The following is a 61594-nucleotide window of genomic DNA, read 5'->3' on the forward strand; positions in this document are numbered from 1 at the left end:
ATCAGAATACTACAATGAAGAAAATATCAAATTTATCATGCAATATACTATGTCAAACAATAACAAGAATTTTGATGCATGCATTGATAACTTAATATTTTCATGTGCAAACTATTAATGACATGATACAATCATTTGAAGCATGCTTTTATTATAAAATTTCACATGGAAGTCAAAATCAAATTGAAAGTAACTACATGCAAGCATGGATACAATTACATCAAACATTGCAATACATCATAATCATTCATATCAAATAAATGACAAACATGTACCTGCAGCAAACACACTTCAATATCCCACTAACTACTACCACGCATAGCATGGACTCCGTACTCCAAAAATAAGAACACTTCCATATTCATACATTAAAATCATGCTCAGCATGATCTCCGAACTCCAACAAAGCAGTCCTAGATATCAACAACTAAGTGAGTGTGTGAACAATAAAGTGTTACATTCAATAAATTAAATAACATGTGATGCGCTTGCTTCACTTACTCACCACGGGTATTTACCCGATTTGCATTGTTTTTGTCACTTACTTACCACGGGTGACGGGGCACAAGCGAGTTCCGTTGAGAAATCTGCACAAAAAACAATTTTTTAAAATGAAGTCACCACGAAAAAAAAACTGTTCTGACAAGGGGTCAACTCCCCTGTTGTTCCGACAGGGGGTCGACCCCCTGCCCGGGTCGACCCCCTACCGGAAAGGCAAAGGGCAAGGGTCCTCTGCCGAAAAATGCAGGGGGTTAACCCCCTTCCGGAAAACGCGGGGGTTAACCCTCTGCCGGAAAACGCGGGGGTTAACCCCCTCCGTTTTCCGGAAGGGGGTTAACCCCCTGCCGGAAACGGGAGGGGGTTAACCCCCTGTGAACCGAGAGGGGGTTAACCCCCTGCCAGAAATGGCAGGGGGTTAACCCCCTGCGTGAAAATGGGGGTTAACCCCCTGCGTGAACCGGAAGGGGGTTAACCCCCTGCCGAAAACAGCAGGGGGTTAACCCCTTACGTCAAAACGGGGGTTAACCCCCTGCCGGAAACGACAGGGGGTTAACCCCCTGTGTGAACCGGGAGGAGGTTAACCCCCTGCCAGAAACGGCAGGGGGTTAACCCCCTGCGTGAAAATGGGGGTTAACCCCCTATGTGAATCGGGAGGGGGTTAACCCCCTGCCAGAAACGGTAGGGGGTTAACCCCCTGTGTGAAAACGGGGGTTAACCCCCTGCCGGAAACGGCAGGGGGTTAACCCCCTGTGTGAACCGGGAGGGGGTTAACCCCCTGTGTGAACCGGGAGGGGGTTAACCCCCTGCCGGAAACGGGAGGGGGTTAACCCCCTGCGTGAACCGGGAGGGGGTTAACCCCTTGCCGGAAACGGGAGGGGGAGGGCGTTACCTTTCTCCGGGCGGCGAACGGTGGGACCAGCGGACGGTGGGACCGGCGGACGGTGGGACCGGCGAACGGCGGGACTGGCGAACGGCGGGAGCGGGACCGGCGAACGGCGGGAGCGGGACCGGCGCAGGAGCAGCGAAAGAAGAAAAGGAAAACCTGGTTGGGATTAGGGTTATTCGAAAGTTAGCGACGGCTTAGCGACGGATTAATTCCGTCGCTAAGCCAACGTAAAATCAAATTCGCGAAAATAGCGACGGATTATATTCTGTCGCCACATCCGTCGCTAGTTAGCGACGGACTAGTTTCCGTCGCTAACGTCGTCGGTAAATGGTGCGATCGTACCGACAAAACAATCTGTCGCAACATCCGTCGCTAATTAGCGACGGACTAGGCGACGGACTATCTTCCGTCGCTACTTTCATAAGATTCAGTGATAATAGCGACGAATATTTGTCGCTCGCCAATCCGTCGCTAACTAGCGACGGAATCTTTCCGTCGCTAACGTCCGTCGCTAACAACCTATTTTCTTGTAGTGTTAGAAACCTATCTAAAACAGGTAGATGATGCCTACCAGTATGAGGCATGTACAAATAAGGTAAAATTCTCTTAATAAAAGAGGACCTATTAACCCAATCACACTTAATTCCCATCAAAAGAGAGGATAGAAGGTATAAGCTTCGATGAATAATGTTATTAGTAATCATGCTTCTCGAATAGAAATTTTCGATGTCTCTAATCATTAGACTTAGTGAACAAGTCTACCAATAATTACCCTATATGGTAGATCTCAAAACTTTTGCAGCAAGTTAGGATGCATCATCGTTTGTCTCAGCCTCTGAAAATTCTATCTCGGTAGCTATACCGTCTCCTTTAGAGCAGATTTAGCTAGTCATTCAGGGTATCAACTTACATGAAATAATAAACTCCAGAATGGTCTCAGTCTGTCTCTATGATTTTATTCTGTGAGTACCCTTATGTAGAATAATATCAAAACAAAGACCTAATATTTACATTGTTAATCGAAATAGAAGTGATGCTCTGCTTATACAAATTTGCAGATCGTTCAGTTGCATGTGTTATGATATTATTGATATAACTTATACATGTTTGATTACCTGGACTATTTGTCACACATGTATTAGTTTTATATAATTATGTAACATTGTTGTACCTATCAGACCTTCATGAGTCTGACCCTTTTTATAGGACTCAGGTGATGAGTAGACAACTGCTATAGGAGATGGTAGGATGGCGCAAACCAGTCAAGAAACCACATTTCTGCTTAGTTTTGCTTCTTGAATGTATTGAACATTTTTGAGATGTTCCTTTTTAAACAATATTTAATTAAGTCAAGTTTTGAAATAAAATATCTTGGAATCTTGTTTTATCCATTTTTGAATCTCTGAGTGTAAAAATAGACCCAGATCCAATAAGTCTGGGATCCAACATTTGTTATCGTACACTTCCCTATAACCCACCCAAGGATTCACTAACTTGGATCTTTTCCAAACTAATTTTCACTGCACTTTTGTTTTAACTCTAAAAGGATGTTCGGTTTCAAAAGTTTTAAATTTTTTGTAAATTTGTTAAGTTAGGGATTTTGGTGCGTTATAGCTAAAGCAACTCAAGAATAAGCTGGAGTTAATCGGGTGTAATATAAATAGATAATAGGGAAAGGTGTATCTGCTTCCTCTCTTTTTCTTACCAACAAGTGATCAATCTAAAAGTAGGTTACTATGAGACAAAAGAACTTTTTTCTATAGATATTTGTAACTATTATATTAATATGTTCAAGGTCCAATATTGAAAATAGAAAAGAACATAAAAATTTTGAGTGGCTTAAGAAAAAAAGAATCACTTAGAATTCATATTTCTAGGTCATCTCACTGTCTGGTAGTTCGACCATAAAAAAAAACAATGGAACAAGACAATTTTTCTTTTACTTAGGGGCAGGAGTATCTCATCTAGTGGATCCTCAAACAAGAACAACTTGTAGAACCTCAATATCCATGGGCGTGCTAGCTGGATTGCAATTAGCGTATACGATGTGGTCGTAACAAGGTATACCGTATCGTAAAAACAAATATGAGGCATCCTCTCTTTTTTCATCTGTTGACAAAACAGATAGTGGATTTGTTTTTGTATTTTTTTGAATCTTTTTCACAACTACGGGATTTCTTATAATTTGGATATGCTATTTTGGGGTTAATCTATAAGAAGAGGGCTACATAGTTATGGTTCATTCACATTAAGCATAATTCTATAAAGAAATATCTCACTTGTTTTTAGAAAATAGATGAGAAACATGCTCAATATCATTTGATTGAATAGTTGCCTCAACTCCTTCGAGGAAACCATCACTTTAATTGGTCTTTTTTCATGAAAAGCAGACGTGAGATAACAAAGGAGACAGAGATTAGTGAGTGGAGGTGCCTAAGAAAAGAGGAGATGTAGAGGGCATACTTAAGATCAATTAAAAAGACAGGTTTCTCCCATGTCATAGATCTGCTTTACCATTAATTAGAAGTTAGAGGATAGAAGAGGTTCAGAATGGATCATGCAGGAATAAAAATTTCATTTATTTAATATATATATATATATATATATATATATATATATATATATATATATATATCATAACAGATATGAAAAGTGCATATTCAACATCAAATTCAGAGAAACAAACCTTCTACTCTCTAGAAGTAACTTTCTATCATTTAAATTCTCAAAAGTTTTGCACTCTTCAGTGTGGGATTATGCAATTGAATGGAGGGAAGACCACTAATTTATAAAATAATACAAATTTTGTAACTTTTCCAACATGGACAGCCATCGATCTCACACTAGCTTTATTCATAAAAACCGTAAGCCACTCATTAACGTTTAAGTCTTACAAACCTGTTGCCAATGCAACTAAAAGAAAAAAGACATTTTTGGGTGCAAAAATATTCAAAATTTGTGGAGAGATGTCAAACTCTTGGATGCTTGAAAAGTCTTCACCAACTTTTAGGCCTCAGGCAATCATAGATCACATTTCTATTCTGGTTGATAAGATTATGGAAATACCATTCAGCTTCTAGTTTTAAATTTGGTGTCAAATAAACTAAACTCTCTTTCCAATACTTTTTAAGTGTGTGCTCCTCTAGGCACTTAGTTGCTTTAACAACCAGGAGAAAAGGATATATCCTTTCTTTTTTTTATGATGAAGTTCTCTGCTGAAGCGGGTAATCTTCAGGTGGAGTTACCGGTACCCAAGCTCCTACGGGGCCCGCACTGTACAACCAGTAAGAGTCGAACCTAGGATGAAGGGGTCAGCATTTTCTCCCGAAGCCGGCTACCACTCGGGCAATCCAGGCCACACCTGCTATCACTGAAAGCAGGAGATTCGGTCTAAAACCTGCTAACCAAAACAAAAGGACCCGCTTGAACAAACTTGTTAGCAACTACTGTCACAACATAAATTCAGCCACTGACAAGGGATCTATGTCACACTGACATGCCATTTAGAGGGTGTGTGATGGGTGATACGAATCAGACACGTTATAACACACGTGACAAGACTCCCACACTTTTGAACATTATTCTAATATTTCAATAATATTTCAACAGATATATATTTTATAGATTAAAATATCAAAAATAAAAAATTTAAAATTGCCTGTTGCCATATCCTATAATTTTCTGAAAATTCTTGAACTCGCATGTTGGGACATCTCCTTTACCTTTGTGACATAGAAAAGGGATGACAACTGGTTCTACTTTTAAGTAACTATGCTATAAAAAAATAAATAGATGAAAGTTTTGTACGTGGCCACCATTGTGGCCACTATAGGATCATTTACAAAAGTTGGTGACAACAATGTAGAGGAAGTAATCCTCAGAAAGCCTCATTCCTCAGAAAGCCTCCACAAGCTCTACCATGTCATATAATGTTTATATCTAATCATTTGGTTCATCAAGTCTCAGTTGTGGCCCCCAACAGAGGTTTTGGTCTGTGAATTGAAGAAAGAGTTTGGTTTAGTGATTGGACTCTGCATTCTAGGAAGCTTTAATAGAACCTAATGCCCTACGTGTGAAGCCACATTGTGATGGACCACATAAATACTTTTTCCATTTTTAAAACTGAAGAACATGGCAATTCTTATGCCTTAATTCACCTGTTTGCCGTGAATTTATGATGTGATAGTAATAGTAGAAGAAGAAGGGTAGGTCACATTTCATCAGCATTCTTCAACTTGGAAAGAGGAAATGCTCTTCTCTTCCATGGTCATCAACTTCTATGTACAAAAACATTGAGAGAGAGTATTTGAGATTCTGTCTATTGAATATATTCTCTTGTTCTCTTCTTAAAGATATTCAAGGTTGACTACATATTGTTATTGTTAAGATATCAGCAGAGTCAGGTTCAACAACTAAAGATCCAGATCCAGCAACCCATCAATGTGAGTCCAAGATTCAAGAAACGTTTTCAGAGTCCAAGAAGCAAGAAACGTTTCCTAATGATGATTCTTGTGAGAACTTGTATGAGGACTCTTTTCAAACATGGAGACCTCTCTCAAATCTCAAAGAGAGGACTACTCCCAACGTGAATCGAAGAGAGAAGGGTGGTTTGTCTAACATGGTGATGAAGATAAGGGAAGTCGGCAACCATTGTTTGTTAAGTTTCCTAAATGTCTCTCTCTTCTGTTGGGATAAGATTGAGTTTCCTCTTTCTTCTCATAAATATCCTTTTTCGGTTAATTAGCTTTGCTATAAAAATTGGGATGTACTTCATATGATTTCATTGGAAGAAAAATAAAGAGAGTTGTAGTGGTTGCCTATCGTTGACGTAGGTCTTAAAGACTGAACTACGTAAATTGATGTGTCTGCAAATCGTGATAATTACAAATTGTTGTGCCAGTAAATCGTGATGCCTGTAACTCGTAGTCTCTATAAATCGCTGTGTCGGTAAATTGCGATACTTGCAAATCACTGTGTACCTATAAATCATCATGGTATCAAAGCGGGAGCTGTGATCCTATTGTCCGCTTCGTGCTAATCATCACGTGCGTTGCCTGCTTCATCATGGCCAACACATCAGAAAAGATTGTCATTCAGAAGCAGGTATCTCCTTCTCTCAAGATCACCTCTATCTTACTCAATGTTTCCAACTATATTTCTTGGGCCAAATCGGCGACTCTATTCTTGAGCGGTAAATCCAAGTTAGGTTTCATCAATGGGAAAACTCCCAAACTAGATAAAGATGAAATACAAATCGATGAATGTCAATCAACCAATGACTTGGTTATGTCTTGGCTTCATAATTCTATGGAGCCTAAAATCGCTGAGAGTTTTTTGTTCCTCTATACTGCTGAGGAAATTTGGACTACGGCTAAGGAGTTGTACAATGAGCAAAATAATATAGCTCGCATGTATCAACTCACACAGACCCTACATGAACACAAGAAAAATAACTCATCCGTGAGTGAGTATCTTGGAAAACTCAGGAGTATGTGGGATGAATTGGACTCTATGGCCGTCTCTTTTTCAAATGTTTGCACTATTCAAAAACTTAAAGAACAAGGAAAAAATATTCAGTTTTTAGCCGGGCTTGGATCAAACTATGAAACTATTTGAAGTCAAATTCTCTTAGGGCATGAATTGTCATCTCTTAGTAATGTTTGCTCTATCATCTTGAGGGAAGAAAGTCGTAGAAAAGTAATGATGAATAATACCAAGCCATTCACCGAAGAATCAGATAAGAGAGTTGCCTATAACATGTACTTCACACCTCAAAATACGAAGAATGAAGATCGATCGAATAAACATAAAGGAAAATGTCTCGTTTGCTCTCATTGCAAAAAGAAAGGGCATCATAGAGATAAGTGTGGTTTCTTCATGGTAAATCTAACAACTATAGGGATGAAAGGAAAGATACTACTAGAACTAAAACAACCTATCTTGCTAAGGATGATAATATGTTCTCTCTGGACTCTTTAAGAGATTTTTTGAACAACATCAAGGGAAGCAAGAAGGACATCCCTACTGTTATTGTATCAACTGTCACGTCTACCAAGACAAGTATGTGTTCTTCCTCCCCAAAACAAAAACCAAATATTTGAGTTGTAGACTCAGGGGCTTCATATCATATGGTTCAATCTGCAACAAATATTGAAAACATGAGGTCAATCTATGAGAAAGGTTAGGTAACCATAGCCAATGGATCCTCCATCTGAGTCGGGGGAAGATGAGAAACATATTTGTTTGACAAAAAGATTTTAGTCCTTCACATGCTGGAGATTTCTTCAAATTTATTATCTATCTCTAAACTGACACAGGAACTAAATTGCAATGTTGTATTTTCTCCATACAATGTTATTTTTCAGGATCGTCTGATGCACAGGAAGATTGGTGAGGGGCGTCTTGAGTAGGGCCTCTATGTGATAAATAAAGAAGAATCAGCTATGATCTCCAGTCGAAGCATGAATAATGGTCAGAGATGGCATCTCAGGTTGAGACATCCTTCCAACAAGTCTCTTTCAACCTTGGTTCCTGATGTTGCTTTTGACACTCATATGTGTGATGTTTGTCGATATGCAAAGATGACTCGACCTCCATTCCCAATATCTGACAATGTTGCTAGTAAATTGTTTGATCTTGTTCATTCAGATGTCTAGGGTCTTGCACTCATGACATCACATACTGGTTTTAAGTATTATTTAACATTCATTGATGATCACTCAAAAATGACATGGATATACTTGCTCAAATCCAAGGATAAAGTTTTTGAAAGATTTAAGAATTTTTACAATATGCTTTACATGCAGTTTGATACCTGGATTAAGGTTTTGAGAACTGACAATGGGACAGAATTCAAAAACAAGAGTTTTGAAGAATTTAAAGACCAAAATGACTTGGATCATCATTTTACCTACGTCAAAACTCCACAACAGAATGGAGTCATCGAGCTAAAGAATAGGCATCTTCTCGAGGTAACTAGATCCTTACTTTTCTAAACTCATGCCAAAAACATTTTGGAGTGACGCTATCATGACAACATGCTATATTATAAATCGCCTCCCATCGGTAAATCTTCAAGGAAGATCCCCATGGGAATTGCTGAAAGGAAAAAAATCGAGTGTTGAACATTTGCGAGTTTTTTGTTACATTGTGTATATGTTAATCCCTAAAGGTGACTGAGGCAAACTTAGTCACCGATCTCAAAAATGTTTATTCTTAGGATACTCCACGACGAAAAAAAGGGATATAGGTGTTATAATCAGGAAGAAAAACGCTTGTACATCTCGCGTGATGTCAACTTTGATGAAGATACATCTTTATTCAAATATATCCCTAACGAAGAATGTCGTGAGGGGGAGGTGGTTCTCCCCAAGTATTGACGCCTATGATGATCTGTTGATAACCAAAGTTACTAGATCTATTAGTGAGCCCCAAAGAACGGATGATCTGCCCCCAAATAAAAGTGGCCAGACTTCCAATGAACAGGTAGTGGTCCACCATCCAGACGTAAGAAGATCTCAGCGAGTCTCTAGACCGCCTGATCACTTAAAAAAAATTTATTACCTATACGGCCACTAAACATCTTATTGAAAAACAAATTAGCTATGAGCATTTGTCAAAGGCTTTCATGGCATTTCTCAGCTCTATTGATGTCAGTCATAAACCAACATCATACGAAGAAGCCAAAAATGAGCCAGTTTGGGTTAAGGTGATGAAAGAGGAACTTGATGCTCTGCATAAAAATAAAACATGAGAAATATTTTCCCTTCCAAAAAAGAAAAAAGATTATAGGGTGTCGATGGATTTTCAAAAATAAATTTAAAAGTGATGGATCTATCGAAAGACACAAGGCAAGACTTGTTGCAAAGGGATACACTCAGACCCACGGGATCGATTACGAAGAAACATTTGCCCTGGTTGTGAAAATGAATAGTGTATGCATTATTTTATCCATTGTTCTTGCAAGGCGACCTTCAAGAAGAAGTCTATATAAGCTTGCCGCCAGGTCATCCTCAAGAAAAAGATCCTTCTCTTGCCTCCAAGCTTCACAAATCCATATATGGATTGAAGAAATCTCCAAGAGCTTGGCATCTTAAATTGAGCAATGCCATTGAAAAGTATGGGCTTGTTAAAAATTTTGTGGACAACTCTATATTTTTCAAAAGGGAAAATGACTCGATGGTTATCATGTTGATCTATGTTGATGATATCATCATCACCGGGAATAATGTTAAAAAAAAAATACTGCTGCCAAAGAACTTCTTCAAAAACTATTTGAAATTAAAGATTTGGGTAGGCTGAAATATTTTTTGGGCATAAAGGTGGCTCATTCAAAAAAGAGGATATTTCTGTCTCAAATAAAATACACTCTCAATTTACTTAAGGAAATCAGAAAACTGGGAAGTAAACATGCTAATACTCCTATAGAAACCAGATGTAATTCAATGAAAGATCAAGATGAACTAGTTGCAAACGTCACTCAGTATCAGTGAATTGTTGGAAAGTTGATATATCTGACTGTTACTCGTTCGGACATCACATATGTCGTTAGTCAGGTGAGTCAACATATGCGAGCTTCTTGCCAAATTCATATGAAGGTTGTTGATCGAATCCTCAAGTATTTGAAAAAGGTGACTGGACAAGGATTATGGTATAAAAAGAATGACAACATAGACATAAAAGGCTTCTCAGATGTTGATTGGGCAGATAGTCTGGATCGTAGATCTACTACAGGCTATTGTGTATATGTCAGAGATAATTTAGTATCATGAAAGAGCAAGAAACAAAGTGTGGTTTCTAGATCCAGTGCTGAGGCATAATACAGGGCCATGGCCACTACTACCAGTGAACTCATTTGGGTCAAGAATCTTCTATCTGCGCTCAGGTTCAATACAAGCTCACCTATACCAATGTATTGTGATAACCAAGCGGCTATTCACATTGCAGCTAATCATGTCTTTCATGAAAAAACTAAGCATATCGAAATTGACTGTCACTTTGTTAGGAAGAAAGTTCAATGTGGAGAGATTTGTACACCTTACACAAAGAGTATCGATCAAGCTGCAGATGGGCTAACAAAAGGAGTCACACAAGCTCAACTCAAGGACATATTAAACAAGTAGGGATGTCATGATATTTACACCCCACTTGAGGGGGAGTGATGAAGATAAGGGAAGTCGGCAACCATTGTTTGTTAAGTTTCCTAAATCTCTCTTTCTTCCTGTTGGGATAAGATTGAGTTTCCTCTTTCTTCTCCTAAATATCCTTTTCGGTTAATTAGTTTTGCTATAAAAATTGGGATGTACCTCATATGATTTCATTGAAAGAAAAATAAAGAGAGTTATAGTGGTTACCTATTATGGACATAGGTCTTAAAGACCGAACCACGTAAATCGATGTGTCTGCAAATCGTGATAGTTACAAATCGCTGTGCCAGTAAATCGTGATGCCTGTAACTCGTAGTGCCTATAAATCGTTGTGGCGGTAAATTGTGGTACCTGCAAATCGCTGTGTACCTATAAATCGTCACATGGACTCCAAGAAAAATCAATCTTGTGCCAACAGGGGCTCTGCTTGTTTGGTAGGAGCAGCTAGTGCACGTCTCCTTGTTTTGCGACGTTGAAAGTTCAAATTCCATGGTATTTTTTTTTAAATGGTAGGGGTCTGCTTAACCCCAGCTTGCCTTTCAAAAAACACACACACACAATCTTGTATGTCTTTTAAAGCTGGTTGTATTCTTGAGAGGATCAAACTCATGGGAAACCTATCCCACTTTGGATATGTAAATACATATATAAATAAAGAGACCCTCTCCTCCTCTTTGTAGTATGAAGTAGAGAGAGAGAGAGTTGGTAGAAGTAAGTCGCGTTAAAACTGAACCACATAAAAAATGTGTGTGCCTGTGTTCATTGTGTGCTTAGGTTTGGGTTGTGTATGAGCCAATAATTTTTCAGCTATTTCCACAAGTGCCTTCAAACGAAAACTATCATTTTTTTATATACAAATTAACACGATTTAAAAAACTTTGTGGTTAAATATAAATCACAAGTTAAGTACCATCATGATAAGAACTAGATACATTTATGTATAATAAATCAGTTGTGCACAAGCCCACATGGTCTTTGAACACCTGGCGAGGTGGGTCAACTTAATTAAGGATTTCAAGTTGGAGGTTCAGAGTTTGATACCTGAGGTGTGAGTCCTTTGTCGCAAGGCTTAAGCTAAAGGAAATAACTATCCTTTGTGAGCAGAGGGATGTATCCGTGGAGTTTTAAAGTGCGGGCATACCGATTCAGGACCTTGGCCAACTCTCAGCCTGTAATGGGATTAGGGGTGGCAAAATCTGGCACGACCCGGCAACCCGCTTCTTAGCTGGGTTCGGGTTTGGCTTAAACGGGTTCATGTCGTAAACGGGTCAACCCGCCTAACCCGTTTATTAAACGGGTCGGGTTCGTGTTAGGGGTATGCCAACCCAGCTGACCCGTTTAATAAACGGGTTAGGCAAATGGGTCAACCTGTTTACCCAAACCCGACCCGCCAACCCGTTTACCCGACCCGTTTAACTATTACAAATCAGTCTATGAGGTTAACATTTGTTGTATTATCTAACGGTAGGGGTGGCAATCGGGTCGGGTTGGCGGGTCAGCATACCTCAACATGAACCCGACCCGTTTATTAAATGGGTCGGCTGTGGCAAACACGAACCCAACCCATTTATTAAACGGGTAACCCGACACGACACGGTTAACCCGTTTAATAAACGGGTCGGGTCGGGTCGGGTAAACGGGTTAGTGGACGGGTCGGGTTCAGGGCTTTACATTGAAAAGTTTAAGGGTTGACGGGTTAGCAGGCGGTTTGGCGGGTCGGGTTCAGGTAAACAGGTTGACCCGCCCACCTAACCCGTTTATTAAACGGGTTGGCGGGTTGGCATACCCCTAACATCGACCCGTTTAATAAACGGGTTAGGCGGGTTGACCCGTTTACAACTCAAACCCGTTTAAGCCAAACCCGAATGGGTAGTGTCAGAAATTGCCACCCCCATCTGACGGTAACCCTTTAAGGGAGAAAAAATCTCTGGTTCTGCCCTTACAGAAGACCATTTTGCAAAATACAAATGAGGTAGGGACTAATTAATTTGCAAATCCAAACCAAAACACAAGAACCCATCTAAAAAAATTGAACATAATGAAAAGGAAAAAAAAAGTGCACTCAAAAGCAAAAAACTGAAAAAGACAACCATGATGATCAACCTTGAAGCAGGACTTCATGAAAAGAGGGTTCACCCCAAGACTGAGATTGGGCATCGGAGATCAAATAGGAATAGTCAACACCTTTACTTTTGGGCACCACGTTTTCTTGCTTGGAAGGTTGGGAAGATCGATTTCTTTTTTTTGAAAGGCAAGCTGGGGTTAGGCAGACCTCCACCAGTTATTATTCAACTGGGTTTTGAACCTGCAACGTCTCACCACAAGAAGACGTTCACTGACAGCTCCTACCAACCACGCGAAGGCCCCATGGGTAGGGAAGATTGATTTTCTGAACAAGGATTCACCCACCACCACCCCTTCATCCTCCTCCTAATTCCAATTGGAAGGAACGGCTTAGTGGGTGTAGATATGATGTAGCGATTCAGGAAGGGCGTTCTTGAAACCTACATATTTGTTACCTGAACATAAAAGCTATGACTAATTATATAAAAATGTCTAGGAAAGCAGGAAATTTAAAAGAAATGCAAGAAATAATTGAAAATAACAGGAAATTCATAAAACTAGAATTTGTGTCATATTCCAACTCAGAATGGAATCTCCTAAATCTCCCATCAACTTATAGATAAAAGTTTCATAATTCCAAATAAAAACAAAATAACTATTCTGATAACTTTCCCAACAAACCAAGACTATGCTAAAGATATGGATCTCAAATAATGATCCAAGATTCAAATGCAAAAAAAAAATTGAAATATCCAAACACGAAAAAATCTAAATAACAAAAGAATCCAAAAAATCTGTAATGCATCCAAATGGACCCGTATAGTCTGGGTTTTTCTGCTCTGCTCCTACATTAGGATATTTCCAGTTGGGTAACGGTTTTTTGGTACTTCTTCTTGGTCGGCTTGCTGGTTACAAGCCTTCTACTGCCACGTTGTTGTTGTAATAGGTCACCTGAATTGGGTTTCGGTCGACCCAAATAACATCTGGGTCAAGCATTTTCTATACCCATACCTGAGGTTCATCTAGGATTGGATACTCATGACAAACCCGATCCATTAACGGCTGTAGTTGTTGTCCCTATATCGTATTTGATGTCTGCTCCAGTAATTAATATGGATGTGGATTGCAGCCAACCCGGTCAGATAACCAACCCATTGTCAGCCTTATGTAGCACCTAATGAATCTTTTTTCTTTTGGAGGAAAAAGCACCTAATGATATCTTGGAAACCATAGAAATACAAAGTCTCAATAATTATTTATTTCATTGAAAGCCATCAACATCGCCAAGTAGGTGCGAATATCTATCAATTACTAATTATGCACCATTCCCAACATAAATGCAGAGGTTGCTTTTGTTATTTGATGTAATAGCGCACAGAGAGTTTTTTCCACTCCTAAATAAAGACAACCAACCTAAATAATATACGTGCAAAATATCAGTGGTCTCTCTCTCTCTCTCTCTCTCTCTCTCTCTCTCTCTCTCTCTCTCTCTTTCCTGTGTGTCTTGGTCGCAGATCCTTCACAAGAACTGATGAGATATTCATTTCTCACTAACTTAAAAATTGAATCTAATGATGCATTAGAGATTTTTAAATTTACTAATAGAGCAAATAGGTAATGTTAAACGTAGCTTAATGGTTGCACCCAACATTCGGTGGCTTAGATCTATGCAAACAAGAGTTGCATCAAAATGGTTCAGAACTATAACAGATCAGACTGCAGCAAATAGTTTGATTTTTCCATATGAAATAGTTTTTTATTAATAATTGTAGCTATTTTTTTATTTTATCTCAAAAAATTTTTTTGGGGGCGCTGCCCCCGAACCCCCGACTATCACACCAATTTTTTTTTTGATACACCCCTGTTCCCCCCCCCCCACACACACACACACACACATGAATCCTAGCAGTGGCGATAGAGGGTGACATTAAAAGTGTGCTATCACATTTCACCTGATTTTTTTTCTAATAAGACCATCTAAGAGCTGACCTGCATTAACCTTAACATCTATCACATCTGTATGATTAGTTTAATGAAAAGCAATAAAAAAAGAAAAAAGAAAACAGATTTATAGGTGATGTCAACATGAGCAAATGCTAATCTATATAATTAATTGGAATATATAACCCAACAAAATATGTAAACTGGCATGTACCAAGATTTTTACAGGTTTTGTTTTAATTTTTTTTAAATTTTACCATACAGGTGCATTCTAGATGGTTTGTTTTATAGAACCGATTATGATATATAATAATGTTCTTTTTAAGTCTTGAAAATCAATGGCTCATAATTTTTGTAAATATTCAAGCATACAAAATAACATTTCTTGTTCTGATTACCACGATCCAATAATCGATTCAAAGTAAATAGACCACCCCAAATGCATCTGGGTTAGATTTGTAAAAAAACTTATGAAAATCTTAATTCATACTAGTTTACATATTTCATCTCATGTATATATATATATATAAAGGCTCGTCTCAACAAAGTGTTGTCATCTTTAAACAGAGGTACAATGTCAAATAGGAGGTGCCACTGGTCCGTGTTGCATATGAAGTGTATAGGAAGGTTCTTCTTTCTCTATCTGGGGAGGGTGGTGTGTGTTCTCCCCTGAAGATGACCATTAGCTACATCGCATGTTCGAGGGGTCTCAATGAGTGTCACGTATGTAAGCATATGGGGCTCGTATCCTCATATTTGTCAGCATCAGTTAACATCGGAGTCTTGTGCAGTTGTAAAGACTTAAGTACCCTTTCTTGCTATTCTCGTCATAAAACGACGGTTGGAGAAAATCACAAAAATGTCCATTCATAAAAAAGAAAATGATGGTTCAGAAAAAGGATAAAAATATCCTCCATCAAGAAAGTCGAGGATAATGTTAATTCTTCAAAGTCCAAACAGCGAAATAAACCTGAAACGTTCTTTCTTTCTTTTCCGTTTGAACTTTCCATCATCATCTTCTTCTTCTTCCTTCTCCGTGAAACACTGTATTAAGGAAGGCAAAGAGTCAGCGATCCGATGGTGATCGTCGTCATCTTTCTGCTAGCAGTGGCTGGAATGTTGCCCTCGTCCAGCGGGCAACCGATTGCGGTGGCCCCTCTGCCACCTTCTAGAGACACCTACAACAGAATCTTTCTCTAGTACACCTACAATAGAGTATTTCAAAGTACAATATGTTTACCCCTACGTCAGCAATACTTCCGATCAGGGCTATGCCTTTCAGGCCACCCTGACGTTGCTCAACACGGGTGTTTGCACCCTCAAGTCTTAGCGGGCATTCATCGGGTTCTGACACCGTGAGGTCCTCATCTCGACCTCCGGTGTCGTGCTCTCCGATCGGACCCACCTCCTCGCCAAATCAATGGTAAAACGCTATATCAAGTAGAGATTTACGAAAACCGTGTAGCAAAAATAAATGGCAAATCGCTATGCGATTTTTGTAAATCGCTAAATCGAGTAGCGATTTACGAAAATCGTGTAGCAAAAAAAATGAAAAATCACTAAAACGAGTAGTAATTTACGAAAATTTCGTAGCAAAAAAAAATGAAAAATCGCTAAATCGAGTAGCGATTTACGAAAATCACGTAGCGAAAAAAAATAGAAAATCACGGAAAAGGGTGTTACGAAAACCTCGAGCAAGAAACAATCGAAGGAAACATATGAGCGTCACGATCAAACAAAACACTTTATTGCTCTTTTTGGACAGTTACAAGAGGAAAAAGAAAAGAAAGAATTTATACAAGGCCTCAAAAAAATTTTGTTCTGGGACCCGCGTCGGAGGGAGCCCCTAAACCCCCCTCTTGTATGGGCAAAAACTATGAATCAAGCTCCACAACTCATCAATTTGAATCATGCTAAGTATAGGATCGTCTGCTGGATGTGCACAGACCAGTGTACAGACCAGTCGGTGCTTGATGGAGCAGTGTAGGATCGTTTGCTAAATGTGCACATAGGTAGAAAGAAAAGGAAGAGAGTGAGAGAGGGTTGATGTTCATGGCCTTCTTTAGGGAGAATTCTTTTTTCGGATAACGGTACAGGGACTGAGTCTTAAATAACTATCTTCGGTGTACTTAAGTCTTTGCAACCGCTCTTTTTCTAGAATCGTTGTTTTATGACACCAATGGAGGAAAGGGTACTTAAGTCTTTGCAACTGCATGCTAACTGACAAACATGGGGATACGAGCCACACATGCTTACATACGTGGCGCTCATTCAGACCCCTGAACACGTGATGTAGCTAATGACAGTCTTGGGGGAGGAACATATAACCTGCTTCGCTCTATCTGTGCGTGTGGTGTGGTGTGGTGGTGTGTGTGTGTGTGGGTGTGTGTGTGTGTGTGGGGGGGGGGGAAGAGTCACATGTACTGTTAGGTGCTGAGAAGTTTTCAGTTTCCTTATTTCTTTTCTGTGCTTTTTGTTTTTAATTATGGTGCTCAGAATGGTCCCCGGGCGATTCATTGCTTACAAACGTCTTTTTTGTCGTTCTTTGAGAGTTACAGGTCTCGCGCGCATCTCCATCGAGAGAGAGATGCTGTTAAAAACAAAAATGATGGGGTAATTTTAGAAACTCTCTCTCTCTCGTGGACATGAATATTATTCAATTTCTTTTCCCCTCGGCAGCCTTTCGGGACCACCATGTTTACTCTCTCTCTCTCTCTAAATATATCCCTAAACTCGTGGCTATCCTCCTACTTATTCCCCACCAAAGTAAGCCTTCTCTCCACAAGAAAGCCATTCAAGGAAGAAGGGTAGAAAAAAAAAACCTAGCGGCTTTTTCTGCACCCTTACTATCCATTTCGGGGGTGGTGGTAGCAGGCGGCGGCCTAGCCAATGGTGGTGGTGGTGTTAGGTGGGTGGGTGAAGATTTAGGGGTTGAAGCTGCCAGCATGATCTGACTCTCTCTCTCTCTCTGAAAGAACAGATCATGCTGCAGTTTCATCCGCTAACATCTGCACGACTTGGAGGTCTTTCTTCGAATCTTCAACAGCCATAGCATATATTGATGGTAATTCCCATTTCCTGCAGTTCGTTAGTTATCTGTATGCTGTTATTCTTATCTTAAAATTTGAAGATATATAGCAATTCTAGATAATAGATGTAAAGTTATGTATATGTTTTTTTAACTAATCCACCATATATCTCTGCGATACAAAGCTCATATTATCAGGATTTACAGTTTGGTAATTCAGATCATGGTTCATACATGATTCCCCTTGCATAAATTTTAGCCAAAATTCCATTTCTGCTTATTCCTGTTTATTTAGTACATAGTCCTTTATTTTTGCCTTGATAATTCAAATCATGGTTCATATATGATTCCCCTTGCATAATTTTTTGCCCAAATCCCAGTGCTGCTTATCCTTGTTTACTTATTTAGAACAAAGTCCTTTTATTTTAGTAAATGGTAATACAAATTTATAAGCAGTTGTATTAGTGAAATGACAAAGACACCCATGTGAATTATTTAGAACATGCTCAGGCTGGGCTCGGGCTCGACCCGTTTAAGCTCGGCTCGAGCTCCAGATCATTCAAAAAATATACGAGTCGAGCTTGAACAGAAGCCCAGGCTTGGTGTGGATAAACGAGCCAAGCTTGATCAAGTTGTTGAGCTCGATAAGTCTCGTATTAGAGTATATATATATATAACATATTTGTAAATCAATTCATGAAAGTCATTGTCTTCATAGTGGTTTCGGACTTTGAACTTCACTTTTTGAAAAATTTTCTCTTCAACAATCCAGCAGGTTTTTACTATATGTATATTTTCTAGGCCATATTATTCTCAAAATAAAGGCTGGCTTAATGGTGGGTCGGTTGTGCTTCATCAGAAGAGATTGGGAGATGGCAAATCTGTTTTTTAATAACGGTCAAGCTCGGCTCGGAATCGAGCCAAGCTTGAACAGTGTTGTTCAACCTTGGCTCCGAGCTTAAGCCGAGCTTGAACATATGCATTTTGAAGTGAGCCGAGTTTGAACAGCCCAGGCTTGGTTTGTGTGCATCCCTAGTTAACACCGTTCACTTGAGGTCTAGATCTATGTTTTGGTTGAATGATCTGTTAGATCCTATGGGTTTCTGTAAGGGCATTTATATCCCTAATAATAATAATAATATATTTGGTAATAGAAAACAAAATAAAGGTCAAGAAGACAATATTAGAACTAAGGATTTTGGGTTCAAATCCAAGGAAGTCAGCCCCTTGCACATTAAGTGGAAGCAAGGCGACTCCCGGGGGCGAAGGGTGCAATACAGTTTTACGCCATTGGAGAAGCGACCATTTGGCAGTCATAAGTCTAGTGCGGCCAGGTCCCTTACTCCTACACCCCTACCCCCCCCCCCCCCCCCCAAGATCCCACGACACCCCACCCAAAAATTAAGTAAATAAATAAATAAAAGAAATGAAAATCCTGACTAATAAAGCAAATGTGTAGGAGTAATGGATGTGCAGGTAGATATCACTATTAATGAGGTATTTTTCAGTTTTTCCTCGTTCGAGGGACTCCTTTTCCAATTCAGGCATTTTTTTTCTTTTTATTTATTTGATATATTTCTAAAAATTAGTAGCATCTTATTAGCCACCCAGTATTGGATTTGGGTTTCTGACGATTTTTAATTTGAAAAGTAAAGCAATATGTCCATATTTCACTAGCGTGAAATTTTCCTGTTTGACTATTAAAAACAATAAGGAACTCGCATATCCGTTTTCCTCTCTTCTTGTTTCTACGCGTGATTTTGGCTTCAGTTTCTCTTCATCTCTTGCTCTTCTTTCTTCCTATTTCAAAGAGAAATATAGCGGTCTCCTTTGAAGTCTAGATTAGAAGTCCCAAGAAGACAAGAAGGCGATATTCTTGAAATCTGCACCTTTGCACTCAAAATGCCAGCCCTTAATTTCCTGTGTTTTCAAAGACTGGTTATAAGAGAACCCTCATTCTCATCCCATAAAATAAGTTGCACTTTGTTTTCTTTTTCTTTCTTTAGAGGTTTATTTTCTGCAGCTGCTTTATATAGAACTCACAGTCCATATAATTTACCTATAAAATAGTAAGGTTTCTCAATGCATGAAAAAATCATCAGCCATCAAAAGGATAAACATCTGTAAGCTATAATTTGAAAGCTCTAACAATCATGTCTTTGTACCATAGTGGGATTCGTTCAATATTGTCTGTTTATGAGCTTATATCAGGAAGAGTATGTCTAGGATTGACTTTATACTAGCATTTGAATTTGTTGTTAATCATTAAAAAAAACCTATGTGACATGGGTGCGGGTAAGGACATGGTTATATATATATATATATAAAGATCATTTTTTTTGCCCTAAAAAATAAATAAAAATAAACTCGAACAAAGTTGATCGAGTCTAAAATGTGGATAGACTCAGCCTCAGTGCGTTGACCGAGTCCGACATTTGGTTGACCGTGTTTGTCCCGTGTCACAAACCGCACCCGTGTCTGCACCCGTGTCGGGCATGTCGACATGAGTGTGTCGACCTTATAGCCGAGTCCGTGTGACTTAGAAAAAAACCTATTTGGCTTTGTTTCTTGATTTTTTGGTCCTCTAGACTCAACTAGACACTATGATTATGGTAAGTAAGCCATGCATATGGGCATCCTCTTATGATTATTTGAACACAAATTGGATGCCTCATGTCATGGCTCTATGGCTAGAGATAGAGAACTCTGAATCTTTCCACGTGTGTGGAAAGATAATATGATGCATGAAAATTAACAAATGGCTTTTGAGAAGTTGCTCTTAGAATGGTATTTATATAGACACTCTCTTGGTAGTTTTCCATTTCTTCCACTATTTTTTTCTTCATACAGAAACTGAAAAGGAATGCCATAAGGGTTAGCCCCACTCATCTGGGACTACTGATATGGTAATGGTAGCCTTTTTCTTTTCTCCATCTGATGAAGAACATCATTCCAAAGCCTTTTTGGTTTCTACTGCTAGAAATATTGGTCAAAGCAACACCACATATCACATCACTTCCATATGTGGAAAGGCATGCAGGAGGCCATTATACTGCTATCATCCGATGATATATATGAGTTCACACACAGGGACCATTTGGCTTGACTCAGTGGTCCATATCTGATTCGTTGCTTTATAGTGAACACTGTCTTTTATGCAGTAACATGATCGCATACCATAGATACTGACGTACAATATTGTTGCCATTCCCTTGGTTAGTGCACCAAAAAAGCTCTCTCTCTCTCTCTCTCTCTCTCTCTCTCTCTCTCTCTCTCTCTCTCTCTCTCTCCACACAATGTGTGTTAGTGGTCCGGTTGAGATTTGAAAGGGTACTCCATAACATCAAAGATAAGTAAACATTGCACATCTCGGATGAAAGGACGGGGAAAAATTAAAAAGTAACACATTTGTCTCAGAAAAAATTAGTTACGACAGACCCTTGGCTATTAACTTTCAACACTAATATTGAAGGGCATAGAATTTGATTTCAATAGAGATGCGCCACTTTTAGTTTGAATCAAATTTCTCTACTGCAATATGCACAACATGAAACCTTCTCATGCTATTTTTCATTGTTTCAACTTTCATGGACCTCCAAATATAAAAACATGAGGCAACAAAATCCATTTTGAGTCATTCTGAATCCATATTTGCCCACATATTCTATATAATCATAAACATAGATATCCATGTGTACATGACATATGGGCCACTGACCAGTAATATTGAGGTAGTACAATATAACATAATCTAAAGCGTCCTAACCATCATGGGTTAATGGATCTAACTTAACTGCTTCATATGTTCATTATCAACCTCATTCCTTTTGTTTCTTCTCCTTCTTAGGTTAGTGATTGTTAATACTAGTATAGCTAAGGATTTAATACAGGTCGAAGAGTAGAGGGGAAGGGAAAACTCTCTCTCTCTCTCTCTCTCTCTCTATATATATATATATATATATATATATATATATATATATATATATATATAAGAAAATTGGTTCCTCCTACGGTCCATATTATGTGGACAGTTATGATTTTTGATGTTCCAAGTTTTTCTTGCAAATCGGACCCACAGATGTGTTAAGCATGATTTATTTGCTAGGAATCGTGAATTGGATTGCATTGTTTCAATGAAAATATATGATTCTATTAGCCCCTATGTCATATGGGTGCGGGTGCAACACAGGTGCGGCTGAATTTCAAAATTTTTGGATACGGGGACACGGATAAATATATATATATATATATATATATATATATATATATATATATATATATATATATATATATATATATATATATATATATATATACACACAGTCTGGTAAAGACTATGCAGCACAGTCTCGGTAAACACTGTGCTCTGCACAGTCTTTCCCTCTAAAGACAGAAATATATATATAAAAAAAATTTAGTTTTTATACATTTTTTTGTCCTAAAAATAAACAAAAATAGACTCGATCAACGTTGACCAAGTCCAAAACAAGGACAGACTCGATCTCGACTCGTTGACCGAGTCCGACTCAGTGGTGACCGAGTCTGGGCCGTGTTCGAAGTCGCACCCGTGTCGGGGCGTGTCGACTCGGGTGCGGCGCCTCCTTAGCCGAGTCCATGTGACATAGATTAGCCTTGAAATTTATGAAAAAATTAGGACTTTTAATTTTCAAAGCTTTATAAGCTCAAATGACATAATCGGATGACCCAAGAGCCTTTCCTACTAAACCAACCATATAGAACACATCTGGAAGATCACAATAAAAAAACAACCAAAAAATAAAAAAATTAGGAAATCAAAACCGTCTATTCCTTCCTAGATTGGGTTTTCATTATGGAATCTGAGGCTGATCTTATCGCCTTTTCTTGATAAATTCACCTTGATAAGTTACCCATTTCCTTTATGGTAACTTATCATTTTTACTTTATCTTCTTGATTATATGCTCCCATTATTTTCTTGTTCTCCTTGATCATGTTAACATTCCGCCTCAAGTTGGAGCATGGGGATTCAACATGCCTAACTTGTCAACCAAATGCTTGAATTGATCCTTCCCAATGACTTTAGTCAAGATATTTGATCTTTGACTTTTACTGGAACGAACTTGGTGCATAAAATGCCCTTTTGAAAGTTTAGTTTGCTCATGATAAACTGAGTTAGCTGCAATGTGAAGGTGGACTGATTGTTGCAGTATAAGTAAGGTGCTTGTGGATGGGGAAAACCAAGATCAGTAAGTAAATATTTCAACTGTGATATCACTAGTTGCAACTACCATTGATCGATATTTTGCTTTTTCAGAAGAACGAGATATAATAATCTCCTTTTTGTTTTCCAAGAGATTGGACTATCTCCAATTAAGCGAAGTACATAACCCAGTAGTGGATCTTCTATTAAACAAACAATTGGCCCAATCTAAATCTGAGTAGCATGAAAGTTAAAGAGTACTTTTTGAGCTTAGTAAAATTCCTTGCCCGATACTACTCTTGAGATAATGAAATAGTCTCATGGCTGATTCCCAATGAGGTTCCCACGGTTTATGCATAAATTGACTTAAAATATTTACTGGATAAGTAACATCAGGACAAGTTATAGTGAGATATATTAATAGTCCCACTAACCTTCTGTAGCGGGTTGGATCTTTTAAGACTACTCCACTATGATCTAGTTTTAATCTCTATTCCATAAGCATTTAACTAGGTCATGATCCTAGGCAACCTACATATTTCAAATTTCTAAGATGTATTTTTTTTATCTAAGAATATACCTTCTTTTGATCTGGCCACCTCAATCCCAAAAAAATATTTGAATTTTTCAAGTCCTGAAAATTTCTTCAACTTTTCAACCATCATTTTTTCAACTCCAATGATGATGATGTCATCCACATAGACACGAACAAAAGTTGGCATGAGTGTAGAGTGCAACATCGAAACATTGGTAGTCATCAAGGTATGTGGGCCTAGTTTTATTTTGGGTAGATCTTCTAATTTGGTTATGGCATTGAGTGGTAGAGAGACCTGGTTCACTATTTGGAACAAGTTCATTCTGAGATTGATTTTGCTCAGGTAACCAAGTTTGATTAGTTAAAGGTGGGCCATTTAGATTCAATCCTAGTTCATCAGGTAGGGCTTCATGGGTCTTTATAATCGGATTAGGTAGGACATGATTTTTTGAAGACTGATTTATGTATGATTGGACCGGAAAAATATCTTTACAAAAATTCACATATTGACTAAAAAAAACAGAGTTGGTTTCAAGATAAAAACTTTATATCCTTTTTATTCATAAGGATATCCAACAAAAATGCACTTGCGAAAATGAGAATCAAACTTATGTTTGTAGTGAATATTACGAGCATAACATAAGCATCTAAAAACACTTAAATGTTTATAGTTAGGCTTGAAATTATAAAGCACTTCATGAGGACTCTTGTTATTCAAGATTTCAGTTGGAATCTTATTTATCAAATGGGTGATAGTGAGAATGCATTCCCCTCAAAATTTGATAGGTAAATTTGCTTAAAATCACAAAACTCTTGCGATTTTCAATAAATGTCTATACTTTCTTTCAACTACATCATTTTATTATGGTGTAGCTACACAAGTATATTGGAGGAGAATGCCATTTTCACACAGATAATTCTAAACCTCATGAGAAAGAAATTTAGTCCTGGATCTAACAATTTTGACAATACTTTGAAAATGAGTTTTGATAATGGCAATTAAACCCTTTAAGAACCCTTTGACTTGGGACTTAAATCTCATCAAATAGACGCATGTGGATCGCATAAAATCGTCCACGATAGTTAAGAAAAAATGAGCCCCACATTATAGTATATCCATTCCAAATGTCTATATGGATCAATTCATTTGCTAGGAATCGATTGTTGGATCATTGTAATCGGATCAAGAAATGTGATTTTTTATACTTGAATATTTATAAAAATTCTAAGTCATTGATTTTCAACCCTTAAAAGATCCTTCATTAATTGGATGATCCAAGAGTCTGTTTCTATAATACCAAACGTCTAGATCACAATTTTTTTAAAAAAATTAAAAAAACCTATGAAAATCTTGGCTTATACCAGTAAACATATTTGGTTGGTAAACATATTTTACTTACCCTATATATATATATATATATATATATATATATATATATATAGAGAGAGAGAGAGAGAGAGAGAGAGAGAGAGAGAGAGAGAGTAATGGGTGCGTGCTAAATGAAATATGCTAAATGAGTTTTTCAGGTTATCTTGTTTTATTTTTAAATTCTAACTGTACAGATGTGATCTATGTACTTGATTTTATAGGGATCAGCTCTTGAAGTATTCAATTCCGACACATGGATGGGTTTTTATAATGTTCAAAAAATTGACAGTCCAAAATCTTTGTAAATTTTCGAGGCTCCAAATATAATTTTTTTCATCAAAAATACATGATCCAGGTGTAGATTCCTTGAAAATCAACCATGCCCAACACATTTATGGGGTCGGAACTGCGAAAAAAACACCTGAAGAGCAGGAAAACTCATTTAGCACGTAATGAAGGTATAGAACTATTGAGTAAAAATCACATTTGTTTTCATATTTTTCTGGATCAAACTCTATACATGTGATGTATACAGTTTGTATAGGAAATAGATATTGAACCATGTGATTGCAACATCTAAGCAGGTTTTTTATAAGGCTTAAAAAATCGACGGTTCATGATGTACTAAAACTTCATGAATCATTCTTATTTTGGGAAAATATGTCCTAAGATATGATCTTTTGCAAATAGATCATACTGAATACATCTATCATCTATGTGGTTATATCGACTTCACACAGCTTGCAACTATGATTTTCTCTTCAGTAGTTCTGCACCTTCATTAGTAACATAAGTGTATATATACATAATATCAGATATAAGTAAACATTGAACATCTTAGATCAAAGGACGTGGAAAAATTAAAAAGTAACACATTTGTCTCAGAAAAAACTTGAGTTAATAAGCAGACCCTTGGCCGTTAACTTTCAACGCTAATATTGAAGGGCATAGAATTTGATTTCAAGGGAGATGCAACACTTTTAGTTTGAATCGATTTCTCTACTGCAATATGCACAACATGAAACTTTCTCATGATATTCTTCTTTGTTTCAACTTTCATGGACCTCTAAACATAAAAACATGAGGCACCAAAATCCATTTTGAGTCATTCTGAGTCCATATTTGCCCACATATTCTATATAATCATAAACATAGTTATCCAACGAATTTGGCTATTCGGTTTGTATGGGGGTGTGATACCTCATCACACCCCACCCAGCTAGACTGATCTGTTACATTGTGCTTATTTCTAATAATATTATTATCTTTTCTCTAAAAAAAGACATATGGACCACTGACCAGTAATATTGAGGTAGTACAATACAACATAATCTAAAGTGTCCTAACCACCATGGGTTAATGGATCTAACTTAACTGCTTCATATGTTCAACATCAACTTCATTCCTTTTGTTTCTGCTCCTTCGGTTATTGACTGTTAATACTAGTATAGCTAAGGATTTAATACAGGTGGAATAGTAGAGGGGAAGGGAAATGTCCCTCTCTCTCTCTCTCTCTCTCTCTCTCTCTCTCTCTCTCTCTATATATATATATATATATATATATATATATATATGAAAATTGGTTCCTCCTACCGTCCATATTATGTGGACAGTTATGATTTTTGATGTTCAAAGTTTTTCTTGCAAATCGAACTCACAGATGTGTCAAGCATGATTTATTTGCTAGGAATCGTGTATTGGATTGCATTGTTTCAATTAAAAAAATATGATTCTATTAGCCCTGAAATTTATGAAAATTTTAGGCCTTTTAAATTTTGAAGCTTTACAAATACCTGCTCAAATGACATAATCGGATTATCCAAGAGCCTTTCCTACTAAACCAACCATGTAGAATACATTTGTAAGTTCAGAATTGAAAAAAAACTAAAAAAATAAAAAATTAGGAAATCAAAACCGTCCATTCCCTCCTACCCTGATAGAAGGAACCAATCACTCTATATGAATGAAGGCATAGAATTATTGAGTAAAAATCACATTAGTTTTCATACTTTTTTAATTTTTTCGAGATCAAACTCTATACATTTGAAGTATAAGGTTTCTATAGGAAATAGATATTGAACCATGTGATTGCTACATATAATCAGGTTTTTTTAAACGTCGTCCATAATGTACTAAAACTTCATGAAACATTCTTATTTTGGAAAAGTATGTTATAAGATATGATCCTTTGCAAATAGATCATACTAAATACATCTATCAGCTATGTGGTTATATCAAATTCACACAGCTTGCACCTATGATTTTCTCTTCAATAGTTTTGTACCTTCATTAGTCGCAAAAGTGTATATATATATATGATGTTATTGTGAATTAAAATTCCTCCGGCTTGCATTGAGACCACATACTTGATATGTTATATTGGTCACAGCAACAATGAGATAGATGGTTATAAGGATGGCTAGGATGGTGACGATAGTGATGCAAAATAGAGGTTGATGTGGTATGGAGGCAAAATTGAAGCATCCATGTGTCAATATTACTAAAGATGTATCAGAGACAAAAGCGTGAATGGAGACAAACGAGCTGATAAGGAGTATGGTTATCCAAAATGGAGTCACATTTTGTCCAAATGGACAAAAACCTACAACTATTTTCTCATTATTTTGTGGAACTGGTGTTCAATTTAGTAAGTTCACTGGCCTTTTGCTACTTTTGGTAGGCACAAATTGTCAAGCTTCTTATCACCCAAGGGCTCTGCGTGGCATCCCTTACGACAAGGTTGAAGCTGGGTGTATTTTCCGGTGGGCAGAGGGGACCTCAATTGTTTTACCAACGGACAGCCAAAGTGCGATGGTGGTGGTGGTGGTGGTGTGGGGGGGGGGGGATTTCCTTGAATTATCACAGCCCTCCCTACCCATGAAATGACAGCTAGACTTAATACAATCAATGACCTGTTCTACAAAATCCCTGCCTTGCTACATTTTTATTGGACAGTAATTGCCACTACAAAAGAAAAAAAAACTAAAAATTTTATTGTTTTTGCTCACATTTACTTCGATGATATGACATGCATAAATTTAAGGGGCAGCAATAAAATTTTAGTCTTAACTCTTAATCTATCTATTAATCTTACCATTTGAGGATGATCCTATGAAGTGAAATAGCTTTCTTGTCCCTTTTCTTCTTAAAACCAGACAACATATCATTATAATGAGCAAAAATAAAAAAACAAGACAATTGAGTGACAAGATTCAAGAAGTCACCAAAGCACAGAGCACAGAAGCAAGTGTAGATTTTTTTTCACAAAGGATATTGAAACCATCCTTGGGATCGGAGACCTAATCAGACTGGCTCAGCCTGCCATACTTACAGTCACCTTCTCGTGGTGTAAACTCGCGGTGCACCCCTTGCCCCTAGGGAGTCCACCCGGCTTCGGCTGAGCAAGGGTTTTATCCCTTGGCCTCACTAATGCAAGAAGTTTAACACTCATGGGAATGAAACCCTGACTACCCACTAGTGGTCAAGGCCCCTTCCACTGCATCAAATCCCTTGGAGAGAGGTAAATGGAAAAAACATAACATGGATAAGAGACCCAATATTGCATAGACGTTTTAAGGGCAAATAAACTCGTGAGATTATCCTGTTTCTAGAAACATGCCCGTTTTTCCAGCTCCCTAACCATGAACTACCTTTTTATCCACACATCACCTTGTGAAATGAAGAATATGCATTTAGCATTGCTGGTCTTGCTGTCAATGATCCTAACATTATTTTCCCACCAAGTGCACCAATATGTCATTTCCAAACATTAAGTCAACTTTTCCACAATCTCCAAATGATAAGCTTTTTTTTTTAAAGGAAAGCTGCGGTTAGGATTCTCCTCCCAGATAACTCTTAACCCCAATGTGGTAGAGCCGCTTACCACATGCATTACAAGAAAAGTGCTAATCAGGGATGGAAATTTGCGATGAATTTTTTCTGTGAAAAAATTCTGTGGCAAATTCATTTTTAATTAGCGACGGATTCACGACAAAAAAAGCTGTCTTAAGATTCGTCGCAACTTAACAACGGCGACAAATTTTTTTTTTCTCTAATCCATCGCACATTAGCGGTGAATTTTGCAACGAAAACATTCCGTCGCCAATTTTTATTTAAACCGACCAATCTAAGGCGCAAAACTCTCTCTCGTTACAGAGTGGCTCGGGATGTCGATGGTGGTGGTGGACCACTTCGATCGCTTAATAATATAACCTAGCAGAAAATATATAACCAAAAGGCAAAAAAACACAAGTACCATTTCTTCTTCTTCTTCTTCTTCTTTTGTGCTTTGTGGGTGGTGATTGTTGGTTGTGCGCAGAGAAAGCAGGATCAGCATCAACATGTCTGGGTGGGACGTGGGTGCCATCTTCTACAACGACCACACCTAATTCCCCTCTGAAGGGCAGGAACGCCATGGCTCCCAGTCCAGGCACGCCGCTCTCGTGAAGTTCAAGGAGTTCATCCGAAGCTTCACCAGCATCAAGATCTCCGATCGTTTCCTCTCCTACCCATCTTCTTTTCCCCCTAATTTTTACTGTATTTTTTTTGCTCAATCGACTGATAGGATACCTGGAGTTTTCCTAGAGAGAGTCTCATTCAAAACCCCAAATTCCTCCTTGTCGAAATGGAAGATCTCGACTCGTTCGATGTTGATCTCACTTCGAAGATCCGGAAGCAGCTTGCGGATTATTTACCCTTGGTTCTCATTTCCTTCAAGATACCTATTTTCCCTTTTGCCACCCATTCTGTTTGCTGGTTTTTTTGTTGATGTTGATTAAATGGTTTCAGTTTGAAACGGCTGCTGCCAAGGTTCACGCGAGTTTGCAGTCCAAGGTAGCTGGGGAGACTGGGGAAATAGAAGAACCTAACATAGGGGATGTGCAGATTCTGCTGTCTTCTAAGGAGGATCCTTTGTCGATGCTGTCGCTTGGGGTTTGTACAAAAATTCATTTATTGCCTTACACTTTTTTGGGGTCATTTTTTATTGGTTGGTTGATTTTGATCTTGGTATTGTATAGGCTAACTACATCTCGAAGCTTGTTAAGATTTCTGGAATCTCTATTGTTGCATCGAGAACAAAGGCGAAGGCGACATATGTGACATTGTTATGTAAGAACTGCAAGAATGTGAGAATTGTCCCTTGCCGTACTGGGCTTGGTGGAGCCATAGTTCCTCGTTCATGCGACCATGTTCACCAGGTATTGATTTGTATTGGTTTTGCTTCCTATTTCTTTTCAAGTTTCTATTGTATTCTAAGAAATTTTGTTCTGAACAAGATCTATATGAATGATTGGCATCTTCTTTTTTCCAATTATTTAGCTTGGGGAAGAGCCTTGCCCCATTGATCCCTAGATTGTTGTTCCTGATAAAAGCAAATATGTCGATCAACAAACGCTGAAGTTGCAGGAGAACCCTGAGGTAGATAAACCTCTGCTCTTTCTTCATGTATTACTGGTTATTTTATTTTTTGAGACTACTTCTTGCTGGTTTTTGAAATCATGGTAACAATCCTGATTACTGATGATTGTTTGGTTCTTTACATGTTCTACATATGTCCCATCTTTTTAGCAATATCTATAAGAATCTTTCCTTTTCACTTCCCGATTCATTAGGGAACTATGATTGTATGGAGGTGCTATGAATGAACTTACCAAGGTGGATAATACCTGAAAGTTTAGCGGCAAGATTGTTTGCCACTTGCTAGTCATGATTGGTTCTAAATGCACTATAGTTATTCATAAAGCTAATAAGAAAATGACTCTTTTATTCATCAGGATTCAATTCTGTTTGTGCTATTTGGTTATTTCTGAAGTAATTACACTTGTTTGAATTTCATGTTTGTGTTACCATAATTAAAGTTGGTTGATTTTTTAGGTTATTTATCCTTGTATGCACCATGTTAAAAAGCCATTTTGAAACTGTTTCTCCCCTTTCTGCATAGTGGGGATCAGGTGCAATGGTATTGCACAAAATACAATGTGATGCTCCACCTCGCTCATGTTGTTGGGCCCAACAAATACAATGTGATGCCCCCACCTTGCTTGATCCTCCACGGTCTGGAGCAACGTCACCTGCATCTTCAACGCTGACCGCGCGGCGGCTGAGCCACCGCCTGCCGTTAAAGAGGTACTCCTCGACTTGAGGCGTGCCTCGCCTCGAGGCATGCGACTCAAGGCGTATGAGGCGCATGCCTTGGGGCTCTTTTTTTTAAAAAAATTTTGCGATGGATTAGCGATGGATAATATCCGTCGCTAATATTCAGTGATGAATTTTTGGTGTTTTGCGACAGAATTTATTCTGTCGCTAATGCTTTAACGACGTAATAAATTCCATCGCAAAACTAAATCAGTGCTTATTTAGCGACAGAGATGATCCGTCGCTACTTAGCGACGGATTAGCAACAGATAAATTCTGTCGCAGTTTAGCGACTAGGATTATGCGATGGACTCTTTTCGTCGCTAAACACGTTAGCGACGGATTTTGTGATAGATCAGCGACGAAAAGAGACTGTCGCTAATATACGTTTTTCTTGTAGTGATGGGATACCACCTAGGTGGTAAGCCTTTTTTGACCTTTACATAAAAGTAGTTATACTTTTATAATACATGTGTGTGTTAATGTGTGTTTAGCATGTCTGGTATTGTGGTTTCTTAGTTTTGCTACTTTGGTTAGAGAATCATCTTTTGGAGAGTCATCCTTGTTGATGATGTTGGTAATGGGAACGACGATAATATACTTTGATGGTAATGCTTCCATGTTAAAAGTACTAAACTCTCTCTCTCTCTTAAGCACTAAGATACACAGGTATAGTCCCGCTTTTTTCTTTTTTTTGAAAGAACTAAAGCATAGCTGTTCCATGCTGCCTCATTGGCTCACGTCCATCTTGGTCTGGATAACACGTTCTTTGGCAGTTCTTTTAAAAAAATAAAAAACATGAGAACTAGAAATATGGGCATTTTCAACACTTTTTTAGTAATCCAACCATGTGGATGTGCTTGGCATGGTGAATTTGTTAGGAATAACATCGTGTATTGAAGAAAATATATTTTTGAATGTTTGAATATTTATGAAGATTATGAGCCATTAATTTTAAATCCTTAAAAAAACTCATTTATGCATTAAAATCAGACGATTCAAGAGCGGGTTCTTATAAAACTAAGCATGCAGATCACATTTGAGTGGTTAAATTCAAGAAAAAAGAACAAAAAATTCATGAAAATCGCAGTTTACATATTAGTTCTCATATTCCAGTGATTCCTCTCTCTCTCTCTCTCTCTCTCTCTCTCTATATATATATATATATATATATAGAGAGAGAGAGAGAGAGAGAGAGAGAGTTGGGTATCTTCCAGAACAGACCACTAAAATACTTTAGAAAACATATTTGTATGCATTTTTTATTTAATTTAAACTCATAGATGTGATTTATATACTTGATTTAGTTGAAAACATATATTAGTTTAAGTATTTTTTTTATGTTTAGATATGTTTTTAGCTCAATAAAAAAATCAATTGTATAAAACCAAAAACTTGATTAACTAAAAATAAAAAAAATGGTTAAATTGATCCAATTCATCCAAAGAACGGTTTTTAGTATATAAGCAATGATAACCACATCTACAGGTTTCTATTAAGCAAAAAACTTGTGCAAAATATTTTTTTTAAACAGTTCGAGAGATATAGTCTATTGTTTGAATTTCCTAGTATATTGTTCGAAGTTCACCATCTTAATTTTTAATACGAGTAGATTAATTGACATTACACGTGCGTTCATACAGCAATCGGTTGGTTTATTAATCATTGACATCACCAAGGAATGTAGTCATAGTAACATCATAAAGTATTATTTGGGATATCGTCCAAGTATTGTTCGAAGTTCGAACAAAGAAATTTGATACTTAGTAGTACTTGTTAACATGTGAGCTTTATCCTTCCCTTGGAGAATCGTTGTATTCACTGTGATGATATGAAAGATATATTCTTCACTTTAGCATACTTATTGGACAATATTATATTTGCCAAAAATCTAGCAAAAGTCTGGGTGAATAGTGAATAGTGAATAGTGAAATTCCTGATTATGGAATTGGTGGAACAAGCAAGCTTGAACTCGGCTTGGCTCACCAGAAGCACGAGCTCAGCTTGAACACATCAAGCTCGGTTCATTCAGCTCATTTACCAGCCCATATTTTGATCAATGCCTGCAAGACTCTTATGTTGGAATATGGATCGGCCTGCAAGACTCTTATGTTGGAATATGGATCGACGTGACCCAATTTGACATGAGTACATCATGAGATAACATAACTCATAAAAGTTACATGACAGTTATTACAACTGCACATGCCGGGTAACCACTGATAGTGGTAATCGCACAATACAATACAGACTTGTATTAAAAGTCTATAAAAAGAGGTATGGTTGCTTGATGAGAACTAAGGGGTATTCTCTATCTCATTTTGGGTTCAAGGTCCTGCTCACCATTGACTTGATGGCCTTGGCTCATTGGTGAACGCCCAGCACTCATAAACGCTAGTTTCATCCATGGTGTCTATCAGTATCTATTCCTGCTTTTACATTCTTATTCTATTATGAAGAACGCTTGAGTTATGAGCCCACACCTCTCATTCTGCTGCACGTGTGGCTGTGCTGGCGTTCTTGCGGCACTCGTCGAGATATTGTTTTCTCGTATCATGTTTTCCTGCAGAGACCCCCTCTTACTCAGGGCTACAACCAACTTGCTAATGGCTGTTTTTTGTCGGTGTAGATGACAGTAAGATCGATCGCAGGATAGCAGGGGCAGGGGGGTGCACGTCGTCGCTGGCAGTGGGACGTCAGTAGGTTTCTGGTTTTTGCAGATCATCGCTGGCAGTCGTCGTCGACATACAGGATCGGCTGCCGAAGGCAGTCGACAGTCACTGCAAAAATAGGAAACGACTGCAGATTCTTCCAGCTTTTGCAACCGCCGACCTCCGCACAGACTTTGTCACTGGCGGAGGGTAGTTGATGCCATCGCCAACGATATCCGGGACTGGCTGTCGGAGGCAGCCATCGGTCACTACAGAAGGGACTCGGTCTACGTTTCATCATTGGGCTCGAGATGGCTATTGCCGACGAGGTTTCGGGCAAGCCTACTCCGATTGTCACGGCTCTGGCCGAGTTGGACAAAGAGGCTATCCAGTAGTTTGCTCCCACGAAGATCCACCAACATCTCTACGCGTTCCACTTCTATGCATACGACATGAGGAGGTAGGTGGAGGTGCACCACTTCTGTGGTCACCAGAACGAGATGCGACAGTGCCTAATATATGACGAGTGCTACTCGGGTTAGGGCTTTTTTAGGACGGAGGAGCGTCGTCTTTATCGGTGGCGGAGGGAGACTGTCGACCGGGGTGGGGGTCGCTGTTGTCGGTGGCATTTCGGTCGGCCGTCAGTGCCGGTGGCTGCAGGTAGACTAAACCGGCGGAGGGCGGCGTTCAATTTTCAAGTTACAGGGTGGTTTTTTATTTTTGAGAAACCGAAAACATTCGGGTTTATTGTATGACATGTTCTAGGCGGGTCGGGATGTGAACCCGAACCTGGTTCAGGTGGATCAAGTATCGGATCTGCCTCACAGGCAGACCCGATCCAGGACCCGGGTCCATTATGGACTGGGAAGATCGGGTCTGGATCTGAAGTTCGGCTTAAAACCCAGAGACCTGGACCAGTTGTATGGGTCGGACCTGTACCCAGAGAACTGGATCTGACCTGGATCCATTTATGGTTATGGGTCTGATCTGGACTGGTAGGACCCAAATCCATTTGGGGTTTCGGGTTTGGGTTGGACCCAAGATTCAGATTTGACCCAGATCCTTATGGATCGGGTTCGTCTCTGGATCAGACTGAGGATCAGATTCGACCCGGGTCTTGTTTGGATCAGGTCTGGATCTGGATCGAGATGAGGATCAAACCTGACCCGGGTGTTGTTTGGATTGGTCCAGGTCTGGACCGGGTCGGGTTCCAGGATCCAACCCAGGTGTTGTTTGAATCGGGTTCAGATCTGGATTCGACCAAGACTTATTTGTGTTTTTGGGTCTAGGTTTGATGTGGATAGACCAGACCCAAGATCTAGATCTGATCCAGATTCTTTACGAATCTGGATTCAGATCATGGGATCCAACCCGGGTCCCAGTCATTATGGGTCTGGATCCAGACTAGATCCGGACCAGGGGATCTGACCCAAGATCCATTAGATCTGAATCCAGATTGAATTAAATTAGGTCCAAAATAAGGTTCAGGTACTATTTAACCCTTTAAAGGACTGAATCGGTTCTGTGATCGATACAGTGCATTTCGAGACTAGTTTAGAGTCCTTTTTGACCGATTCCTAAATGTAGAGACATTGTTTTCATGAATCGATGCAGGAGCATGGATTTTATCATTCAGTTTTAAGGGTTTATAGGCTTTTATACATATTTCAAATTGATTTGATAGTTTCAGGACCAGTTCAGGCCCTTAGTTGACTGGTTCGCGGTTGTTTAAGACCAGTTCAGAGCATTTTTAGACTGGTTCCAGCATGAGGACATCGAGTTTTACCCCCAAAAATATGTTTTTGTTAATTTTTCATGCTTTATAAGTATTTATTATCATGAAATCATGACTTTTTACATGCATTTGATGTTATTTAAAGTTATGCATGATATTTAAGTATGAATTATGACTAAATTCATGACATATATGATATGTTTTTATCAAAATTTATTTATGCATATGAGTTGAAGCATACATTTGTATTTTTGATGATATAATACATATTTCATCACGAATATACATGCATTATCATGTGTGCATGGGCATGCTCTATAATACAAATATGTTTGTAGTAAAAGATCTCAATTAACTGACTCATGCAATCACCAAAGTTATCTGAGTTGTGTTGATTGAAGATTCTTTGAACCGCATTAAGATTCAATATTATGATTGTGTGTGACTTTATGAAACAATGATTCTACCCAAAGGTAGGTCATTGTATTTCAAACTCACATAGGGTGTAATAGTAGATGTGTATATCAACCCATAAAGCATATGCATACCCAAAGGTACAATGTTGAATTGTCTCTTGTTACATGATCTGTTAGTTTCACCAATTGAAGTTAATTACTTACGAATTGAGGAGATGAAACAACTATGATTTTTATCGTTTTCACCAAAGTGGAATGATAATGACTCAATTATGCTTGTCTCAGAAAAAGTGAATAATAAATGGTCTCACATTTACCTTTTCAATATGAATCTCATATAGAACGATTAATCTTTCACTCATACGGAGAACAAAACAATCACTCTGAAGGTTGTCTATGAGAAGTGAGAATACTCAAATAATCTTAGTATGTTGCTTTTACAAATGCGAGTGACTAAGAATATTTGAGGTGTCATATCTCACTGCAGGAAAAATTATTGATCTATACGAGATTTTATCTCATGTCATATGAATTAGAAGTTTTATTATGGATCTTGGTATAGTGGACTCTATTGAGATGCCCCATAAAGATCTTCTATGATAATGAAACTGTCATGTCCTTCTTGAATAACAAAAATAGTCCAACCTTGTGTCGACACATACAGTTAAAATACAGTTAAAGTACCTTGTTGTTAAAGAAATGACTAAGAATCATCGAGTATGTATTGATATAATTGGTATGAAGAAAATTATTGCATTTTTTCTTTCTAAAGAGCTAACACTGAGATTATATTTTCAACATGTAAATGGGATATGACTGTTTGATTTCTTCTGATGTATGACATTACATTATGATTAGATATGATCAGATTTGTAAAACTAAATTGATTCTTTATGACTTTGTGTATTGTTGATTTTATATAAAAGATCTCTTATTTAGTTAGAGAATAATATAATAATAATATTAAAGGACTAATAGATTAGAGACCAACCTATTCATAAAGATAATTTTAATATGCTAAAATACTAAAAATGAATTATATTATAATGCATAAAAATATGGCATTTCATAAAAAAACATTCATCTCCATGATTTATATGATTCATTCTTGTAATACAATATAACATATGAACCCACATGAAAATTGAATCAAGATAATAGTAAAATCTTGATAAAGTGTTTTTTCATGTCATTGAGTCAAGTGAAAGAATGTTGAAATATGGATCATATCCAACCTAATGTGACCCGATTTGACATGGGTAAATCATGAGATAGCATCACTCATGTGAGTTACAAACTTATATTGCAACTACCCATGCAGGGTAACCACCTATTGTGGTAACCGTCCACTATAGGCTTCTCTCAAAAGTTTATAAAAAGAGGTTTTGTTGCTTGATGAAAACAACTAAGGGGTATTCTCTTTCTCTCATTTTGGGTTCAGGGTCCTGTTCACCATTGACTTGATGACCTGAGCTCATCGTAGGCGTCGATAGGCTAAGGAGAAAACCCAATACCCATGTGCATTAGTTTCATCCATGGCGTCTACCGATATGTATTTCTGCTTTTATCTTAACCATTACCACTAGGTTAAGACCCTACCTTCAATGCCCCCATCCAAGAGACTTCTTCTTGTGAAACAATTAGTACGCCAACTTAGCACCTTTAGATGGATCATGTATCGTACATGCCAAACATAAATTTACCAACGTGGCCAACAGTTCATAAACCTACCTTTAGATGTATTTCCATGCATGAACCATTCCCTAGCCTTGATCGTAAATACTTATATCATAGAGATACTTCAATTCACCCTCATACCGTGTTGTCAAGTTTTATTATCCTCAATGGGAAAATCCTGCAAAAATGGCATGTCCAGTGCCCTTTGCCGTGTCCTTATAGCATACAAAGACCAACCTGATCACTTCCACACACGCGGTGTATGTGATGTGTTGTGACTATCTTTGTTTCTTATTTATTCAAGACGATCTTTGCCAAGAGTTGACTAAGCGAAACCAGTGTAAAGCTCACGAGCTTGGTTTAAGTCCCTTGGTCCCGGCAAACAAAGCCCAGACGTTACAGCCTAAGCACCGAGCAACCTGGTTTGCTTTGACCATTTTTTGAAATACTAGAGGCTCTGTGTTTGTTTCACAAGGAACTATCTACTGGAAAACCACAGATGAATGACATAAAAGATTGTGGGCATTGCTAACATGAAAGAAGGAACATGAATCATTCATACATACATACAATGAGAGAACCGATGAGGGAACAACGAGCACCATCACCATCAGTTCCTCAGCAGTAGAACATAACTTTCTTCACATTCTCCTTGAGTGCGGGCAATGGCCGGACACCAGTGGAATGCCCATTCCGGGTTGTCGCTGAACACAGACCTCCTGGTGTTGAGACATTCTCTGATTCATCGGGCTCCATGTAGAACCTGGCTCGAAATGCAGCAAGGTGGGCGTAGTACGCCGGGGGCACTGCACGTTGACACAAACAATGATAAGAAATATGTAATTTCCTTATAAGCAAGTTGAGGCCATACCATACTCGTCACCAAGCATGCAGACCTCTAAGAGGTTTGGACAAATCAAGAAAAAGGTCCACTAGGACTCGTGCAGTCAGAGCCTTTCTTGGGTCTACAAGGTCAGGGCAGACCAAGAAGCAAGCCTGCTCTTTTTGTCCAAATGAGGATTGACTCAACCCAAAAAAAAAAGACGATGAGTGTGCTGATGTAAACTTGCCTACAGAGACGGAGCGGGTGCATCTAGCATACCTGCAAAAGATTTAGGCATTAACAATTACAAGAATTTCAAAAAAAAAATTTGTGTAACAATTATAACTATAATAGGTGATTTCAGCAAGGCCTAAGCTCAAGCATCAGCATTGCGCACCGATATTTATATTGTGAACCACATTTTTATCAGAAAAATCTTTGCAAGAATAAATAAGTTAACATTCAAGGAAAATGAACAAAAATATTAGACAGTGCACGAAAAATAAAACTGGTATTTTAAGATATTATGCACATTCAAATATTGCGATAAAGTTGAGACATCTAAACCATAATTCCATGATACTTTGAAAATATCTCAATTTACTGGACCATTCTAAACAGCAAATAAAATGGCATTTTTTGGAGATATTTTCACAAATATCACTGATTTGTTTCACTGCACACAACCACAAGTGAAGGTACTTTATTGACATCAGATAGATGCCCATGTGGACTTAGTCAAATAAGGGTGAAGCCAAGCAAGCCACTTTACGTTCTATCTAAGTAGGTTAATCCATATAAGCGTCCTATACGAAAATGGACACCAGAAAAGCCTTACAGAGAAAGTGATAGTTATTTAATTCTATGAAAAGAATTGTCAAAAAATTGATCACCCCAGTTTTCAACCAAGAACAAAAAATAATGAGAAACTCATGATGATCTTAGAAGTATATATGTGTAACTCTGACAATTCAAGTGTCAGTGTAGATGTATGGTGGCTACTTTTTCTAGTAGAGACATGGCCTATTTGAATAGCAGAATTCTTAGTGCCAACTGCATACACATGCATGCGCACACACAAAAGCCGGCTAGGAAAATGCATGCATTTTTATTGCACTTACGTATAGCACAGGTTGTTGGTCAATGTCTGCATCCCATCAGCTGTAAAATTGTTCTCATCCCATAAAACATGGTAATGAGCAGGCCGACTCGTGCCCTGTAAAATACAGAGATAAACTAGATCAGCATAGTAAACTAAAATGGAATCTGCTACTATAGTAGATCATAGCTGATGGATATCCACTTATATTATTACATGCTAGCCGTATTGAACTAATGTTACCATTTACTTACCTGTATCCCAGCATGACTGCAGAGGTAGAAATCAAACTCAGTGGGATGGCAAATTTTAGAATCCACCACAGTGCCTAGAAATTAACAATCAAAGATTTCAGTCAAATTGGTGCATGTAGTAAATGCACACACAGGCTAACATAACTTGGAATTTGGATAGAAGATATGTTTTTCACGGACTGGATCAGGTTAAACCTGGGATGTACTGCGACATGCAACAGCATGCAGTCATGCACTGGCAGACCATTATGCGCCATATGGGAATAGTGCATACTTCATTTGGAATCTTTGGGTAACAAGGAATAATCACTTTCAGGGTAAGATTTTGACCATTCTTATTCAATATACACACAACTACGAGATGACATGCCTGCAAACCCTTGCACATCAATGTATAGTATGCACTGTAGTCACAAATATCGGTCTCTGCTATATCTCGGCAAGGTAAATCTCACAATAATACAGGTTTATTTGATAAATCTCAGGAAAATCTCAGCACTTAAATTTTTTTTTTAAATTATAAAAAAAGCAGAAATAAGTAACAAAAGAATGTGTAGATAATAAAATACACAGGTATAACATATAATAAAAGAAATAAGTAAAAACTATAAAAGAAAGAAGAAAAACATATTCACGATATACAAAAGAAATAAAAAAGTAAAATTATTTGCAAATATCATGGTATTATTGAGATATTCTTGCGATAACTTTGCAATAATTTTAACTTTTAAAATATTGTGATATTTTACCTTTTAAAACATTTTTCCAAAAAAAAGATTTATAAGTACCATATTTTTAGTTTATCAGTAATATCTGCAACTATGGTATGCACCATTCAAAGCTTCAACAAAAAGAGCTTACCTGGAAGAATGTTGCCACTCTTATCTGTGCTTCCTCTATCTTTATGGTTGCTGGCAAATAGCCTTGTATGATGGCGTTTTTGAACCACAACAAAGGTCACTGGCGGTTGATAATTTGGTTCCAAGGAGGCACAGGCCTGTAGAATCAAATTTTAACAATTCTTCAAACACAAAAAGAAAAAGAGAGAGAACCTAGAAACACATCTAATTACTTGATCAGAAAAAGTCTGCTCACCTTCCTGATCGCATCTAATTCATACAGTAACACCTGATAGAATTGGCCCTCACTCACACCATCCCTGGTTGCAACATAGCACAAATTAATCCTAGCAACATTCAAAGTACATTCTTTCAAAACATAATCAAAGATCAAATCAAAACAAGTCTCCAATTTTAGATAATGTTATCAGAGCTCTATCTTAGTAGAACTACAAAAGGTCTAGGCAGCACTGGTAGCCAGTTTACTTACTGCTCAGTGCTCACACATAAAGGGCAGTGACAAAACAGAAAACAGTTGTGGAAAATCAATCTGCCTATATAGGTTAGTATCCTCAGCCAGTGGAAAGTGAACAGACTAGTAAACCTGTGCATCCCATATGGTTGACCCAAACCAGTTCCAAGCTAGGAGGTGAAAGCATCCAGTGGGCAGTTTTCTATGAAACTTTTATTAAAATGGCCTGTGTGTGTGTGTGCATGCTTGAGTGAATGTACGTGTGTATACATGTATGTTTTCATGATACTTATAGCGTTTGATAGCCAATACAGGTAAAATTTATCATGGGGCACCTTGTGATTGATGCCATGAAATGGACTAGTCTTGTATGCCAGGTTTAATGGATCAGAACATCGAAGAGATGAAATGAAAAGATGTCTATTGCAAAGAGCACAAGGTATAAGGTAGTGCAAATTAACAACTTGCATATATAGAAACATGTAAGTGTTTATTGCAATGAAGAGTTACAGACAGACCTGTAGAATATAATTCTCAAAGGCTTCTGGCCGGTTGCTTTTCTAAATGAAATCAAGAGGTCCCTGAAAATTCAAACATTAACTAGAAAGCAATTAATTAGCATTTCAGAAAAAATTAAAATAGAACTTTTACACAATCAAGGGAAAATATCTACAATTTCAATGTCAAATGGTTGATTAATTTGACAAAGAATCAGAAAAAATTTGCATACCGAATCATGCCACCACTAACTGTGCCACGGACTGGGTCATGCCATGTCTTGTACAAATCCTGTATAAGCTCCTGTCTATGAGCTTGGGCACAAACCAGCCCAGCATACTTTGCAACTTCGGGCCAGTCTTGAGAAGCTACGACCTGTAACAAGAATTGGATTGCTTAAAAACAACAGACTAGAAGAATAATGCACAGATGAGAGAGAGAGAGAGAGAGAGAGAGAGAGAGAGAGAGAGAGAGAGAGAGAGAGATGTCATACTTACAGCTGCAATTGATGGACTAGAATCTTCCCCTGTCTCTGGGTGGGTCACATCTGCTCCAAATATTATAGTGGGTATATCACTAACCAAAGGTATTCTCCAGCTAATAGCATCCAAAAGGACTGTGTTTCTTCCTCCCATCTACAAGAAAACATACAAAAAGATGGTGTATATTTATAGTTAGATCATATAGAAGGTTATAAAGTCATGTGTACCATGACAGTGAAAAAAAAAACACTGCAACTGCTGAACTCAGGTTTCTAATGGCCATAAGATAGAGCCAGGGTTGATCTGGCCCATCCGTCCCAAGTTTCCCTTGGTCCACCCCAAGTGGGCCATTGTGCATGTACACAAGTAATTCACTGAAACAGCCTTCAGTAATTCAACAAGGATACCATTCTCTTACTTTGACATTAATTTTCAACGAGACATTCGCCAGATATTGCTTGCTAACTTTAAACACGTGCTTTGTGAGACAGCACTGAGATATTAATCCTAGATCAGTTTCACATATTCGTTTGAGATCACCTGCAAAATGACCGACATGTTTTCAGCTCTTTAACAATTGAGTTAGGTTTCATGCATCAACTTGGAGTACCAAGCAGTGCAAGTAGGAAAGGAAGAACTTTTACCATACAAAGAGCCATTGTTATCAGGCAATATGGCTAAGAGGAGTTCCAACTCTTTCCCCTTGAGTTTGTTCATAGATGCATTATATACATGTTTAAGGGCCTTCTGTACTTGATCAGGTCTGGCTGCATATATCGAAATCACAGGTTCGGGATAGAACTCCTACAATAAAAGGAACAAGAAAAACTTCATTACAATTGCATTTTACACAACAAATTTAGCTCTAAAATGCTGGACAATGACAAAACTTGAGAATCGTGTTACACAAGCTTGGGTCCAGGTGGCAGCCATCCAGTTGTAAAGACTTGTATGAAACATACAAGAAGCAGGGATTTTCAACCAACCCACAAGTCCACAACCATGTCCAGATGGAATTGGATAAGTGCCATTCTTCATCGATGGCTTTTCACACACTAAGCAGTCCATAAGACACAGGACCTATGTCACAGGGACTCGGCCAACTGGCAATGCACCCAGGGTCATTTATGTCCAACTTTTGGACTATATATATATATATATATATATATATATATATATATATATATATATATATATTTTTTGCAGCACCCCCGCACCCGCACCCATGTGACATAGCACAGGACATTATAATAAAAGAATAGACCTACAAAACTACATGGTTCCAAAAATTGATCAAATTACCATGCCAGACACTTGACACATTTGTGCCAACTCATTACAAAAACTCTGCGCTACACTCTCCTGAACACTCCGTGAAAAGTTGATGCATGCCCAATGGCTGACTTTACTCCCATTGATCATTTTCTGTTATGAAAGAGAAAGAAGAGCAAATGTTATGAGACATTTGGTATTTAGATGTGCATCACGTGATCTGCAAAAAATACTCGCATCACTTTATGACTAGCTTACAAGATACCAAGACTGAATAATGAAAGAAAGAAAATAAAAGAGAAAAGGAAAAAGAAATTAACCTTGTTCATCATATTCCACTGACCAATCTGAGGCAAACAGTCTTTCTCTTTTCCAGTCTCATGATACTTCAGCTGGAAAACATGCAAAGCAAAGCATATGATTTAATTCTAAAAAGTCACGTTCTACACTATGAAGATTTCAGGATATCAACATCAACCATATCATTATGAATGGGAATAAATTACCCAAGGTGCAGGCAAAACCCGGGCCTCAACAGAAGCAAGCTTTTCACTGATTTTGATGCCAAATTCCTTTGCATACGGATCTTGGTCATATGCATTGTGGTGGACAGTCTGTATATGCATATGTACATTTATTTAAAAAAGAAAAACTTGAAACTACTTGCAGTTGCGAAAAAGGCTAAGTGAACTATTGCAATTTTTTCCATGTTAGACACCATTTATACTTGACTAATTAAACAAAAAATGCATATAACAAGATAGGCTCTTAAGAATTACAGACCTGCAAAATATCTGTTTCTCGTTCCTTTGGTCTCTGGCATGTAACTTTGAGAAGCGCTGTAATTTGTTTCTCATTTAATCTTTTGGTATATCGTTGGCCCTCCACAATTTTACATGCCTAACCATGCCCGTTTCACAGTCATCAATTAAAGATAGATGGATCAAAAGAACCAAGAAACCAAGCACCAACTTCTTTGCAACAAAAAAAAGTGTGCACCTCCATTGGCAAATAATTAGCCTTCTTTTGATTTCCCACTTGAAGGCAAGGAAGCTGTGTCTGTTGGATGGTGAAACCATACATCTCTTGAAAGTATTCAACTACTGATTTCATGGTTGATTGGTCATCAACTGGAAACCTGTTGGACATGACAAATGCATGTAACATTTACCCCCTGAGACTTGATACTTGGATTTCTTCAGTACATGGACACTAGTTCAGCTATGGAAATAAGTATAGTTAAAACACACAAAAAAAACAAATATACTGCATCTTTCATACACAAGTTCCCTAGTCGGTTGTGATGTCAACCCCGAGATTCGGTACTTCCTTCTCACGTTTCCTCTATGTGTGACTTCAACTTTGACACCTCTCAATGACTTCTTGATCTGATGATTTTTCAGACAAAAGATGTCCATATCAATAAAAGCTATAACAGAATGATAAAACTGTAATGAAGTAAATGGAAATACAAATATCAAGTGTAGAACACTTACAAGTCCAATAATAGACAAAAACAAAGAGAGTATACAAGCACTTTAAGTGCACACAAATAAATCCACAAAGGGATAATGCCAAAAGGCAAAAAAGGTAAATATTATTGAGAATATGAGTGAGGGAACTACGTACAAATGAAGGGGGAACACCCCTATATATATACAAGAAAAAGGAGAGGGAGTCATTGAGAGCTCCCCACTCTTGGAGTCATTGGGGAGCGCCCAACGGTCATATTTATGATTGTTGGGGCCCCAATGCTCAAAAAGACGAAATAAAAAAAGGTAAAAAAAAGAAAAAGAAAAAAAAAAGAATAAGTTGTTTCTAATAAACAACCTATTGTACAAGTAAAAAGACAAAAAATGCTCCTATTAGGCAATACAAAAAAATTATATATTGTAATGAAGTGGATTGAATCCGATACACATGCAAGAACATGTAAGAACACACTTTCAATCAAGTGGAATGCTTGATTGAATCACCGAACCACCCACACAAGGGTCTAGCAAAATTAATATTGCATATAATCTCTCAAGAGAGTGATACAAAAATACAAAGCCTTCAAGGCCAATTTATAGAACAAGAGGGGGCTGTTGGGGCAGCCCAATGTGATTGTTGGGCTGCTCCCAACAGTCAGAATTCCAACGGTCAGAATTCTGACTTTGGGAGCAGCTCCAACAGTCATATTGGAGCGGCTCCCAATGACCCAAAAAGTAACTTTAAAAAATACAAAAAAGAATGAAAGAAAATAAAAATGGGATAAAAAAGGGTTGTCAGCCCCTATTGGGCTGACGCCTATTATAGTGAAAGTACTGAAATACCCTTGATGGGTATTTCGGTTTACAACATATGTATATGTATATATATATACATATATATGCATATCAAAACAACATAATTTAACACCCCCCCCCTCAAACTCATGGTACAACCACCGAGAGTTTGCCAAGTATGAAGTGGAATCTGGGAGATGGTAGCGCTTTGGTGAAGAAGTCTGCGAGTTGGAATTCTGATGGAACATAAGGTAGTGTGATAGTCTTTCGCAGGAACTCTTCACAAACGTAGTGGCAATCCATCTCAATGTGTTCCGTTCTTTCATGAAATGTATGATAGATTGCAATATAAACAACGCTTTTGTTCTCACAACATAATTTTGAAGGTTCTGCAGTATGAACCCCCAAATCTTTGAGAAGTTGTCTCAGCCAAACTAACTCCGACGTAGTGGTTGTCATGGCCCTATACTCAGCTTCAGTCGAGGAGAGCGACACCTTCCGCTGTTTTTTGCATCGCCATGAGATTAGAGAATCACCTACAAAAACACATAGACCAGTGGTTGAGCGTCTATCATTGACATCCACTCCCCAATCAGAGTCAGAATATGCAATGACTTCTAGTGAGGAAACGGATGATAAAAACAAGCCAAGGTTAATAGATTTTTTAATATATCTAACAATTCTCATTACAGCACTCATATGTACTGTAGTAGAAGCATGCTGAAATTGACTAGCAGAATGAATAGCATGAGATATATCAGGACGGGTAATGGAAAGATAAGACAAAGCCCCAATCATTTGTCTGTAAGGCGTTGGATCCTGCAAGGGCTCTCCATCATCTATCTTCATTTTGGCATTTATGACTTCTAGAGTATCAACCAATTTTTCATCCGAGAGTCCTAATCTTTCAATGATCTGCGTTGCATATTTGGTCTGTGACAAAAAGTAACCACGATTTAAGTAAACAACTTTTATTCCAAAAAAATATCGTAAAAACCCAAGATCTGTCATATCAAAGTTGGCTTTAAACACATCTTTGATATGGTTAACTCCCTGCTTATCATCCACAGTGATTATCATATCGTCTACGTACAGTAGTAGAATCACCTTTCCTACATTAGAAAACTTAACAAACAATACAGTATCAGTAAAAAAAGATTTAAAATGAAGTTGTGTCATCACATCACTGAACCTATTATACCAAACCTTTGGAGCTTGCTTTAGACCATACAAGGCCTTACGTAATCGGAGAGTTTTTCCATGTGCTAAAGACAAACCAGGAGGAGGATCCATGTATACTTATTCATCTAGGTTGTCATTTAAAAAAGCATTCTTAACGTCCATTTGAAATATGGGTCATTTCCTAATTGATGTTATAGCAATGAGAGTTTTAACAGTAGTCATGCGAGCAACTGGGGCAAATGTCTCATCATAGCCAATCTCATATTCTTGATTATATCCCTTGGCTACTAACCTAGCCTTATATCCTTCTACTGTTCTGTCGTACTTGGTTTTTACCTTGTAAACCCATCGACATCCTATAGTTTTTCTTCCTTTGGGTAATGTTTTGATCTCCCAAGTTTTTGCCTTTTCTAATGCTTCCAACTCGTCATTCATGGCCTTAATCCATTCATGTCGGTGTTTAGCCTCATGATATAATTGAGGTTCAGAATACGAGTGAATGGCCATTAGGCAGGATCTAAACTTAGGTTCAAATGAATCATATGATACAAATCTACTAGGAGCTTTCAAAATTCTTATGGATTTTCTAAGGTTAGAAGAATCTTCTTCTTGGCATTGGGAGTATCTTTCTAAAGCATTTTGTGGGTGATCTTCAGTACGATGAGCATAGGTTTGTAAATTATTATGAGGTGGATCCACATTGTCAAGACTCCTACTCATATTTTCATTTGCCTCATAAATGTTTTGACTCTCATGAATACATTCACTCTTGTCATTGACTAGGTCAAATAGGAACGAATAATCACAACTCTCTTGGATATATTATCTTTGGTAAACCCGCTTTTATTTTCAAGAAACGTAACATTTCTAGAAACATATAACTTGTTTCTTTCAATGTCATAACACCTATATCCTTTTTGGTTTTCGGCATAGCCCAAAAACATACAAGGAATGGCTTTGGGGAAAGTCTATCATTTTTGTTGGTAAGAACAAAGCATTTGCTCCCGAAAACCCTCAATCTTTTATAATCGAGAGACATTTTACAAAGTTTTTCAATAGGAGAAATGTTTTCAATATTTTTTGAAGGCATTTTATTTATCAAGTAGATTGCCGTAAGGGCAGCTTCAACCCATTTTTTTTTTAAACATTTCTAGATACTAGAAGAGTTCTAGTGGTTTCAATAATGTGTCTATGCTTTGTTTCAGCAAGACCATTTTGTTGAGGGGTATAGGGACATGATTTTTTATAAACAATCTCATTTGTGTCAAGATAATTTTTAAATTCTCTTGACACAAATTCTCCCCCAGAATCATTTCTAAAAATTTGGATATTGGTTTTAAATTGATTTTGTATATAACTATGATTTTTTTTAAAACAATCAAATACTTCTGATTTATGTTTTAAAAAGAATATCCAAGAGTGTCTGGTAAAATCGTTCACAAACACAACATAGTAAGAAACGCCTCCTTTGGATATGACTGGTGCAGGTCCCCATACATCTGAATGCACAAGTTCAAATGGATTCTTAGTTATAAGATCTCTTGTTCCAAAAGGTAAAGACTTTATTTTGCTAAGAATGCAATCTTCACATACAAAATTTTTCCTTTTACAATTTGAAATAAATGAAAATAAATGTAATTTTGTCACACTAGGATGTCCTAGTCTTTTGTGCCAAATTCCTAAAATCTTTCTTTTCCACAAAATTACAAAAAGATTGTTTTGACAATTCAAGATTGTCCATAATATAGAGATCTCCTCTTCTATGGCCTTGCCCAATCGGCTTCCCGGACTGGAGATCCTGTATTAGGCAATCATTAGATGAGAAAATAATTTTGCAACCATAGTTCGCAATTTGAGAAACCGATAAGAGGTTTAAATTTAATTTTGGTACCACTCTAATATTTGGTATGTGAAATATATGTATTTTTCGATAAATGCCAAAACTTTTTATTTTTAAAGAGGTGCCATCGACAGTAGAAACACAAGAATCATTTGAGTTAAACTTGCATTCGGACAATATAAACTCATTAGGGGTCATATAAAATTAAGCACCGGAATCTAAGATCCAAGAGGTCTTACCATGGTTGTCACTTATCGATACGGCCACTCCCGAATAAGAGGAAGATTGAGCTTTAAACATAGGTTGCAATGCTTTCATCAATTGAGCCAAGGATAGCGAACCGATGTATTTGGAGTCATCTACTTCACTCCTTTACATCGAAGTCACTCTTTTGTCTTCTTTATAATCCTCCTTCTTTCTTTTGGGACAAAAAGGTTTGATATGTCCCAGTTCATAACAATGATAGCAAATAATTTTTTCACTTTTCTTTGACTCATGATCACCCTTCTTTTCATAGTTGTTGGGGTTCATTCCATTCTCATTTCTTACAAAATGAGGTGGTTTATAACTCTTCGTATGGTTTTCAGGCTTTGACATAGCAAGCATGAATTCTTCATTCTTAAAAGTGGATGTCATTTTCAACCTATTCTCTTTCATAGTTAATTCTTCAAGTGTCTCAACTATGAAAGGGATCCCTCCTCTATGAAGAAGAGCGAACTTAGTTCCTTCAAATTCGGGCCTAAGCCCATTTATGAATTGATAAAAATGCTCCGCTTTGATTTGATTTTCACGGAGCTCAACATCTTGTGGGCAATACCACTTTGGCTCAAGAAGAGCCAATTCATCCCAAAGGAGAGAGAGTGCATTGTAGTACTCTCTTATGCTCATCTCTCCTTGAATCATGGTTCTTACTTTATTTTGGACATTACATATATGTGCAATATCTTTAAGACTATACATGTCTTTAAGGTATTTCCAAGCATCACTAGCGAAGTCAAACTTCGCCAAACTAGAACATTTGTGAATGTCCACACTATTGATGAGCCATTCAATAATTTTGGAGTCACCCATCCTCCATTCTTTTTATTTTTTCTCATATTCGAAAACGGCTTTAGCCATTTCCTCTCCTTGAAGCGCAATTTCTTTTTCATTCTCCAACTTTGTAAGGATGAGTTTAGGCTCCTTGTCGGTGCCGTCAACTAACCCCCAAAGCCCTTTTTCCTATATCTTATGTTTAACTATGGATGCCCACATCACATAATTGGTGTCATTTAGGCGCATGGGAATGGAGACAATCACTTTCCTTTCATTCTCCATATATAACATGCGGGAATAAAAAACCAAGAGAAGATGGAGAAGAGTGGAAGAGAGAAGAAGAAAGTGATACAAGGCCTTTTTGGAGATGGTCCGCTTCCTGATGCGACTCTCGAAATTTTCCCAAGTCCAAGATCCTCTTTTTTATCATGACCTTCTTTCTAACAAGCGTCATTTGGAACACCAAAGCTCTGATACCATGTAATGAAGTGGATTGAATCCGATACACATGTAAGAACACACTTTCAATCAAGTGGAATGCTTGATTGAATCACCGAACCACCCACACAAGGGTCTAGCAAAATTAATATTGCATATAATCTCTCAAGAGAGTGATACAAAAATACAAGGCCTTCAAGGCCAATTTATAGAACAAGAGGGGGCTGTTGGGGCAGCCCAATGTGACTGTTGGGCTGCTCCCAACAGTTAGAATTCTGACTGTTGGGAGCAGCTCCAACAGTCATATTGGAGCTGCTCCCAATGACCCAAAAAGTAACTTTAAAAAATACAAAAAAGAATGAAAGAAAATAAAAAGGGGATAAAAAAGGGTTGTCAACCCCTATTGGGCTGACACCTATTACAGTGAAAGTATTGAAATATACCCTTGATGGGTATTTCGGTTTATAGCATATATACATGTATACACACACACACACACACACACACACACATATATATATATATATATATATATATATATATATATATATATATATATATATATATATATATATATATATATTAACACTCTCCTCCAAACTTTACGGGAAAACAACCGAAAGTTTGCTAAGAAGAAAGAAAAAACGAGAAGGAAAGCTTTGGTGAAGAAGTCGATCGACTGATACTCTAAGGTGACATATGGCAATGTAATAATTCCTCTTAAATATTTATCATGAACATAATGTCAATCCAACTCAATATGTTTGGTACGCTGATGAAAGATATGATTACTTGCAATATACATTGCACTTTTATTGTCACAGCACATCTTCGATGGAGTTGAAACGATGATACCCATATTACTGAGAAGACTTTTAAGCCACACAATCTCCATTGTTGTTGTAGCCATGGCACAATATTCGGCTTCAGTTGAGGATACAGATTCCTTCTGTTGTTTCTTGCACCTTAAAAAAATTAGCGAATCTCCTAAAAAAAACTAGTAGTTGAGATTTTATCATTTGGATTACCTCTCCAATCAGCATTAGTATAAGCAATTAAATCAAAAGATGAGGAAGGGGATAAGAAAAACCTTTTTGAAATAGTGTTTTTAATATATCACACAATCCTTATTATTGCTACCATCTGCACTGTGATAGGGGCATGCTGAAACTGGCTTGTCGCATGAACAACATGAGCAATATCAGGTCGGGTGATGGAGAGATAAGTAAGAGATCTAATTAATTGACGATATGGAGTAAGATCTTCAAGTAGAATATCATCTTCGAGACTTAATTTAGCATTTATAACTTCTGGGGTCTCCACCTTCTTTTTATCTGAAATTCTCGACTTAGCACAAATATCAGCAGCTAATTTCATTCGAGAGAGAATATATCCTCTAGGAGAGTAGGCCACTTCAATGCCTAAAAAGTATCTCAAGAAACCCAAGTCAAACATATCAAAAGTTTTATTTAAGATTGTTTTAATTTCAATCACTCCTTTGTCGTTTCCTGTGATGATCATATCATAAACATATAGAAGGAGAATCACAATAATATCACATATTTTCTTGACAAAGAAAGCAGTGTCAGTATAGCAAGAGATAAATCCGAAATTAATCAACACATTACTAAATTTGTCATACCAAGCCTTAGAAGCTTATTTAAGACCATACAAGGTTTTTTTTAATTTAAATTCACCCCTGGAGGAGGTTCCATGTAAACTTAAGATCTCTATTCAAAAAAACATTTTTAACATCTAATTAAAAATAAGTCATTTTTTAATAGACGCAATGACAATGAGAGCTCGAACACTTGTCATGCGTGCAACTAGGGCAAAGGTTTCATTATAATCTATTTCATATTCTTGAGCATACCCTTTGACAACTAACCTTGCTTTATATCTTTCTAACGACCCATCACTTTTGGTTTTTACTTTAAACACCCATATACATCTTATAGGTTTATTGCCTAGGGGAGGATCAACTATTTCTCATGTGTTGGCTTTCTTAAGAGCGTTAAGTTCAAATTTCATAGCTTCATTCCAATGAGCATATTGTTTAGCATCATTATAACGAGATGGTTCATAGTAAGAGTGAAGAGTTATTAAACATGCTCTAAAGTTTGGAAAGAATGAGTCATATGATACAAATCTACTTGGTGCATTAAATATACGATTTGATTTTCTAGGTTGGGACTCTTTTGAGAGGACTTGTCAAGGGCACATAGATGATTACCTTCTCCCCGTCTAGTATACACATGCACATTACTTAATATATGTTCATTCAAATTTTCATATTGATTACTATTTTTATCATCAAAAGAATGTTCATTATTAGAACCATTGTCAAAAGATTCAAAAACCTCAATAGAGTTAGACTTATCATTTTTTGGTAATAAATCAAATAGAAATGAATAATCAATGTTTTTTCTTGATTCTTTACTTTCAAACCCATTTTCATTTTCAAGAAAAGTAATATCCTTTGAAATATAAAGTTTGTTATTTATTGGATCAAAACATTGATATCCTTTTTTATTTTCTCCATAGCCTAAGAAAACACACTCAATGGCTTTTGGAGATAGTTTATCATTTTTATGAGTAAGAACATAACACTTACAACCAAAGATTTTTAGTCTTTTAAAATTGAGAGTAATTTTAAAAAGCTTTTCAAATAAAGAAACATTGTTTAATGAGATTGAAGGAGTTCTATTAATTAAGTTGAAGTTAGAACGGCTTCGCCCCAAATTTTTTTTTGAACATTCTTGAATATTAAAAGAGTCCTAGTAGTTTATATTATATGCCTATGTTTTCTTTTCACTAACCCATTTTGTTACGGAGTTCTAGGACAAGACCTTTGATGACAAATTTTATTTTGTATTAAATAGTTTTGAAAATCATTAGACATATATTCTCCTCTCAAATTTGATCTTAGAATAGAAAGATTGTTTAAGAATTGATTTTTAATCATTATATGAAATTCTTTAAAGAAAGAGAACACATCGGATTTATGATTTAGAAAATAAATCCATGTGTATCTAGTGAAATCATCAGCAAAAATCACATAATATGAGTAACCTCCTTTTGATATGATAGGTGAGGGACCCCATACATCCAAATGTACTAATTCAAAAGGCCGTGTAAACACAAAAGTTCTTTGGAGAAAGGGAATTGCTTTCATTTTTTCAAAAATGCAATCTTTACAAGCTATGTCTTTTTCATTACATGTATTTCCTAAAAAAGATAAAAGAGACATCTTTGAAAAGCTAGGGTGGTCAAGTCTCTTATGCCAAACATCAATACTTTTGATACTTATAAAATTACAAAATGACTTGGGTGGAAGAGACAAAAAAATCATAAAATAAATATCGCCTCTTCTATGGCTTTGCCCAATCAACTTCCCAGACCGGAGATCTTGCACGATGCAATTTTTAGGTGAGAAAGAAACTTTGCAACCATGATCGAAAATTTGATAAACGAAAAAGAGATTTAAATTTATTTTTGAAACCACCATTATTTTTTGAAAAAAAAAAATTGAGAATGTTTTGAATAAAGTGTTCCAATACTTTCTATTTTTAAAGAAGTTTCATCGTCCATTGAAACATAAGATGAGGAAGGATTAGAATAAACTTTAGAAAGAACATTCATATGAAATATCATATAAAAGGAGGCACCCGAGTCAAGAATCTACATACCTGGAGGAGATGAGGACGATGCAATGGCGGCACCTGAAGTTGAGGATGATTTGAGAAGTTGTTGAAGTGCCTCTGATATTTGATTAAGTGTATCTTTAATATCTCCTCCATTTTTGCTTGCTTTTTTCTTAAGTGTGATTTCACCAACAAAAGCAACTTTACCCTTAAGCTTAGGACATATCAGTCTAATATGTCCCGGTTCATTACAATAATGGCAAGTGACACCTTCCTATAACCATTATTATAGTTGGGTTCATTTCTATAGTTATTAGGTTTTGCAAAGTGAGGAGGCTTATAGGTTTTTACATTGGAACCAAGCCTAGTAATGGCCAAAATATCATCATTCTTATGGGTCATGCCAAGACGGGTTTCTTCTTCATATACTTCAACAAGAGCATCTTCAATAGGCATAGCCTTGCTCCTATGAAGGAGAGATGCCCTCACTTGTTCAAATTTTGGTCTTAGACAACGAAGAAATTAAAAAAAAGTGTTCTTTTTCAATTTGCTCTCCTCTCATTTTAATCTTTTCGAGAGCCACACATTTAGGCTCAAGAAGAGTTAATTCATCCCAAAGAGGGGACTAAGTACTAAAGTAATCACGGACACACATGTCCCCTTGCTTAGTGGATCAAATTTTATCTTGACAAAAATATTATCTAGCAAGATCCTTTTGCATATACATATTGATGCAAAGCAGGTCCGGGACATCCCAGACGTCACAGACCCACCAACACACAGACGTTGTTGCGGGTCCGGGTCCGGGTCCGGACCCGAGACCCGGATCCAGCTGAAGCCTTTAAAAGCCCCTCTAGGGTTGCGTGCGTAGGGAGATAGACAATTGCAACCGCCTCTTTTTTGCCTTTCAGCAGTTTACCTTTTTTTATATTCCTTTTATCTTCTTCATTGCTAGCGTTGTTTTTTTTTTGTTTCATTCACGTCACGTTCGCTCTTTTTTTTCAACTATTTCATCAATTATCTATTTGAAGTTCCATTGAAATAAAGAAAACATACAACACGCACAGTTTGGGTGGTTTCTTTTCTCCCCCTCATTACTGCACTTCACACGATCAAAGGGTTGTGTCAACTATTTCAACCAACAGGTGATTTGCAGCCGACCCCCCCCCCCCGGCTGTGCATCGACGAAGCAACAAACACAACAGTTAGCAGTACCGTGCCGATCTCGCCCTTGTTTCCCAACCTACCACGTCGGCATCCACGCGTGACTGTTGCTATCCCACTCGCACTGCATCAAATGGTATCAGAGCCCAGTCCGAGGAACGGTCCTATGAGCGGAAAGGCACGAGAGGAGATCATAAAGTGGCTACTCAACAAGTTGACGGAGATGCAGGAAGATATGCTATGCCTAGAAAAAGGAGGTAGCCGGCCTGTCGAAGCGCATGGATGGGGTCGAAGCACGGATGGATGCGCTTGAATCCAAGGTGGGTGCGCACGCGGTGCTATTAAATCAGTCAGGTACACACGTGATCAACCCCGTTGATACTACAGTCGTCGATCCAACCCCGTTGATACTACAGTCGTCGATCCAACCCCGTTGACACTCCAACACGCAGAGCGATGAGAAGGCATTGAGGAGACCCTGCACAGGGATGCAGGTCACGGCAGTTTTCATCCGGTACCCTCCCTCCAACTTGAACCAACTACGATCGTGGGTCGCCTAGTTCCGGGTACCCTCCCACCGAACCTTCAAGGTGCGGGTGTACCCCAGTCGTGGCAGCGAGTCCCTGCGACTGCGTCGTAGGCCGGGCCTGAGCTGCAGGACCACATCGTTACGCTGGGTCATGTCCCAGGCCTGGGCTCATGGCCTCGCGCTAGGGGAATCGCACCACAGGGTGGGTCGGACCTGCAGGGCCCCGTCGTCCCGCTGGGCCTTGCTGCAGACCTGGGTGTGTTAGCCCGACCCGGGAAGGGAGTCATTTTTTCCCATGACCCCGTGCGTGGAAGTAAGAAGGCAGCCAACCCATGAGTGGCAGCCAGCGGAAATTTTTGGACGGGTTCGGACCCGAGAGGACCCAGATACGAGTTCGTGGAAACGGGACCCGGGCCTGAATCTCGAGGACCATCCTTTGGGTCCCCGAGAGCGGGTCCGAGTTTCGAAACCCCTCACCCGACCTATGCAGTTGGGTTTGGTTCGCGGTTCGCCCCGAATCAGACCCAACCCACTATTTCTGAGCCTCAAAATGGATGCAATACCAACCCAAACCCATATCAAACTCGGACGGAGCTCCAGTTTGAATTTGAGTCGGGTCAAAACCAGACCCATAATCATATGGATCGTGGATCGAGTTTAAACCAAGCCTTTTATCCCCACAACTCAGTCCCCGATCCAACCTATCCAAATCTGGGTCCGATGATTACTTTAGGGTCACACCCGATCCAAACCCAATCGGGTTCAAATTCAAATTACAATCAACACCAAATCCAAAACCCCTACTCAAACCCAAACCCAAATCCAATTCAAATCCAAACCCATTATTCTACCCAAAACCAAACTCCTATTCCAATACAAAGTCCAACCCCTATACCCTATCCAAATCCAACCCCAAACTATTATCCGAACCCAAACCCTAACCCAAACCAAACCTATCATCCAAATCCAAACCCTAACTCTATTAAATACCCAGTCCATCCACCTTTGTTTGGGACCACCTCCCCAACCAGATCCTCAGCAGTGATTATAACCAGTTCCTCCTCCTACTCGAAACCGACTGAGACCTCCTCCAGCAGCCACAGTACAGGTACAACGTGAGCCAGCGTGCCCATCACAGGACGATAGAGATTGACGCCCTCAGCAGGTCATGAGGCACATGCTAATGATAATAGTCAACGGAGAGTTTTATGAACAGCAGAACCCACTGACTCTGCAGGGTGTCGAGACCTTAATGAATGAGGCTTTATGGCATCTCATGTGGGTGGTTCCTATAAAGAACTCTATAAGACAGAATTCTACTGCAAGTCTTTATAGTCATAAGCGGCTTTTGAGTGAATTTATTGACCAAAGAGTTAGTATGGTGACATCTGAGCTTTTGGCAGAGTTGCCAGATTGGAGTAGCAGGCGGCAATTTTTATATTACCTGATGATTCTCATGCTCATGAAGCAATCAACAAAAAATTCTTTTCTCTGGTTGTAATTGAAAACCCGGGAGCCAATAACATATTAAAGCAATCTCATTTTTTGGATCCATTTATGAGTAGCGTCAGAATTTACACTTCACAGTTGGGAGCTATACAACAGTCAAATGGGGCTCATGCTGTTTTCACTAGACATCGACTGAGAATAAGATGTGATCGTTTTGTTGAAGATACATTTAGTCAGTTGAGCCTATTGTCTGAACAGGATTTTAAGGGAATGATCCGGGTGACATTTGTCAAGGAATTTGGAGTCGAGAAGGTTGGTATAGATGGAGGAGGGTTTTGTAAGGATTTTACGGAAAACATAAGTCGTCAGAGCCGACTTCTTCCCAACCTGGGGAGAATGATGCAGAGCAGGTCCGGGACATCCCAGACGTCACAGACACACCAACACACAGACGTTGTTGTGGGTCCGGGTCCGGACCCGAGACCCGGATCCAAATGAAGCTTTTAAAAGCCCCTCTAGGGTTGCGTGCACAGGGAGATGGACAATTGCAGCCACCTCTTTTTTGCCTTTCAGCAGTTTACCTTTTTTTTATATTCCTTTTATCTTCTTCATTGCTAGCATTTTTTTTTTGTTTCATTCATGTCACGTTCATTCTTTTTTTTCAACTATTTCATCAATTGTCTATTTGAAGTTCCATTGAAATAAAGAAAGCATACAACACCCACAGTTTGGGTGGTTTCTTTTCTCCCCCTCATTACTGCACTTCACACGATCAAAGGGTCGTGTCAGCTATTTCAACCAACAGGTGATTTGCAGCCGACACCCCCCCCCCCAACTGTGCATCGACGAAGCAACAAACACAGCAGTTAGCAGTACCGTGCCGATCTCGTCCTTGTTTCCCAACCTACCATGTCGGCATCCACGCGTGACCGTTGCTATCCCACTCGCACTGCATCACATACTCTTAAGGAAGAACCAAGCTTTGTTGGCTCTTCTAAACTTAGCAATGTTGACACATATTCTTATGTCAACGTTGTTCATAAACCACACCAAAATCTCAGTGTGTTTACTTTCCCAATCTTCTACCATTATTTGATGATCATGAATGGCTTTAAAACGATCATCCACAATGAGAGCTTTTTCAACACTTTCTTCGACTTTAGTGAGCTTCAATGATGGTTCAAGAGAGGTTCCCATCACAAAGCCTCAAAGTTTCTTCCCTCTAAGATGATTTTTTCATAGTCGATGCCCACATCAAGTAGTTTGATCCATTAAGCTTGAAGGAGAGCTCCACTCTTGATTTGTGCTCCATGACATAAGAAAAAGATTGAGACAAAGAAAGTGATAGTACCTTTGTCACGATCTTTAAATACCACAAGAAAAGCTTCCAAGATCAAGAGAATCTAAATGGCTTTGATACCATGTAATAAAGTGAGCGAAAATACAAATATCAAGTGCAGAACACTTACAAATCCAACAATGGACAAAAACAAAGAGAGTATACAAGCATTTTAAGTGCACACACATAAATCCATAAAGGGATAATGCCAAAAGGCAAAAAAAGTAAATATTATTGAGAATATGAGTGAGGGAACTACATACAAATGAAGGGAGAACACCCCTGTATATATACAAGAAAAAGAAGAGGGAACCCTTGGGAGCTCCCCACTCTTGGAGTCGTTGGGGAGCTCCCAATGACCGTTGGGGCCCCAACGACTCCAAAAGTGGGGCCCCAATGCTCAAAAAGAAGAAATAAAAAAAGGTAAAATAAAAAGGGAAAAATAAAAATAAAAAAGAAGAATAAGTTGTTTCTAATAAACAACCTATTGTACAAGTAAAAAAACCAAAATGCCCCTATCGGGCAATACAAAAGAATTATATATATATATATATATATAACAAAAACAGGTGAGAGAACCAGTTAATACCTTCACACGGTCTGAATCAGACAATGGTCTTGACAGAACATCCTTGTTCAAAATTTGAGCTACAAAGTCAATGACTGGAAGCGGTTCTATAAATGCTGTCGAGGACATGTCTACACAAGTTTCCACCATGCAAAATAAAATCTCAGAAACAGGATGAAAGACATTTCCGAGGTTAATGTCAATTTACAACATAAACCTCTCACCACTTGACCTACCAATATTTAGAGAGAGACCCATCTGAGTAGGCCTTATACTTTGATAAAAGCCACACCATGACTCCAAGCCTTCACCAAGCCGCTGTGGCCTTCTAATATCAGGGGAATAAAATGATCTGCCCACAGGGCAATACCTGAAGAAAAATGCAACCAAAAAGTGAAAAAACTCACAAACAGCAATAAAAGAACTCTTCACCAGATGTGAATTCTCAGACACAGAAAACTAGAACAAAACTCACTTTTAAAAAGTCGCACCTTTGGGTTGATAATTCTCTAAGGACAATGTCGAGGACTTGAAGGGCTTCTTGTGGAGCCTCAGCTCGTCTACCAGCCAAGAACTCACCCAAATGGTGCAAGTCAGCTCTAGCAACAAACTTTATTGCAACCTTGAATTCCCTCTCTCTTCTGAAGAATAACTTGAAGAGTCAGCAAAATCTTGTTGAAGGCACCCTAATATGTATAAACACATAATTTCTACTCCAACAGCAGTAACTTATACATAATTCATCTATAAAAGAGTTCTAGACATCCTGAATTTCTGTTTTTCTTCTACTATGTATAGTGCATTTAATTCAAGAATGGATTTTACTAGCAAGACCCAAGTGAAATTTTACACAAAGATCGTAAATTTGCCTCTGTTTTGCATCTCTCTCTCTCATGGCGTTTAAAGAAGCAGCAAAACATGTATATATGGGAAGTACTTGAAAATTTAAAACAGGGAGTACCCGGCACGGAGAAATCCTTACTTGGGTCCATGAAATCCATCTTCTTTATCCACAAGTTTAACAATGAATTCTTTTGAAGTGAAAGGAAGTACTCCAGCCGTGTACAGACTCTTTCTTCCATCATAAGCAGGCAACCTCGTCCCCAAATCTGATTCCCTGTATAGTTTCACTAGCTCTGCCATGATAGCCCTGTTTACACTTCTTGACACAACCTCAGGAGTTATAGTGACCTACAAGCAAGAGATAGAATGGTTAGGTAAAACAAAAAAGAAAACTATCATCCACAACAAAACCCACAAGAAACGCTCCCTCTGTTCACAAGTAACTTCACCAACACTGTATTCTGCTACAGTGAAGAGGGATAAAACACAAGTGAAGGAAAGTGCAACCATGTCACACTGTTTAACTAAAAATACGGTAAACAGATGAAAAAGGTTTTGGCTTACATCATACTGGTTCAAGTCCTTCTGAGGAAGCTCAGCAAGGAAATGGTTGGCCTTCACCATGCACTTCATCCCAGCTCGTCCATAACCAGGCCTAGCAGGGAACCTGAGAGCCTTACTAGAAGCAGGAGGCCCCAATTCCATGCAAACCACAGCATCTCCATAGCTGGTGTGAATTTCCGTTGCCGGGAGTCCGGTAGCGCCTTTGATGGAAATCGGCGACTTAATGCTGCAGATTCTGGCCTCCGGGAGAGGAAAAATGTCACCTTGAACTGGTTGTCCCTTGGCTCTAGGCCTTCTTCTGCCTCTGCCATTTTGAAGGGGCTCATGGGGAGGACCCTTTTTAGCTTGGATAGTTTTTGATGGGCTTTGAACATGTTTTTTTATCACTACATGATACTCGGCGTTTTCTTTCATTTGGCCTAGAGTCATGATGAATGAATGAAGATGGCAATAAATGTTGTCAGCAAAAACACCAAAAGTATATATCTCAAACTCAGTTCAGTCCATCTGTAAAAGAGTTACAAGAATAGCACTGTCACAAAAGAGAGAAAAAGGACTAAAGAAAGAAAGGAAATCCAAGGAACTGCAATGCAAGAACTGCAGAAAAGGCAAAAGAACAACATACCAAGAATTTTCTCACTCAAGAGAAAAAAAAAACACAACATAAGCAATAGCAGCACACTCCTTTCCTTCAGTCTTCCTACAGCACAAAATCAGCATGTCAAACATGCACGTGGTAGAACCAACACCAGCAAAAACAGTTTCATCCTAAATTCAAACCAGAAGAGAGAGAGAGAGAGACAAAGCTTCAAAGAAATTCGAAACTATTCATTGACCCTCATCACCACTCTCATTCTCCATCCTCCAAAAGAGAACCAGAACATCCCATAAGAAGAAAAGAAATCAAGAGAAAGGGAACGTCTCCAAGATAGCTCACAACCAGTTTCACTACACACCCTCTCTAACAGAAGACCATCCTTCACGGAGAAGCACATTAACAGAGAAAGCTACACCAACAAAACCAGACTCAACTCATTCTTCCACTCAGAGAGAGAGAGAGAGGGATGAAAAGACCAAGAGTCTACTTTGTTTCTTTCTCAGTTTGAGTAACCAAGTTGGGGGTTGGATGCAATAGTGGTAGCGTGGGATGAAACGAAGGCCATCAGTAAAGCTAGGAAGAGAAGGAGAGATTTATAGAGAGAGAAAGAGGCCCGTCGATCGGTTTTACTGGAAAAACTAAAATTGTATAGAGAGAGAGACCCTATAACTTTATCACGTGTAGGAAGTAGCGTAAAGCTAGTGCTTTTTAGGATGAAAGGGAAGGCTTCAAGATATGGGTGGGCGTTTCTGCCCTTTTCTGACCGCGCAGCCTTGGATGCATAAAAAGTATAAGGGAGGTGACACGCCAAAGGACTAGGTTCAAAAGCAATCATGCACAGAAGAAGAATAATTCGAAGATGCAGAGTTGTTGAGGGATAATTCAATAAGAAAAATAATACCACCATCTCTTCCCCACATCAGTTCTCTCTCTAGTATTTATTCTATTATCTCTCTCTTTCTCTATATGTATATATTTCTCTTTCTCTCTCCTCTCTGTAGTAGACTGTAGACACTTTATGTCCCTCTATATTTGAATACGGGGGATCAACTTGCCAGCCACAAGACTGGGTATGGCATTGACTGCGGGGTTTCATCCCCCTCTCCAGTTAAAAAATAAATAAAAATTTAA

At 38.2% G+C, this 61594-nt stretch overlaps 2 protein-coding genes across 2 annotated transcripts; one reads left to right on the forward strand and one right to left on the reverse strand.

The window, feature by feature from the left end:
* Positions 1-29274: 29274 nt before the first annotated feature.
* LOC149831648 (DNA replication licensing factor MCM5-like) lies at positions 29275-29940 on the forward strand. The gene is made up of 4 exons (XM_090013057.1): positions 29275-29349; positions 29439-29582; positions 29669-29848; positions 29890-29940. The coding sequence occupies exons 1-4, from the start codon at positions 29275-29277 to the stop codon at positions 29938-29940; spliced, it is 450 nt and encodes a 149-aa protein (XP_089869183.1).
* A 7859-nt stretch (positions 29941-37799) lies between these two features.
* On the reverse strand, positions 37800-60573 carry LOC149831649 (protein argonaute PNH1-like). The gene is made up of 23 exons (XM_090014042.1): positions 60491-60573; positions 59866-60284; positions 59441-59649; positions 58950-59096; positions 58695-58828; positions 58480-58589; positions 44285-44391; positions 44003-44141; positions 43787-43903; positions 43510-43617; positions 43324-43395; positions 43034-43156; positions 42376-42535; positions 42150-42271; positions 41747-41884; positions 41482-41624; positions 41270-41332; positions 40536-40599; positions 40302-40437; positions 39441-39514; positions 39209-39303; positions 38335-38366; positions 37800-38070 (listed from the first exon to the last, which is right to left on the reverse strand). Exons 1-23 carry the CDS (start codon positions 60528-60530, stop codon positions 37883-37885), a joined length of 2940 nt encoding a protein of 979 aa, XP_089870168.1. The 5' UTR covers positions 60531-60573; the 3' UTR covers positions 37800-37882.
* Positions 60574-61594: the final 1021 nt, after the last annotated feature.

This window comes from Nuphar pumila, chromosome 7 (genome assembly GCF_984573655.1).
Source record: "Nuphar pumila chromosome 7, dmNupPumi1.hap1.1, whole genome shotgun sequence".
NCBI classification, from domain to species: domain Eukaryota; kingdom Viridiplantae; phylum Streptophyta; class Magnoliopsida; order Nymphaeales; family Nymphaeaceae; genus Nuphar; species Nuphar pumila.

What these genes read in the sequence shown, in the direction of transcription:
- LOC149831649 (XM_090014042.1), bottom strand. Translation starts at nt 60,530, where the DNA reads ATGTTGTGTTTTTTTTTTCTCTTGAGTGAGAAAATTCTTG. An exon ending in GCAGTCATGCTGGGATACAG is followed by an intron (nt 39,304 to 39,440) that starts GTAAGTAAATGG and finishes TGTATTTTACAG; the next exon opens with GGCACGAGTCGGCCTGCTCA. An exon ending in ACCAACAACCTGTGCTATAC is followed by an intron (nt 38,367 to 39,208) that starts GTAAGTGCAATA and finishes AATCTTTTGCAG; the next exon opens with GTATGCTAGATGCACCCGCT.
- LOC149831648 (XM_090013057.1), top strand. Translation starts at nt 29,275, where the DNA reads ATGGAAGATCTCGACTCGTTCGATGTTGATCTCACTTCGAAGATCCGG. An exon ending in TTGCGGATTATTTACCCTTG is followed by an intron (nt 29,350 to 29,438) that starts GTTCTCATTTCC and finishes AAATGGTTTCAG; the next exon opens with TTTGAAACGGCTGCTGCCAA. An exon ending in CATGCGACCATGTTCACCAG is followed by an intron (nt 29,849 to 29,889) that starts GTATTGATTTGT and finishes TTTCTTTTCAAG; the next exon opens with TTTCTATTGTATTCTAAGAA.